The sequence below is a fragment of the Liolophura sinensis genome, chromosome 6 (genome assembly GCF_032854445.1).
Source record: "Liolophura sinensis isolate JHLJ2023 chromosome 6, CUHK_Ljap_v2, whole genome shotgun sequence".
NCBI classification, from domain to species: Eukaryota; Metazoa; Mollusca; class Polyplacophora; order Chitonida; family Chitonidae; genus Liolophura; species Liolophura sinensis.
Window position 1 is genome coordinate 18,534,318 of NC_088300.1, and position 72,089 is coordinate 18,606,406.

Below are 72,089 nucleotides of genomic sequence, written 5' to 3' on the forward strand. Positions count from 1 at the left end.
AAACTACTTAAATTTTCTTTTTCTGAAACAAGATCCGTTGATGTAAATCACTAAATGCTTTGGGAGCAACATAATAACGGAGGTAATCCAATAATTATGGCTGCAAAAAAAAAATGATGTTTGGATGGACAAATGACCCTTTTTTACACCACAAACAGCAAGTTTTGCTGTCTAGTGCCAACAAGGATTAAAAGACCACATTAGTTATGCCTATGTACATATACCAAGACATGGTTAAGTACATATATACTACCAGAAGTCCATTACCTATTCTGACACTACCCTTATGGATCTACACTTAATTCCTTGTGCAAGCACTGAAGAAGAAGCTCTTAAGAGTCACAACCCAGTTTTGACATTATACTGACCATAGTATCACCGCTAGGCCTATACGTTCACCTCAGTGTTAAGTGTATCACCAGTGGGCCTATCTGTCCATCCTACTGTTACTGGTACATGTATCACTGACAGGCCTCTCTGTCACCGTACTGTCGAATGTATCACTGGTAGGCTTATCTGACCACAGGTAATCCACACACTTTAGCCCCCATCCAATGTCACAACAAAATTTTTGCCTAAAAAACCATAGCAGGTTTTTAATTTTTCACAACCCCATATTAACACTGTCCTGAAACAACAACAAAAAATTTGAACATGCCAGTTGTCAGTGTTAATGTCTTGTATTTTAGATATATTAAGGGTTGGTGAAACTAGCAACTAACATACATGTAACTGTTGTCATGACAATCTGATCAAGGTATTTCTGATCTAGTATTGCATAATTTGGCATAATTATATAATACAGGTATATAAGATGTATATAAAATAAAATGAAGCAGGAAAATAGTGCACAAACAAATACTATTGCATAAGTATTTATAGTATTGCTAAATATGGTACCTCTGTTAAACAAAATATACCATGAATATAGGTTTTGTGCATGCAACTTGTGTTTAATATTGTCACAGGTATGCAAAAGTTTAGTTGTGCCATGTATGCAAGTGTTCACACTGTCATGTGCACACATGTTTGGCAATGTCATGTGTGCACATGTTTGGCACTGTTGTGTGTTACGGTGCCATGGTTTAAACATCCAAAAGCACTTCAGTATAACACAATATCGCATATCTATCTTAAACTCTAAATGTTGGCAAACAGAATTCCAAAAAGAAAGATAAATATAAAAGTTGGACTACAGTGGACTATTTCATGACTAGATAAAAATAATATGCTTTGACAAAGAGTCATTCAGACTAGACTTCTCCACAGAGATAAAACCAGATACATATCAATACAAAGAACACCCACCAAAAAAACCCACAAGTTTCTTAAAGGACGGGTTTTATACACTTCTTTTTGGGAGTTATTGTCATGAATATAAATATTTACATGTATAGTATAAAACAACAAGCCATGCAGTTGGGTCTCACATACATGTGGAACATTATTTACCTTAAATATATGAGAAAAAAAATCGATGTATACATAAAAATAGAGTAAGTATATACAATGTAACATAAAGTTACACATAATGTGCCGTAAATATTGATTAAAAGACATGCCTTTGGTTGAAACAATGTGCTCTTCAGAAACAATGTAAAAAGAAAACATGATATGATAGGATAAAGCATATGCTGTAATATGTATACAAATGGGCTATAAGATGCTAGAATAACAAATAACAATACAATGGTGTTTGCTAAAAGCAGCACTCGGTGGTCACTAGACTCTGAAACTAGTATGTAAACAATGATATCTTCATAAAAACATAACAAATAGTAACAAGACGGAAAACTGGACAATCCATCAATTTCCTTCATGGTGTAACTAGATCATAAATTGTGCATGTACAAAGTAACAGACAAAGTAACAGTTTTAACATGTATTAGTGAGAAAGGGGAGGAAAATGTATATGACATTGTGACCATGTGAGATTGCTCTCTCCATATCAAAGTTGCAAGTAGTCTCCCTGTTCTTCCCCCAAAAATATTCCTTTGGGAGTTTTCTGTGCCATAAATTAAAGAGCCCAACAAGTCCAAATGCCGTTTTCAGAATAAAAGTGGTAAATGTAGTCCAGTTTAACACAAAAACATGACAAGATTTGGATATATACAAAGGAAAACTTTGATATATACAAAGGCCACACATGGAGATTCTGAATCGCTCACACTTAATCCTAAATTCACAGAAGACAAGTAATTTGTATAAATGTTCTGGCAGAAGAAAGCTTTGCCAGATTAATACTCTGAATACCAGAAGATGTACAGATTTCACAGCTGCAATATGCATCACAATATTTCGATACAAACGGGGCTTACCTGGTACAATCTCGTTTATGTATGTCTTTACCACCACATTTCTCATACCTTTCTTTGAAGATAATGATATAAATTGATATAATCTTGACAGCTGTGCAATGGAAGCATCACTCAAGTAGACTATAAACTGTGCAGATAAAAAAAATTCAAGGGTGAACATTTTGTAAGCAGAACACAACGTACATGTAGTTGCACGTTTTTGTAAAGGATGCAGTCCTCCGTGAACGTAGTTACTTCCCCTGAGTCACTCTCCTCCCGGTTTAGGTGAGGATACATCCTCCTCTGTGAACTCCCAGTGCTGGGTGTCATAGTCCAGGTCATCACACTTGGCCAGCACAATGGACACCTCACTCTTGTGGCTGTCCATACACATGTTTGAAGCAACATGGATCAGAGCCTTACCTATCCTGTACCACTTCTGTCAACACAAAATAAATCTACATCAAAATCTAAGCATAAAATGTACCGTAGTAATACTGTGTATTACTAGAAAGTTTACAGTGAAATGATGACTGGGCCTCAGATCAATGGCTACATTTCCCGTATATCAACAAAACACAATAAAAAGGAAATGCAAAACTCAAAGTATTATGTCATAGGCATTATAACAGAAAGTATTCACAGATTTATTTCTGACTGGCATTTGATAGTGTACTCCAGAATTTTTTTCTTTTGTTCTTCACATATGCGACAGTGATCAAGTTACTGACCAGTACCATGGTTACACACGCTACACACACGTTGCCATGGCAGTTACAACCAACTTAGCCCACTATCGCTATGTGCAAAAGGCCTATGGCATGCAGCCTGCAACTTTGATGGTGAGGGGCCAATCGGTTTCAAGGAACAGCAGTTTGACCAACTGAGCCAATGAGCTATGTATATACATACAGGGGTCAAAAAGGTCATTCACTCATTTCTGAGAGCTCAAAGTAAAACTGATGACCTCACATTTCACTCATCACAACTTTTTATCATGTAGATAGTCATAACTTCAAATACACAAATGACTTCTTCATGTACTTTATCTATTTCCACGCTGTTTTACAATGTCTCTGTTAAAAATGGAATTCATTTTATTTCATGGGGCCTCTGTGGCATTCCAACGTGGAACACTCACCCAGGAGTCTCTCACCAAAGCAGTCACAGAGTTCAAGTCCAGCTCATGCTGGCTTCCCCTACGGCCATACATGGGAAGATCAGACAGCAACCTATGGATGATTGGAAGTTTCCTCCGGGCAGTTTCCTGCCACCATAATACTGGCCGCCATTGTATAAGTGAAATATTCTTGAGTATGGCATAAAACATCAATCAAATAAATCAATTTATTTCCACACCTTTAAACCATGACAGAAGACCTAAACCTTTCACATGTATTACTCTAAAACACTTCATAACTTATAACACTACAATGAGACTGTATTTCACCTATCTAAATGCTGTGTTGTTCTGCATTATTACCGACCTGTGTTTCATCGTAATGACAGAAATCCAGCTGTACATATCCATCAGTATTTTCTTCATCAGCTGTCAAACACATCCCCTTATTCAGAATAAAGCCAGACGTCTTGAAGGACCATTCCTGGTAACAGAGCATCATATGGTCATAGACTCAGGTTTTGACTAATATTCACTTATATGTGGCATCAAGAGCTGGTTGTTCAAAAGAGCATTAAAAGTAAGGCCAGCCATAAAACTTAACACCAGTCTTTGACTAATACAGAAATAATGAGACTTCAGTCCAGATTAACGTCAATTCAGAACTTAATGTTAATACATTTTTGGACAACTGGGCCCATATTGTTAACATCACTGGGAGATCCGGCTTTGGCTGAATCTGGCTTCATAGGAAAGCTGACTGACTTCATAGGAAAGCCAACTCTGACTTCATAGGAAAGAAAACTCGTCAGCTTATTAACAGATACAGATTATAGTTACCCACAAGGGACATATCATAGTGACATACACATTCGTAGATACTTTGCTAATGGCATACAGTCTTGTTAACAAGAGTCCCAGCTTACTTGTGATTAATTGTATCAGTATGGTTAACTGGGATGTTCCAGCTTACCTGTGTATGGCTGATTGTATCATAGAGTTTCAGTGTTTGTTAATGAGGATGTTCCAGCTTACCCATGTATTGCTGATTGTATCATAGAGTTTCAGTCTTGTTATCAAGGGTGTTCCAGCTTACCTGCGTATTGCTGATTGAATCACAGGGTTTCAGTCTTATTAGCTGAGGAGGTTTACTAAGTTCCGTGTCCAGACACATGTGACCTTGACGGATCTGACCAGAGGCTGCCTCTTCTAAAATTGGTGGTCTGTGTAACCCCAAAATTGGTTTTTATAAGTTATATCAGTGTGTTGTACGGCATAATATTTCAAGAAGATCAGTACTTTCACGAGCCCAAAGGGCGAGTGGAAATATTCATCTTCAAGACAAATATCAGGCTATATACCGACGCCACACACTTTATTATAATGAAGAGCATTATGGACAACTTTCCTTGAATTAACACTGGTACTTCAGCCAATGCATGCTGTTTGTTCAGGGCCACTTTTGCCATTGAAACCGTCATGACTAACACGATCAGAAGAGGAGTACAGGGTCCGGCTTCAGATGTTGGATGAGCTGAGAGAAATAATTGCTTATGTGAACTGCTTGATTGTCATTTTTGATTCAGTTTGCAAGGTCTGGCAATGTAATTGTCTCAAAAGGATGTTACAAGAAGCTTTACCACATGTTGTTGTTAGCTGCTGAATCAGTAGAAATCTTTTGAAAACGAATACAAGGAATGTTATTGACTTGTACACTGTTGACAAGCATTGCTATCCTCCAGCATGTGTGTCTGTGACTCTATGTAAACACAAAAAACATCCAACGCTTAAGCCTGTATTCCTTGCCTTCCCGGTGAATGGAGGAATTTATCCAAGGAGGATTACCTCATCAGAAGCCGACAGTTTTCACTGAATTGTGATAACATGATGTATTCATGATTCAAGATTCACCATGTCCTATCATCATTTTTAACATATCACTACTTTTGCTGAGTTATTTCATCACCATGACAAATGCTCCCAAATGTGGAGGTGAATATCTCCTGACATTATATTACAACTATACACTGTCCAATAAAAAAATAAATAAAGACTATTTGTGAAGCTAATAATAATGTGTCGTTCAGATCAAGGTTTTTGGCACTGTACATTTAAGAATACTTGTATACTGACTTCCTTTGAGTCACCTGGAAATAAAAAAATGACACTGTAGGTGGGGCAAGGCTTACGTCAACTCAGGGTAAACATTCTCCAGGTACCATTTGAATGGTTTACAGCCAAGCCTCTTCTTCAGCTCTAGCCTCTCTGTGATGCTAAAACAGGATTTGCAATTTTTATAGGAAGTTGACAAAATCCTATCATCCAGAAAATGTTAAAAACGTACGTTGAAGTGAAGCAAACAAAAGACGATATGCAGTTCACATGCACACACATATATTCTAAACAAATATGAGGTTCTATGCCGTCGCTGTGAGTTCAAGTCCAGCTCATGCTGGCTTCCTCTCCGAATGTAAGTGGGAAGGTTTGTCAGCAACCTGCAGATGGTCATGGGTTTCCCCTGGGCTCTGCCCGGTTTCCTCCCTCCATAATGTTGGCCGTCGTTGTATAAGTGAAATATTCTTGAGTAAGGCGAAAAACACCGATCTAATAAATAAATAAATATGAGATTCTGGTAATCCTTTATGTTCACATTAATATCAAACTAAAGAGATAGTCGTACAATAGCCACATAAGGCTTCCCTTATACTGAGCTAGCTTCTCTGTTGTCCATCCTACCATATGATTTTTCTTGACCAGTTCATGTATAGACCAATAATCTGGTATCACACCATCACCTTACACAACATGTTATCACAGGCCAGAATGAAGTACGAAAAAACTGGCACAAACTTAATCCTGCATCTCCAAGAAACCTTAACACGTTTCTCTATAAATAAAGATGAATGAAACTCTCAGAATCAAGCAAAACAAAATAGCTTGGTCATGTTCGAAATTTCGAGTCAAATACAGTACACTTACATTAATTAATACATTAATACAAATAAGTATCCATAACAAAGCATTAAAGATATGAAACTTACTTTCCAAACTGGCCAAAGCGAGCCCCTCTCCTGGAGCTGAAATAGAACTTCTTGTAATCATCCATCCAGACTTCTGCTGTCCTGCGTGTGTTTCTGTCATGATATATACACATTATATATACTTTTACTATACATACTCATTATATTCATTTATTTGGTAGGTGTTTGACGCCGTACTCAAGAATAATTCATTTATACAACAGCAACCAGCAGTATGGTGGGAGGAAACCAGGCAGAGCCCGGGGGAAACCCACGACCATCCGCAGGTTGCTGGCAGACCTTCCCATATACAGACATGCTCACTGTAAGATCTGGTGTTTCAGCTACTCCAATCAGATGTGAAACAACCGACTAAAGCAGTTTAGAATGCCAAAGAATACTCGCAACAGAAAGTCCATGCCTTATATTACTACGTTATATTTATTTATTTATTTGATTGGTGTTTTACAGTATCACTGATATGGAATATGGAACAGACATCAGAACACCTAATACACACAGCTGTTCTTATATACACACTATATACAGCTATAGGTGATCTATACTTGTGTTTGTGTGTCACAGTTTTGTCCTTCATGCTACAATTAAAATCCGATCAAACACCCAGGAGGCATAATGACTTAACAACTAATGACATGCATTTATAAGCATAACCAACATGAAGTAAGTGAGGTAAAACTAACATGTCTTCTTGATGTCACAGATCCATACCCTAGATATTCTACATCTACGATCTGTCCACTTCATATCCTACCAATCAGGCTCAGTATGTGCATACATACCTGATGTAAGTATTGGCATTACCCTGGGGGAAGGAGTAGGGATGCCTCTTTCTGAAAACATGACCCACGTGACTGCATGGTAAGATCTCCATGTTCCCTCCACACAACCAAGTCCGGAAAGACAACTCTGGAAGCACAAGGAGGTACTTGATACTTGAAGAGACTACAGACTACTACGTAACAATTGGTTTAAATAAGCTGAACACCTAAAATGCATACAAAGATGACAGCCATGTATGAAATTTCTATTTGAACTGATTATTCCATTTCAAAAATATAGACAAATTATTCTTATTCTCATGTTATCTAAATACGAGAACATTCCATCACAATCATTATAAATGTAACAGAATTTTCATGAGCGTAAAAGGTACGTTTATCATGGTGCTTAACTGCTAGTTACATGTAGTAACTACAGTATGAAAATCTCACTGATTAAAAGGTTAAGACCTCAGTCATTCTGGCATCTGTATCCAATTATCACACACAATGATCTCCATAATAATTGGGCAGTACACTGATAATTTTGTAAGAACTAAAAGAAAATTTTTAATTAAATTTTGATGTTTCACTAGGAAAGGTGCCAAATCATTTGAGTTCCATCTTCTGGGATAAAATAATATGGAAGGTCTTGCTACATGTACATCTCATTTATTTATTTTAACACAGATATATTTATCAAACAAAATCCATCATTACAGGTGGTATTATAAAAACCGGAGATAAGTAATACATGTGCTAATATTACGATACCAGCAGATGTACACTAGTAAAATAACAGATACCACTGCTATACAATTTCACTGATATGCCAACCCATATTTATCCAGGTCTTCATGTATATATGTGTGGGATAAATATGAAAATTAAAAACACCAGCAGAAGTATGCGTAAAAAAAAAAACGGACAGTACTGCAGTGTAATGCCCCAAGGAAGCCTACACATGTTTACCCAAGTTTTCCCCTCCCCATATCTCCATCTGTGTGTCATACTGCCCTAGGGTGATGAACCAGTCCTTGTAGATGCTAAACAGTCCACCAGCAATCACAGGAGTTCTACAACATGTCAATCAATAAGCCAAGTGAGACAACCAAGCTCAGCTGGCAGTTCCATCAAAATCACCCCATCTTACAGCTGGGGAAACCATAAATATGATCCACACATAGATTATGGTTAGAAAGTTTGTGGACTATACATGTACTATTGGTAAAAGAAGAAGAATAAACCTAGACCTTAGAATCAGTGTGTTTTAAAAACTGTCATGGAAAAAATACAAAAGGTTATTTTCTCCCTTTTAAGAACAAGTGTCCTATTTTACCCCTCTATAAGATTCTCTAAAGGGAGGTAAATGGAACAGTTCACCAAATGGTGTCCTTATGTCTTCAACATGACCAGTTGGCTTGAACAGAATTACAGTAAACCTCAACTAAATATACAACTTCAGTAGTAATGTACGTATAATTTTAAAGCATTCTAAGTACATCAGAAAATCATGATTCCTGACTTGATAATCTTCTACAGCCATCAATTTTGACTGCTATTCTGTTTACTTATCTTACCTGACGGGTTCTGTGGGCGACTTTCTAGCATTCTTCTCTCTTTCTGGCATCGCTTCCCATTTGAAGTGTAAGCTCCAGTCAAAACCTGTAGAAATGCAGCTGTTTTATAGTTCATCATATTTCATCTTCATGACTTGCTTTTTCACACATCACATTCAGCTATTGATGCATACATTTCTAATTTTTTTAACTCCAACTTCTACATTTATCTTCATCGAGTCACATACACAGGTACATGAATTCTTACTTCCACATAAAATCACTTTAAAACAGCTGCACATATGGGATCCTTAGAGACGGATAATTAATTCTGCCTCTTATTTAGTTATTAATTAGTCCTGTTAATTAGTCCTGTTACATATACATGATAGTTAAATTTTGCTAAGTAGAACCTGTTTATAACCTCAGCACAGAATAATTATCACTATTAAACCTCACGAATGATCCTAATTACCTCCACGGAGATGACTGGCAGCTGCTATGTAGCTCAGGCTTCCAGCATCTATCACATCTATCACAGGGCTCACCACAGCTTTGGGATTCTGCAGGATAATCACGTAATATCAAAATCTACATGTTGGCAGCATACATAATGATACATGTAATATTAAAGTTCATATGTTGGCAGCATACAAGTAATATCAAGTCTATATGTTGGCAGTATACAAAATGATAGCACACATGTCATATCAAAGTTTATATGTTGGCAGCATACATGTAATATCAAAGTCTACATGTTGGCAACATACAAAATGATACATGTAATATCAAACTCCATATGTTGGCAGCACACATGTAATATCAAAGTATACATGTTGGCAACATACAAAATGATACATTTAATATCAAGTCTATATGTAAGCAGCATACATGTAATATGAAAGTCTACATGTAAGCAGCATACATGTAATATCGAAGTCCACATGTTGGCAGCATACATGTAATATCAAAGTCCACACATATGTCGGCAGCATACATGTAATATCAAAAAAAAATGTTGCTCAGTGGCAAGGTGTACAAATCCACAACCACTTGCACATGAGGCGCTGGTTCAACCCTGGTCTTGGACAGGGAATTTTCTCAATGACTGTTTTGGCCGGGGTGGCAATAAGCCATTGACAGCAGTGCTGGGTGTGTTTGTGCAGTCTTACATTCATTAAAGATCATTTGTCCAACACCAATGTAGCATTAACACAGGAATGGTGTCACTAATTTTGCTTTTTACTTTGTGCTAGTATTAAGTTGATCACTGACATTAAGAATGGAACACCAACAGAATACTGAAATGTGATATATTACATCATTTTTGTGATGCGGAACGTTCTGTTATAGCTTTAACAGTACATAACAATGCGTAGAATATGTAGACAGGTGAAAATCATAGCACACATGTTCCATGTCACGCAACAAAAGGCTCATAACACATACACGTAAGTCCTAATTTACCGTGCGCCACCTTTTTAAAGAGGAAAATATGGCTGTACTATATTAAGCCTAAATATGTATTGAACAGGTGTCCCCTGCTGCTGACCTGAGTGAGTCGGTGAAGCAGGGGTTCCAGCCAGCCTTTGTTGACCTCACAGTGACTGTCCAGGAAAGTCAGGACCCTCCCCGTGGCCACCTCCGCTCCCTTCACACGGGCACGGATCAGACCTACAAGCGACAAACCTCACAGGTTGCACACAGAGCAAAAGTCTGCCGAGGATCAACACAGCCTGAAAGATTTCCCAGCGCCACAAGATAAATCTAGAACTTGTTTGTGTAACTCCACCGTTAATGTACCAAAGTGTGTGGTGTATGTGTATCTCACACAGATTTAGAAATTGACAAGAATATATTTCTTTTTATTTAAGTTTCAACAGATAGCATACTAATACTATTATATTATAAATCAAGTTTCACTTGTACATTCAGGCACTCGCAGATCTCACATTTTACAAATAAAAAGATCATTATGGAGCCTTTCTACCAAATCTCAGTGTTGAACTCGGAAATTCTTGTAGAATCCTTTATTTGATTTTTTTTACATTGATCAACTGCCAAATAAAAAATTAGGTATTATTCAGAGCAAGTGGGCCTACTAGAGTTTTGTAAAAACACCAAGTTCCGGTTTCAACTGATTCTTTAACATTAAGTTTAATAAGTAAAAATGCCCATTGCAGAGCACTTAGAGACCTTAAAATGATGCTTTTGATGCCCAGACTTAAGTTTTCCTGATAAGAAACTATCAACCTTCGCAAAAAACTCTTAGGTGGCCTTATAAGGTGGATGAATAAATCAGAATCAAGCAAAATGTGTAGCTGGAAAAATGCTATACTTCAGGTGAAAGTAATCAATGTCAAAACGCAATATCATAAAAATGTCATGAGCAATTCAGAACATTATTGTACATTTTTATTCCAATTTGGGCCATTTGATTTTTTTTACAAGAGTCTTTCTAAAGGACACAACAAAACCCTGTCTCCACTCCTTGTACTACCGTTAGTTATTAATACTCTCACTAATAAATCTGTCACATTTACCTTCTCTCTGGATGTTCCTAACCAGCCTGACCTTAGGGAAGACTGTGAGCAGTGAGCCATCATACTCTGTACACGGTGACAACAGGCAAAAGGCAGGGTAAAAGACAGGATTCCACTTTCACAGTTGACTTAGTAACAGTAGTATTATTATTTGATTTATTTATTTATTTCCTTGGTGTTTTACACAGTACTCAAGAATATTTCACTTATATGACAGCGATCAGCATTATGGTGGGAGGACACCGGGCAAAGCCCGCATGAAACCCACGCCCATTTGGAGGTTGTTGCCAGACCTTCCCACATATGGCCGGAGAGGAAGCCAACATGAGCGACCATATGGGTGAGAGGCTCCTGGGTCATTGCGCCGTGCTGGCGTGCTAACCACCTCGGAGGCCTCATCATTATATGAAATAGCTCCTTCTCAGTGAGGCACATCCATGTACATCAGAACTGGATTTTTTTCCCCCAGATTCAAAATCAGGCACCTAATTACCCACGGTCCACAGGAACTCACTGGTCATGCTACATGTACATATAGTTCATACTGTCTACATAACTATGCCATACACTGCAAGAGCAAATTCAAATAATAATAATACTGCTCAGGTACATGCATTAGACAGCTGACTGTATTGTTACCTTTAACAAGGAAGCAATTCAAACTTTTCAACATCTGACAAAACAATTAATATATGTACCCTAAATGGCTATAAATTTCCTCCACGACTAACTTGCCCATTTTTTCTGATTCTGAGTGTTTTATTGATTTTAGAAAGCTATTTTGAGGTTTGCTTGGAACATGGGATATTCCACTATAAAGTTGTAAGTTTTAGCACCAAAAACGATATTTTGTGACATTCACTTGCCACTACAAATGCACTTTTATGGGCCAAATTTTAGGCGATTTAGGGTGTGTGAAAGTGATTAAGCGAGGCTTCACTGTAATATTTGGATCTGTAGGATATTTATCAATGCACAACAGAAAATCTAAGGAATCTATGGTGTAGGTTTAGGTAAGAAAATGAAAATTATTTTTTATGGATTTGTTGAATTTGTATTTATTTATTTGATTGGTGTTTTCAAAGGTACAACTTAACTAGTACTTTGTAAATGCTGAGCACTTGACAATGCGTTATTCTGTTTTCGTCTCACCATTTGTGCTGCAGTCATCAACGAGGATGATCTCTTTAAGAAGTTTATAAGGACTGCGCTTCAGTACACTAAAAAAGAGAGGTAAAACCATTACTGGGTTAACAGCAAGCCACACAATCAATCACACATGCAAATTTATCAGAACTTAAGTGAAAATTACAATTAAAATAAAAATTTTAATTCTAAACATCACTCATCAACGAAAAAATATTCATTAAGAAAAAAATCATTAAGAAAGAATATATTCATTACAATAAAAATGTCAATCGTTTACAAAAATGTACCCACTGCCCAGTGTGTACTCATACATGTACATAATCCACAGACTAACCTGACGACTGTTCGCAGCAGTGCTGACCTGGCCTCATTATAGAAGGTGATAATCACACTGGTTTGAGGAAGAGAGTCTGGGTACACCACCCTGTGACAGCTACAAAAGAGAAACAAACAAGCTAGCTTTGTGATCAAACTGCATGCTCATACAACTTCCTCCTCATTAACTACCAAAATCAATCCTATTCAGTTTCAATGCTTAATACATACAATATTTATAGCAAAATATTTCTTCATTTTATTTATTGATTTATCTATATGATTAGTGTTTTACATCAAGAATATTTCACTTATATCACAGCTACCAGCATGATGATGGGAGGAAAATAAGGGAAGTTGCTGGCAGACTCACTCATGTATGACCACAGACAGTAACATCACTGGTGAGAGGCTTCTAGGCCACTGTGCATGCTAATCAATTGTGCTACTGTGCATGCTACTGAGACCCTCTTACTATTTATTTCATGTGAACGGAGTAGGTGTATCAATTTCATGACAATTAAAGATATGCATACATTTCAGAGGACTTCAGTGACTTTTTTATTTGCTCCATTCACATACAGCCATCTTTTCTGTTAATTTTCTGTGCAAGAATTTTACAGTAGACTTGGTAGAGGAGCAAGCTAAAGTAAATGGGGAGAATTAATTCACTATCTGAAGACATTTATCATTAGAACTGAAACCACTGACATAATCTCATGAAGAGGTTGATAATTTGCCAAAAGGCACATCCCATCTTACATGTAGTGTGTGTGGTGTACTATCTATAAACAGAAAGATTTTATCTCTAAGCTATGAAATGTAATCTTCAGGTGATCTCTTAAGCTGTTATATTATTCTCATTCTCCTCACTTGACTGACATTGTCAAACAAGATAAGTAATTAACTATTAATCATTAAGGCAACTAATTATGACATCCACATTTATTTGCTTCTTTTTAATTAGTTTATTAGTCCCTCATTAGCCCTACAGCTAATAGATATAATATATAAGTAAGTGTAATATGGCCCAGAAGTCTTATCAATTTAAAAAATTCAGAAATGTTTGGAGTGAGTGAGTGCTTGGGGTTTCACATCGCACTCAACAATTTTTCAGTCATATGACGACGAAGGAATACTTAGGGTGTATATAATGTGCCTCATTGTCGCAGGACGGATTTCCACCGCTCTTTCATCTAGTGCTACTTCACTGAGACGACTTACCGAAGGCAAGTAAGCCACCCCACCTGAGCCATTATACTAATACGTGTCAACCAGTCGTTGCACTATCCCCTTCATGCTGAACGCGAAGTGAGGAAGCTACAACTTCTTCTTTTAAGGTCTTAGGGATGACTCAACCCAGGATTGATCCTGGATCTACTGCTCCCGAAGCAGACGCTCTACTAACTGTGCTATCTGGGTTGGGTTGTGTGTAATGTTTGGAGGATGCAAATATTTTAAACTCCCTGTTAAGGGTTACTAAACTTCACGGACCTTCACACACAAACACTACCAAAATCTTACAGCACATAATTCTCGCAATGACGTGCAAACTGACCTGTCATTCATTGCAAATGTGTCATTTAATAAATTAATACTTTTTTTCTGAGCTCAAGTCAGTCTTAACATCCACAAGGTAAGACAACCTGATGTACAGGTTATAACATTCACACATATTCAGGTTATCAGTATATCCAAATGAAATTACTATGCACTCCGTTGCTTAAGCAGAGTTATGTAAAACACAAAAAAAAAGGAATGTAGTAATGGTGTTACACGTAATTTAGTAGACGTCACTGGTCTAGAATAACTCAAAATGCTGTGTTGTCATCACTACCATGACATTTTGAAGAATCCTAGTACAGAGCAGAGGCAACTGCTGCATGTCCCTGGCATCTTGTCCAACCTCTGTAATATTAGTATTATTACTTTCAAACTTCAAAACAGAGCAAAAGTAGAAGTAACGGGTTATAAGCTCATGACTGCATATACTGTATCTACTTAATTCACTGTTAAAGTCAGCAAAGCACTTTAAAATAGTAATTACTTCCATGAATAGTGTGTTGTATTATAGTAATATGATACTTACAACCACTTCATTTTGATTTCTCTTTCCTTTGATACATGTAGCTATCACATTTATGTAGGAAATACACTGCAGCCTATTTATCACTGATTTAACAACCTGACTTACTTGGATGACCTGACATCCGGGATGTGTCGGTCGGGCAAAAGCTTATTACTGGTGATCACATTGAAGGCGTGTCTGCTGAATGGATCAGCCAGGTCTGAGGAGTCTTGCCCGGCTGTGACATAGCGTACCCAGTTCAGGTGAGAAAGAGCTTCTCGCACATCAATGCTGGTTAAATCCTTACCCTAACAGAGTACAAAACCACAAGTACATGACACAGGCATGCAGCTAGAAACGCAACCTTGTGCTTTATTTACACAACAACCAAGTCTTCCATTGTTAATAAAAGGTGGTGATCGTGACAAACATCTACTCTTACAGCTAATATATGTAGATAATGAAAGCATCTTACATATATCTGATAAAGTGCAGTAAACGTTACACGCAAATATCTACTTTATGTAATGGAAGCACATACATGATAAAAATCTTATAAACAGTTTTGCCTGTAACTACATCAAATTTTTAAAAAGAAAAAAATGTATGTATATATTTACATAAATGCTGAATGCACAGAACCTCATTATATAGGCTTTGTAGCAGCTTTATCTCACTCAGAGGAATACTGGTTTGTAAGGAACCCATGTATACAAAGATATGATAAGGTGAAAACAGAAGTAAGTATCAGTTATGATTAGCATACACATAGCAATACCGATTTTAAATGTGCCCATAATTATGACATGATAAAGTGAAAACAGTTCTAGGCGAGCACAAGTTATAATTACCATATACTCTAATTCCTCAACCTTTCTGCGTATGAAATAACAACTTTCACTGCAATTTACGCACATTTTTAATTTGACTTTGGAGACAAAACTGCACTGATTGTATGGGCCAATTTCCTGGATTCACAAAAAGTGTAAATTTATCAGTCTACACAGAATAATGCCTTCAGAATATGCTTGAATGTGAAAAGGTTGAAGAATTACAGTACAGACTTTGAACAGTCCTGATTGCAAGTATCAAATAAACATCCATCCTGTCCTGATTTGCTATATATGCAAACTATTGAAAAGATGAAAATGACAGCTCTTTTTACAACAATTTAAGACAAACAAATATGTTTACATAAAATTTTATACAGCAAGTGACGCTTATTATGCCCAAGGCTGTGTCTAATCAGGCATATATATCTCTGACTATATAGTGTCTAATTAGACCTGAAAAGTACAGAGGACATCCATAACATGATTTTCTCGAACAAGGCATAAAGTCACAATCCATGTCATGATGTGTGAGAACTGCATGGACTTGTTTACATGCACATATTGTCTCTACTTTACAGTGCTGATATTATGCATGCAATGTACATGGGACTGATTCAATCAATAATATATAAAAACTTTCTAAAATGTAGACTACTTGTATATCCACAACGTACTTGTCTAGCTGTTTTCATCATTCAAACATAAATGAAGGACAAGACAGAAAAAAACAAAAAAAGAAAAGAAAAGCACATGGCAGACCATCACACAGACTGCTGAAATAAATTCATGTACCTTCTTTTAACTTCTGAATTTTTTTTACATTTTTTCTTTGTACCATAAGATGCATTTTAGAGGCAAACTTTAAATGTCATAAAATATTACTTCTGGTGATGAAAGTTACATTGTTCCAGGAGCATATCAACAAAACAAACCTCAAAACACTTTGGGGCATCCCTAGAGGTGGTTAGTGTGCCCACAATACCTGTGAAAAAGTTTTCGAAAATGAGGCTCATCAAAAACGCTCTACAGTCACCTTATTGTAAAGACATTTGACTGATGTTTTGGCTGAATGATGTCACAACTATCACTCTGGAACAATGTACAATGTACATGTTTAGGTCCACATGTATATATATTGCCTTAATCTCATAACTTATTTTAATCAAATCTAGTTCGATATCTGGGTCAGATTTCAACAGTTAAGCTAGGTTACATGTTAAAGGCATATTTGTTGCCATGGTAGTTAAGATTAACCAACCTGACCTATGACAGCTATCTGAGTATAAAGTGGATCAGCAGATGATCATAACAGTACAATAAAACAGACTGGATCAACTTTGTTTTTTTAGGTTCAACTGTTGCTTTGAGCAATGTTTTTGAAAATGTATACACTAATGTAAATTATATAGGAATATACAAGTACTGGTACCGCACACGATATTGGGCATTCTGTGTAAATACATGATGTAGGCCTACAGCTTTACCCAGGCCATTTAAACGAATGTACGCTTAAAAGTTTGACATTCACTGACATACACTCTCATTCCATCATCAGCTATAATATGTACATATGTATATATTTATAACTGCAATTTACGATGCTTATCTATCTACATATATAATCCCACTACATGCATGCAAGGCAAATTTTCATAGATACCATAATGAAAAAACAGTCACCAGTAAAGGATTTTAAAATCAAAACTGAATTTCTAATTTACGAGGCTGGTCTCTCAGTCTACCATATGTACTGGATAACTTTTCCTGCTACCACATGTACCATGAACAAAGTTCTCCCATGCAATGTGATGCAGCTGGTGTCAGAGATGCCCAAGCTGAGGATGAAGGCAAAGCAACCGACTTCTAAGTTCTGAGTGACAAGTCTGGCATGCACCTCTCCCTCCCAACTGACCGTTACTACCCACTTGCCTTTTCTAAACTACTATATCTGTACAAAAATATACCAGCAGCCCAAACGATCACTCCGAGCAGTATCCTTCGCTTCTTCTTCAACATTTTGTATGTCTGCACGGATCATGTTTTCCTCAGTGCCCCAACTTTGCGTCTGCTCAACCTATCGTCGTCGGCAAGCCCCGCCTCTTTCCGACCTACTCGGTCGGCACAACTCGGAAACTGTCGGCTGCGATTAGCGGAAGTGGCACATGGTTTTCCGCCAGCTGAAACAGGCAGTGCAGTACGGTTTATGTTAATCAAAGGCTACGTGTGACTGAATATACTGAAAATCTTTGGGGAGAACCATGGCAACTATACTAGGAGTGGATCACAAAGTGTTTGCGGTGTCTACTATAGCTGTCAGTGTGGGAATTGCGGGATATTCCGTGTATCGACTAGTGCAAGACCGCAAACGTCAGAAGCAGACGAACATTTACGAATCTCAAAAGCTTGTCTCAGAGTACTTGGTGTTTCACTATGGTAGCCCAGATGAAATCCTGCGATGGTCATTCGGGCCCAAAAACTGTCTAGAATTCCCCAAGCAGTGTGCAGATATTTGTATGAAGTACTTTAAACAGGTAAGGCTAGTGGTTTTCAACTGTCATGGAGCAACACCTCTTGCTCGATGAGAGTTACCGGTACCCTACTTTGCAACTAATTAAGGTGGTGCATGCATGGAGTAAGAGGAATTAAGTTTGATACTGGTGGTGAAGAGTAAAAATTTTACATCGTTAGTTTGTGGCCTATAGCTGAGTATATTGTGTAGTTGGTAATACTGTTTACTTTGTATGGTGAACAGAGAAAATAAATTAAGGCTCCATGATCAACAGCTAGTGTATTTGGCTGATTTTTAAATGATGATATTCACCTAAAACAATTGTTATAATTCTGACTTTGTTACACTAACTTTAGTGTTAGTGTTGCATGAATTAGCTTAAAACTCAAGACTTAAGTGTATAATCATTATAATGCATTTAATGTGATTGATAATTATATCTCTGAAGTTTACAAGGGGTTCACATGAAACTTATCAGAAGAAGTTATTTCTTGCCTCTTGGGATATATTGTGAAATTGGAGAAGTAGCATACTTCCATTGTATAGTAATTGCCTAACTTTGAAGTGAAACCTTTGTTTCACATGGTAGTTTGTACCATGCCCTTAAATATATATATACTCGGACCTGTTGACAGGGTGACAGTATTCCTCTGCGAGCCTTAGACATTGGCTGTGCGGTTGGTCGGTCATCTTTTGAATTGGCTCGCATGTTTGAGAAGGTGATAGGAATAGACTACAGCCAGGCATTCGTGGATGTGTGTGACCAGCTGAAGGCTGATGGAATGAAACACTATGCTGTCACTGATGAGGGAGATCTCAACACAGAACGCATTGCAGTTGTCCCTTCCATCATTGTAAGCATTTGTTTTGATGAAGCATTTGATGCCTTTGTTTGATTTGAAAGTTATGAATAATTGTCATGAATTCTGTTGATAGACTTGGGTAGTGAATATCTTATAAGTATCAAAAAGGTGATATTTTGTTTCAGTGCGATTCTCTTCCTCTGAATTTGAATCTCCAAAGATACATTAGCATTTTAGTAATACAAAGTCAGTGTATGTGCTCACTATATTTGACCATAAATTTCATCCATTTTACAAGATTCTGATAGTTCTGTTGATGGTAGAAAGGTGATTTAAAGTTTGTTTAGAAGGCAAGGTGAAAATGTGTCAGCATTATAACTAATGGTTTATGACTTTTATTTGTTTCTGAAAATACAGTTTGACACATGTTTATATGTTAATTATAGGACCGGGGCAGGACCTCATTTCAGCAAGGTGATGCCTGCGATTTGCCAACATCGCTAGGGCAGTTTGGCTGTGTCCTGGCTGCTAATCTCATCTGCAGACTTCACAAGCCTTTTGACTTCCTGGCCCGCTTGCCTGGCTTAGTAGCACCAGGGGGAATACTTGTTATTACCTCCCCTTATACATGGCTGGAGCAGTTCACACCTAAGGTAATGTAAACCATATAGAGCAAATAATCAGCCCTGTCGCTCTCCCTGTTTGCCCCTCACACTACTATACCAAATAATTTTATGGGGTCAGCAAGCAATGCAGAGTCCTAGTAAGGCATTTGAGGTGGTGAAAATTGTCACCGATTTACTGAAGTAGTTCCAGTTTTATAGTGTACTATACAGTGTGTTTTAGGACGTTTTCTTCTATTTGGGTATGTAAACCCACCTAAAGCATTGTTATTGTGCAGCACAGTACTTAGTTCATAAAATACCAGTCAAATTATGTTTTTTGAACAATAAAATTTTAGTATTGTCTTTTCATACTGTTAAACTGTATGATACAAATGGTCACATTTCCAGGGATTTGGCCAGGCAATGATTTGAAAAAATGTTTGTTGCGGGCAACATTACCGAATCGCTAAATTCTTTGTTTTGGAGACAAATATTAATGAACACAAACCACTGCACTGCTCTCATTTACTGGAAATATGTTCAGTACTACAGGTTAAGTCAGCAAGCTAAATGATCCGACCTTTCCTAGTACCTTGCATACTGGCCTGGGAAGTAGGCTTATATTTATTTTCATAATCTCAAGGGCAGGCACAGGGTCGACTATTTTTTTTTTTTTCTCACCTCAGTACATTTAATTCATAATTAATTTTATTATACTTTAAAATTCCTTCTATTGACATTGAAATCAAAGTCGTTTGCTTCACGCTACGACTCACGTCGTAAAATTAAATCTTGTGCGACATCATTTCAAAGTAGGGGGTTTCTCACAGGTGTTCCTCCCATGTTCCAACTTAATCCATTAACACAGGCGACAATAAGGTCGCACGAATAAATAAACACCACAACATGACCACTCTGACAGAGAGATTATGCAAAAACAAAGAAGAAATTCTTGAAACATGTAAATGAAATTAATCTGCTGCATACATACTACAGCTGTGTTGATTGGGATGTTGACAAGTGAATATATGGCCACAGAGGGGAGAAAGGGTGTTTGATTGTGCTTCATTGTGCTCATCAGTTTTCCTGCCTAATAAATACCTAAAAGTGTGAAGTAGGCATAATAGAATAGAACTAATGACACTTTATGTGGTCATTGTTTTTCATTTTAGCCCAGGAAATGTGGAAGAAATTTTAGACTTTAGACCCGTGCGGCACCTCGTTCTAAAATCTGTGTGTTTGGGCAAAATATGCAGAATAGTATTATTGATCAAAGACAACAGTAATAATGGCTTTAAGAGACTTGTTGTTACAGGACGTTTATTTTCCACACTTTCTAGAGTCACTCTCTAGAGTTTAAGTCCAGTTTTGTACATTTTACATTTTAAAATTTATGTTTTACTTTGAGGGAGCAAGTCTTCTTCAAAAACAAGTCAGAAGTGTCCTAAAATATGGATATTTGCAAACATTTGTGGCTGACAGGATGCAGGGTATACGTTAGAGGCAGTACCAGATTGATTACAGCAACAGAACTAGGCTTTATCAACCAAAACGTTTTGCTTTCAGAAAGGCATATGCCACCGGTTTAACGTCTGCAAAATGAATGATTGCCCGAAATATAAAATATGGAGGTAGTGCTTTTATTGTTGATAGAATGAATTTCAGGTTTGCTTTCATTGGAATCAGAACAAAATTTGCTTAAATCACTATGTTACAGCACATTCATATTCACACCATGAATGTAGATCCTAAAAGTCGTAGGTCCTAAAAAATGGGATCGTTTAAAACTAATGTTTTGTAGCCGATAGTAACAAATCCGTTGGTTACCCTGGTTACTTCTTGGCACTTTTGGAACTATCGGCTTACTCAAGACACTTTGCTTACTCTCGAGCATTATTATTATTTCCTCAGATGGGCAAATTAATCTCAGTAATATTAATGGCAAAAAGTAACTTTAATCTGTAGGGATTTCTCTTCAGTCAATTTTCCCCTCATATCCTGTTGTAAAAGAATTTGGTTGATGGAATAATCAATATACATGTAGTGTGAAATTATCACCTGACTTGTAACATCAACAGGTACTTAAATCTAGACAGGTGATCTCTTTGTAATTGTGCTGTAACCTGGCTGTCTTGTTACTTACAGTCCACCTGGCTTGGCGGTTATCGTGATGAGAAGGGAAAACCGGTTACTGGTTTTGACACACTGAAAGCTCAGCTCTCTCACGCCTTTGACCTTGTGGAGGAGATGAATGTGCCATTTTTCATCCGTGAAACAGCGAGGAAAAATCAGTGGACAGTGGCTCATGTGACCATCTGGAGGCGAAACTGATATGCTAATTTCAGTCAAATGTTGCAGTTATCTTGCAGTAAGCTACTAAGAAATTTTATTTTCACCAGCTAATTACCTTTGTGTAAGGAGCCTCACGAGATCGTATGGAAGTAAAGTAAATCGCACACAACTTCACATCACTTTTCACTAACTAATTACCCTTTGGTACTGCAGTGGTGGAAAATTCCATGAAATTATCGATTTACCATGAATACATACGGGCTCCATGTTGTTGATAACTAGGTCATTGTGCAGTCAAACCTTGGATGTCGTGCTTGCTTAGGGTTAGCAGAATGGGGAGGTGGGAAGGGTAGTTTAACAGCGCTACAATGCACACATTCACATATGTGATATGTAGAAATATGATGATATGCTTACTAATATTTGTTCCTAGACATTAATGCAGATACACAAAAAGTGTACTGTTTGGTCCTTGAGTCATCTATATCTGAAATTTACTCGAAAGGTAGGGCAGCGTCATGTAAAGGCATGTTTAACCTGGGATATAGTCCAAACTATGTCCCAGGTTTAATCAAAAGAAGAATTCTGGTGTGATCTGAAAACTTTGACCCCTGATGCTGCCGTATCTGTGACTTGTCAAGATTGAGCCAGAATATATGCAGATAAAGCGATGCTAAAGGTTTACCAATTTTAATTATATTACTATTTGAATCATTGTAGCTTGACTAATTAATTCTTTGCCGTTTTCTATAAGAAAAATAATTTTGACAGTTTTCCATGCATGAGAACTTTTTTTCATGTGTACTTTAAATATTTTATGGTAGTAGACTACTAGTTCTATATGTTATTTCAAGGAATAGTGACTTATTTAATTTTTGTAAAAGTCACATTATTGTCATCTCCATAGAAACATGTAAAACCCTTGTATGTTTTTGGATCAGGAGCAGAATTCATCAATCTGATTTATGGCTGTTTTTGTCTCAGCATGTTCCCTGTATATAGAAAAGTAAGTTGATATGATGCTCGTAGTTATCCCCCTTCTTCCACCACATCCCTGCATTAACTGTGGATTTGAGAGTGGTTGGAAAATTGGCAGTTTTGTGAATGAATTGTGCGATACTTCAAGTTGCCAAGGCAGCACAGGACCAATGGAGAAACTAATTGTGGTTCTTTACTGTGAGAACTGATTCCTCTGGGTTTCAGAATATAGTCATTGTCAGGTTTTTGTTACCATCAAAAGGTTGCTGTTAGTGATGGTGGTTGTCATTGTCAGGTTTTTGTTGCCATCAAGAGGTTGCTGTTAGTGATGGTGGTTGTTATTGTCAGGTTTTTGTTGCCATCAAGAGGTTGCTGTTAGTGATGGTGGTTGTTATTGTCAGGTTTTTGTTGCCATCAAGAGGTTGCTGTTAGTGATGGTGGTTGTCATTGTCAGGTTTTTGTTGCCATCAAGAGGTTGCTGTTAGTGATGGTGGTTGTTATTGTCAGGTTTTTGTTGCCATCAAGAGGTTGCTGTTAGTGATGGTGGTTGTTATTGTCAGGTTTTTGTTGCCATCAAGAGGTTGCTGTTAGTGATGGTGGTTGTCATTGTCAGGTTTTTGTTGCCATCAAGAGGTTGCTGTTAGTGATGGTGGTTGTTATTGTCAGGTTTTTGTTGCCATCAAGAGGTTGCTGTTAGTGATGGTGGTTGTTATTGTCAGGTTTTTGTTGCCATCAAGAGGTTGCTGTTAGTGATGGTGGTTGTTATTGTCAGGTTTTTTGTTGCCATCAAAAGGTTGCTGTTAGTGGTGGTGGTTTACGCTCTGTTTTGTGAGTACATGTAGGAGTACATGTAGTTAATCACCTGGAAAATGTGTGTGGCATTGCTACTTCACAAGGGTACTTCTGTTTTTACTTTTCATGACTAAAGATTTCTTGACATTTTTGTACAATCTTTGTAGTCTTTACTTGTTGTTTACTTGTTGTTAGTATCATAGCTAAAATTAGAACTGTCAAGTTTTCTCCACAAAACATCAGCCAATATTTCACCCAATATGTACTGCATGTACATGTAGCTGGCTAAATTCATGTTACTGCTACATGTTACAAGGGTTGAACAGGTCAAGATATTTGTAAATAATACTTTCCCTGGTGAAACAAAGCCTAGATAATTTCTTCTGATATGCATCAGTATTTCATGTTCTGTTTTAGTGCCATTCCAGTGAAGTGCTCATTTTACTGTTTAAAGAAAAAAGTAAGCTGCTGTTATTTTGGTGTCTTATTGTTGCTGCATCTGATGTACTGATTTACTGATAGTCAACCATGTATACAGGCCACTTACATTCCTATTACTTTTTAAATTGTTGTTTGTTCAAATGTTATACACATGAATATCACAGTTCAATTATTTGTATTCGTTTTGCATTTGTAATGCACTTATGTAATCAGTGGCCTTAAAAACAGGAAGTAAAATTTAAGTGAAATGGTTACAAATTTACATGTTTGGTAGATCTTTTCTTGCAGTAAATAAAGTGCTTAAAGTCATTATAGTACAGCGCTTCTTCTAACTTCCCATTCTTGGACAACAGATTTGATATTCCCCTGCTTCCTTGGGTCTGTGGCGGCAATAGTCCTCAGCTCCATATCATTTGTTTTTTGTTTTTTATGTACACAGATCACTGAAGATATTTCAAGATGTCAGAAATTCTGAAACTAAAAATTGTGTTCTTACGTGATCAGAACAACAATTGGAAGATGTTTATGATATTCCATGTAAACTATATTGCGATATTTTATTCACAATGGGGATATTGAAATTGCATCATTTTAATCTCCAGTATTAAGAGTCTTGGACATTTATACATTTACATAATGTATAAATGTGTTACAGCTTGCATACCAAGTGTATTTCTCTCCTCATGTCAGTCTACTAGTGACAATGAGGACAGAGAAGGGAGAGAAACATTAGGATTAGGTTAACACAGATTTCTGAGGACACTTCCTAAATCAAATTTCCTGTAACTTTTTTCATAAATGACATCTCAGTTATAGTTACGAAAAAACTGAATTATGAAGGTTTTTGAAAGTGGGCCATGGTCTCTGATGAGATAGATGTTAAGAAGCATGCCTAGTTCAGAGAATTTATACGCACATATCTTTGAAACAACTTACAAATGTGAATGGACAGATTGATAGACCAGTCAAAGGAACACCTTTCAAGCAACCTTAGTGTATGTGCCTAGAAAGAGAAATGCTGCCAACTACTATATACTCTGGATAAAGCTGTCAGACCTTACTTTCCTATGCATACTTCTATTTATTAATTGCAATATTGCAGACATGTCATCTGTGTAAACCAGAACTCTATACCAGTAAATGATTTTCAATGCAATAATGAGAACATCTGTGCATAGCCTAACCAAGAGTTCGGAGACAGCCCCCAAAGAATGAAGACTTCAGGTTTTAGGCAACGATATGACAAAATTGGTACCATTCATTCAAAGGTTCAAGTGAAACTGTACCCAAAACTAATTTGATTTTATTTTCTAGAATTTTTGCTGTGCCAGGAAAAGCATTTAAGTTAGGATAAAATATGGTGACCTTGTCAGAATACATTTGAGTTGTGATGTCAACTTTGTTAGTCAATGGAATATTTTGAAAATGGTTATTTTCTGTGATGTCACGCCTGAATTACATTAAAATCCCTTTAATAACTTTTCAACTGATTTTTAGGAGCCAAAAAATATGAAAAGCGAAAACACATTGTCTTAAATCAGCTTAGAAAATAACTTCTTTTGTAGAAATGTAAAAGAATAAATTTGAAGTATTTCTTAAGTGTTCTTGTTGCTTTTTACTGGAGGCACAGTTTTACTCAATGCGCATCTTGCCTGATTTTAAGAGTTTTTAACTGATCTTGGGTTTTTGAGGCTTGTTGTGAAGGTACACATAAAATATCCTTTTAGCAAATTTTATGTTTCAGTACCAATAGTAATATTGCGACATTTATTTACACCTAAGAAATGCACTTTGGGCGTGAATTTTTATGTATTTACCTTACAATGTAAGTATAACTAGATGGAAAACTGAATATCACTGAAGATATTCAATCACTTGATAGGATTTCTTTCTGTAGAAAAATCATGAAAATCATTTTTGGTCTTCTATCCAAATATTAATGAACAAGTGCCCTTTTTAGGTAACAGTACACAAAAATTAACCCTTTCAAGGTTATAAAATGCCCTTTGGGATCATTATTGAGTCCATTTATTTTAGGGCAAAGTAGAAAGCGTCATTAAAACTGGCAGGAAGATGAAAACATGCACCCCCAGAACTACTCCAACAGCATCGTAAGAAGAAATGAAGCTGATATATATTTAAGTAATGTTTATTGCCTTCCTCCAATAATAAAAAGTACAGACATCTGGTAGAAATGTTTCAATACATATCTATCCAAGGATTTCATTAAAAAACAATACTGTACTACGTTTAAGAAATATTAAACTGAAGCTGTAACATAAGTGTAAATGACTGCATTAAAACCATCACAGGAAGGAATTTACTGTAATTGGCTCGTGTTTTAAGCATGGCAAAGAATTACATTAGTGACATCTTATCTAGCTGGTGATACCTAGTATTTTTACTTTTAAAGAACAACTTCATGAAGTGCTGGTAAGAAGCAGAGAAGGTCCTGGCTGACTTTAACCAAGTTCCGATCTATGGAATGTGATGGGGGAGAGAAGTATACCTGTCCTAGCAAATGCTGAATTGCTGAAGAATGACAAGAAACACTAAAACAGAGCCATAACAAAATACAATCAGGCCAATAAAAACACTGCACGATATAAGAACACTAAAATACAGAACCACGACGTATGTACAAATGCCATATATATGGGAGGTGAAATACATGGAAATAAAAATAAAAGAGCATGTCCATTAAAATATATTAGCTTGGTGCACAATGATTTCGTGCAACTCAAGCATTGCACAGGACTAAAACGTGGAGTTAATTACCTCATAACAGTTTTTTAACTCTGTTGCCGTACCACTATTCAATATTGAAAGAATACTTTTGTGTACCAATGGAAATCTGGAACAATCAAGATTTGTTCACATGGTTAACCACATGCAATAAAATAAAAAATATTACAAAAACAAGCATCAAATGAGACACATAAATACTCTCACTGGCATCTAAATTCTTCTACTAATAACTCTGATCTTTCTACAAGCACAACCAATCCATGTCCAAATGTTCAAATCATAAAATACACAATGACTGAATAGAAACACCTACTGAGTTCTACTGCAAACACATTATGTTCTCACAAATCTAATTTCACTGGGGTACTCAACATGACACAGCACTGAAATACAACTAAATATTACACAAGCTTCTCCACAAAATAAAGACATAACTGGAAGACAAATACACTTTAGGTGAAGCCAGAAATTAAAAGCTTGACAATTGACAACATCTCATTTTTATTTTTGTGGAGAACGGGTTATTTGAAAACTGCCAGGCACTATTTTACAGACTTCTTAGTGTATGATGCAGATGAAACTGTGTGGCTTTGTACATGTGCAGTGGCGCAAGCCTGTTTCCAGTTGAAAAGAATATCTTATTGGTGAAAGTTAACATGAAAGTAACATTATGAAGTCAAATTCAAGGCATGTGGAGCTAGGGAAAAGGAGCAATAAAGCATTACAGACCTGACCTCATTGTTCTGTTCCAACCACAGGATAACCTTTAGATTTTTTCTCTTTGATAGAAATTATTACCCAGGAAATATTTTGATTATGTTGGAAAATATGAGAAAATAAAAATTTCTTGCAACTTGGGTTACAATGATTTCACACCTGGGCGTAGCCATACCTTCATTCAAAGCATGTGCCATATGACATAGTAGGATGGGTGCGTTTAAAATCTTAAAGTACATGTACTATATTCATATTAAATTATGATAAAATAATTATGGAATTGATCTGCTACAACAATTAGTTATTCAGGGCTTTAAATAGCAATCAAATGGATATTAAAATAGATTATTATAATATCAAGGATTTATTCAAATAATACTGACCCATCAGTTATGTGCCAAAATTATCAACGTTAAAAGTTAAAAAGAGACAATTTTGATACCAAGACACTATTTGACACGTTATACTTCGATTATGTCACCGTAAAAAAATATTATCTATACAGGGAGAATGTGATGAGGACTAAGTGGTGATGGTGGGTATGATGAGACCGGCCTTCTGGGTAGAAGCCTCAGTAAATGTGAGGGAAGATCTGGTACTTGACACGCTCGCAGTAGCGCTCCCAACTAGGGCCGTACTTCTTACGGCAGCTGTGGTTGTCCCGATTGGAACGGTGCACCAACAGAACCAGGAAGTAAATCGGGTAGAAGTAAGGCAGGATGTGGGAAAATCCTAAAAATAAATTAACAAATGCATAAATGAACTACAAACATATGTACAATACAACCCAGTACAAATGTAAACCATTAGACTTTGATCCGCTACAGTCAGATGCCAGAACACAATCTATTCACTTAGAAGACCCAAAAGCATTTATCTACTGCTGCTAAACTTATTTACTCGACAGCTGTTCAACAACTTGATAAGAACTTTTCATTTGTATGATGGCAGCGACGTTTTTGACCAGGTACCTGACAAACCTCCCACTTGAGGCTCCTGGCAAAGCAGGAATAGCTGGATTCGAACATCCAACTTTACTGGTGACTGTCCCATTCAGCAGGACTTCAAACCTTTCAGTCTCATAATTATGACTATTAATATTAAGAAGATGAGCAAAGTACCTGTGGGTAGAGACCATGCCAGTGCCATGATGAGGGTCCCCAGGTAGTTAGGATGACGGCACAGTCCCCACCAGCCAGACACCAACAATCGACGCCCTGAAGCTGTGGGTATGGTCTCCAGGTCTGAAATAGTGGAAATCAATGCTCTGAATTAAGTGAGTGTGCACACATTTCCTACTCCATGGAACATTAATCATAATCTGAAAGACATGCACAGGACAGGAGTATTTAGGATTTTTGACACTGCTGAAATGTGTATTTTCAGAAATGTCAGGCACCTATTTTCTGGCTTGTACATGTATATCATAACATACCAATAGAGAGCCAACACTGACCAATCAGGATGCAATCTACTTCTCACCTGGATAAAACAGTGTTTACTATGAAAAGAAGGTAACCTCCTAATATGAAGTCTCAGTTTGACAAGTACAGATATTGAAGTGGAATGACCTATTCAGTATCACTTACGAGCCAAGGTTGGGTTCTGAGGATCCTTTCTGAATTCATTCTTCTGAGAGTTAGATCCACGGAAGACAATATAGCCCACCACTACAACCATAAACACATCCAACAATAACCAAAGACATCCATCATCTGAATTTAAGATTTGACATTTGACCATTTGCTCTAAATACACTGATATAACCAATGTCATAATCTACATTCAAAAATATATTTCTCATAAGACAGTAATCAGTTTCTTTTTTTTTTTTTTTGCTTAAAGAAACAAGGCCTTCCATTTTTCCAAAAATAAGAACTATGGTTTTCAAAGTTTAATCTCAACAGGCTATCTCGTTAGTTAAGCGCCAGTGATAGCACTTTACATCTCTACTAATACTTATGAAAACCCCATATCAAAACATAATCAGAGAAAGTTTAAGACAATACATGTGCTAGAGTAAATATTCAAACTGAAGTATTTGATTGCTGTTGAATACCATTCTCAAGAATTTTTTCCTCATCCAAGGGCCGTCGGTTATATGGATGGAGGGAAACCAGAGTGTCCACGTTTAAACAACTGACTTTTGGCAAGTTATTGCCAAACTTTTTCATATGTGATGTATAGATGTGTACGTTATAAGTTGTCTTGAACCAGCCGACTGTGCAAACTGCCATACGGGCTTCGTCAGCCGCTCATTGTCATCAAGGCCCCACAAACTGTGAGAGCGAATGAAGCTAAAAAGCATGTACACTTACAATTAAGAACTGCAATAGCAGCCAAGCCATACCACCTCCACTCTTGGGGATGTTCTAGCAAGAAGCGTGTTTGCAGACTGTAGAGGAATGGCACCCAGACAATGTCCCCAAAGACCAGCATGAAACCAAACCCGTCATGGAGAATGTCCATTGTGGTGAGTATAGCATCCTGCCAGGTGAACATTATTAAAGAATATTTAAGATGTAAGTATTTTCCAAGTGAGATAAACTCAAATGCTATCCCATTTAAAATGGCAGGGACTGAAACAACAGATATGAAAGATCTATTTTTTTTTTCTACATAAGAAACATTACTTCAGTATCACACCACCACATCTGAAAACCATTCAACTTTCGATTTAACATTGGAATTTGTCCACATCATATTTAATTAAATATAATAGTTTTTTCTGAAGTACTTTTTTTTTTACCCTTTGACCTTAATTTATTACAAATCGTTTTAATTGTTCAATTATGAACAGTTTTCTGATAGTTATTAATAGAAACGGAGATGTTACGTTTCACAGGCCTACACTGTAAGCTACCGTGACTGTTTCTCACCTCAAACCAGAGAGCATCGGCCACATACAGGAAGTGGAAGAGTGATACCAGACAAAGAGCTGGGGAAGGATACTGGTTCTGCTGACATGACTTGGCAATAAAACATAGGTCCAGCATCACCCAGCCAATCAGGCCTGGACGCAGCTCAAAGAAAAACTTCAGATCAAAGCTTTTGAATCGAGGGTTCAACTCACGGCCCATGAAGAAGTCATAAATATGGTTTTCTGAAACAACAGCCAGACAAAAACATTAATTATGTTTATATAAACTGTTGGAAAAAATCACCAATCAGTGTTTTTGCACTCTGTAACACTATCACTGGAAAACATAATTCAGATGATTAAAGTGTCTCAAGTAATAACCATTACTAGATACACTCCACCATGGTACAAATGGACATCAATCTGACATAATAAAGTCATAGCTCAGATACCTGCCATTGTTCTTTTTTTCTTTTTTAAGATACAAAGTCAGCATCAAAACCATGCAACTATTACAATCTCTTTATAGTGTAAACCAAAATCTTATTCTTACACATGTTATGATGTAACTGATAAGTAGGCAAGCCAAAATGTCAGTTTTTCTCTGACACCTGATCAACACATACACGTACATTGAAATTACTGTGTGCAAAAACTGGCATTTAATGTTATTTACAGCGGCATAAATATGGTCTGAAGTTTCTTCCATACAATTTATAGAAGAATTCTGGCACTCCAGCAGTTGACAGGGTAAGTTAAACTCACCTGTGTTTCCACGAGAGGACAGGTAAAACCTGGAAACCCAAAATGAGCGAATGTAAAGGAAAACGCTCAGGACAATTGAGAAAAGAGTGGCTATGGTGATCAGGGGAGGAATTTGTCGTAAACCCTTGTGACGGGAACCTTGAGGAACACAGCCAATCCAAATGCAGCCAAGCTCAAAACAAGGGCAATAAATCCTGGATGAAATAAGAAACAGAGTCCTTACAGAAACTGATCAACTAGAATCAATTTTAACAACATACTACTGAAAATAATGTTTTTGTGATAGTTAAACACAGAGTTCATACAACCAGAAGCATAGTCAGAATCTTGTATGTGAGCCACACCTAAACAGCCATGCCTTAGTTAATGTTGTCCTATAGGCCAAAGTCGTCCGTTTCCAGCTTTTGAGTTTTTGGCCGTCTCCATGTGATCTACAGTGTCAATGATAATTTGCACTTGAAAGTACATGCACTCAACACATATACCCTGTGCACAAATATCAATATTATATGTGATGTCTTCAACATTTATTGTTAATAAATGTCTTGAGTGCCTGACATTTACTGCTAAATAGTATGCAACAGATCATCGTGTAAGCACAATGTTGCTAAAGAATATAATGAACAGCACAACATTTCAGATCTTAAATCTGAACAGAGCTGACATAGATTTATTTTTATTTTCAGCAGTCAAAACTGGAGTTCCTAAACAAACTTCATCCTAATAGATACCTACCATTGCACCGATACTTTAGTTTTCTTGCCCCTTTGATGGGCTGGCCAGATACAAGACGACCAATGGGTAGAGAATATATCAAAGCCTGGAATACCAGCCAGCCAAAGAATATCAGAGTGGCTTCGCGATCAAATAACACTCTCCAATTTGATGGTAGCCTCGGCAATTTTCTTATGGAGCACTGGTCCTGGTAGAAAAAGAAACAATGAGAGTTTACATGTTTGAACACTAACAGCAAAAACATTGAAATTCCATGATAAACTGCCAGCCATAGCTATCTATGCTAGAGAGCATAAAAGTCTATAAGCAACTTATCAAACAATAGAAGTTTAGAAACCAGTTTAAAATTTTTCTTTGACTGTGAATATTATTTAGCCCCCAACAATACGCCCCCCAAAAAGCAATTCAGCTATTAACCCATAAATGCATATCACGAATGATGACAGGCCATGAGCAAATCAAAAATCAAGTTTTGTTAGTCACTTTAAAAGCAAAAAAAGCAAACTAATTTTTTTTTTTAATGTTGACAAAAAAGATCTCAAAATACTGAACCTAAAAGCATTGAAAAGACTTACCTACATGCATAAACTACATATACATTAGGAGAGAAAGATACTGTTTAAAGATGTCCAGGAACATTAAATACACATACAACAAACCTTTGAGCACATGAATGTCAATCCATAGACAGTTGCTGGTAGCAAGAACATGAGGAAAAAAGCCCCTATAGCACCCCCAAATTCACGCTCCACTTGCTTCCTAGAACTCTTATCGTTATCAGTGCTTTCACTGGACACAGATCTGAAGTCATCTGACTGAGAAAACAAATAATCAGGTTAGAGCAATGTATAATCTGTCAGACATGTTTTCAGAAGTTATAAAAAAATATTCCGGGAGCAAATATCAGTGTCATAAATGTCAACACAAGTACATGTATGTTATGTGCCTAAAAATGGGGTGAACAAAAGAAAATTCTAAATACCTCAATAATACATGACATAATAAAGAGGGTAAAAAAAAAAAAAGAGTATTTTAGATTTTTAACAAAACATTTAGATTTCACCATTAGAACATGAATCAGAGCTGTATTAAACAGTGATTGCTACCCTAAAACAGGTCACACGGAATTCTGAAGTCTCACCAATGGACTTGTCAAAGCAGCTATTCTAGCAGATTTACGAGTTGGTGTTTCTTCTCGCATTGTAGTCCTGCTTGATCGAGTAGATCTCAACTTCACTTCACTGTCTACACTGTCAGTCTTAAGTACTGGCTTCTCCTTTTCCATTCTCTTTTCTAAAGTCCTCTCAGAGACAACTTTTCCTGGGGTAGTAGACTCTACAGGTTTTCTTGCCCGACTGCGAGAGGATGAGCGACTTCTAGCGCGTCCTCGACTCCTGCTGCGACTCCTACTACGACTCCTGCCGCGCGAACCGGCCCTTCCCGGTGACTTAGAGGACTGTAAGACAAAGAAGTTATTTGAAGCATCTGATCATTTACAAGTATGATACCACTGTTGCATCTACATAATGGCAACATGGAAACATAAGCATCAGGATCGAAATACGTTGCCATGTAATCTGACTATTGAACACACATGTACATATCTGCCATGCTTTGACACTGGCTAATTGTTACTGGATTTTGTCTGTCTGGCCTTTATTCCAGTCCCTTCAAATACAAAGTACATTTAATCTGCCAAAGTCGTGAATTAGGCAAAGAAGACAAACAGAATTGGTTCAACAAAGAAAGGCTATCATTTAAAATATTTTCGATGGGTAAACCCAACTGACATCCCCCCCCCCCCCCCTCGCCAAAAAAGGTACCTACTCACCAGTTTTTTTTATCAGAATTTTGATGTCGGTTTTTTACATTTCTGTTCATGTTAATTCCTTTAAAATTCATTTGTTTCATTTGAAAGAAAAAAAAATAGTTCCCTACTGACCTACCCCATTTTTTTTTTATATGTTTAGATTACATCCAACAAAGAACTTAAGGATAGCCTTTTTGAAAAACGATAACGTTCTATACCAACAAGCTGACTGCATTACTGTGCTCAGTAATAAATATGAGGACTATTAACTGTCTATTTTCAGCGCATCACTTTGCCCAATGTTTACAATGCCAGCTGTCAGTTCCTTTTCATGCTGAAATGTTCACAAAAACATCTTGCATAAAATATCACTTTCTACATTCAAAGTACACAGAATATAACACTTTCTCCAGTCCTGCTTTTATTGTGTATATATGTCTGATTTGATTGGATTTATTCACCAGAAAGAAAGTAGAAAAGGAAGAACATCTCAATACCTCTCTGTACCTAAACCTCTTGTATCCGCATGGTTATATATAAATATATATACACACACATACATATACATACATATACATACACACCCGCAAACACACAGGCACAAGCATATGTATGTACATGTACGTATATTCATACAAATACATCTTAAATATTATCGTAATGTGCACAGTATAAGTAGGCCTATATAATAATGGTTTTTCTTAATCAAGGTTAATACAAACAGGTATATACACACACACATAATTACATATGTACAGATACATCAGTTTGTCAACATAATACAACTTATAGCACTCTGGCGGGAGCAGAAACCCCAAAGGGCTTATTGTATCCCATAACATGTTTAAATTTAATTGACAAGAGATGCTAACTGGTTAATACTCATATGTTGGAATGAAGCACTTGCACATACGTACACGTGTACCTAATTATGCATACACATAGTAGTTACTACTGTAGCACCCACTCCTAAATGTAAGGATATACAGACAGTAAAGAGAATTTACATTCGTAAATATGTGTACAAATATGCACACGCACACATGTGCACTTATGTATTAATATTCATATCAATCAAGGCGACAACAATATACTATCAAGAGAAAACATTAAGCAAGCAACTACGTGTCGCAACTGAGTTAATTCAAAATGTATGTACAATTGTGGATGACTTGGTGTAGTAATGATTATAGCTATATGCTTCATCAGCTGTATATTTTTCTCAGGAGTCTGCACACAACACACAATTGCACACAATTTTCAGCTTTTTTAACAAAATAAAGTTTGATTTAAATATTATAACAGGTCACTAAATTTACATTTGCAATCAACCATCGCTGAGATTATTGCCACAGCGACATGATTACCCACAGCAATACAGATTAAAGGAGTTATTTGCTTTGAGTCGAAGTATTACTTGTTGTTTACAAGGCATGAAGGATTTATGAAATTATCTTTCTTGTCATCTTTATTTAACTTTTGGTCTAACCTACTCTTAAGTCGTAGAAATGTTTTCAAGACAAGGCTTAACCAGGTCTCAGCAGTAGGTCTGACAGTTAATGAGCTAATCCAGTGATGTACATGTATATTGTTATTAACACTGTGATAACAAATTTAAGGGGGATAACAAGTCGGCGGGAGGGAAGCAAAGTTATTGGGAATACAAGCAATTTTCACCTGATGTTGCATTGCGAGATTCACGATAACGAAAGCACAATATGTATTTAAGGTAAGCTGGTTAGGTAATGACAACACACAGGAAAATCTATTCAGCCAGAAAAGAAGGTTTTGCAATACAGATCTATTACAATATCCTTAAACATCCCCATATGTGCCTTTGTTGGAGAATTAGAGTTTGATCGACTAACTTGTTGTTTTATGCCGCACCGAAGGCAAGTAAACCATCCCACCTGAGCCATTATACTGATACGGGTCAACCAGTCGTTGCACCATCCCCTTCATGCTGAATGCCAAGCGAAGAAGTTACAACTCCCTCTTTAAAGTCTTAGGTGTGACTCGACCCAGGATTGATCCTGGATCTGCCGCTATCCAGACCAGTCACTTTAATACAAAACCACTGATCATTGGCAAGCCCGTAACAACTCCCCCATTTGAATTATACAGTGGTGAAGGCCAGTTTTCCAAAGAATAAAGCCTCTTTCTTTTATACAGTTCTAATAGCGTCATCATCCACCCGCCACCAAGACCCCTTGAAATTTATTCATTTATTTATATATTTGATTGGTGTTTTATGCCGTACTCAAGAATACTTCACTTATACGAGGGCAGCCAGCATTATGATGGGAGGAAACGGGGCAGCGCCCAGGGGAAACCCACGACCATTCGCTGGTTGCAGGAAGACCCTTGAAATTAACCACTGAACTAACTGCAGTGGAATGAGGAAATTCCTAGCATTCCTACGCAAATCTTACCCAGATCTCCAGGTTAGGAATCTTTTGTGATACCCACTAGATCACCGCCTCCAAAATTCAGAATTCAGAGAAAAGAAAATTCTTTACATTATTTATACATTTTATTTGGCATATATTTTAATGTCCAGCATTTAGCAAGACTTTAACTTCGGTAAAATAATGTCACACGTGCTTGCCGTAGAGCATTAAACAAAGAGCCTCATGCTTCACAGCTGAACATGCAGCACACACTGGTAAAACTGTCTTGTACTGCTTCTGAAGCTCAGTGTCTACTGTTCCTTTATCTGTCCCACAGAAACAACACAAATCCCTCTGACCAATGTCAGAACTGTAGTATGGACTTTACACGCGGAACTCACAGGTGATACCCAGGATTATTTGGTGGGGTGACAGGAGCTCCACACAAATACTTGTACTTCGTAATGGTAGTTATGAGCTGAACCTGCTGGCGCTCAGTAAGTTTACTTCTGGAATAAACCACGCTTGGTTTCTTACACTCCACACATGCAAACACCGCTAGTGCATTTTGGGCTGTTAACACTGCAAGCTCTACAGAAATGCCACTTTCTGTGGTAAGATGCCACTTCTTTTGTGCTCTTTCTGGTCACTTTAGCTGTGGGAACAAACCCTCAACATGCTGTTTAGCCTCTTGAATTGCAGCATCTTCTACAGGCTGCTGAATAAAGATAGGCTTCCCTTTATGGACAGTTTTTTAAAGGGGCCTTCTATAGTTTCTTTAAAGGACCTGATGCTGTTTGTCCAGGCTTCTTTCAGACCGGGAACCTTCTGTTTCATGTCCCTCATATTGTTCATATTGCCACATCTGCCAAATTTCGCTTCCATTTCTTGAGAGCCTTTTTTTTTGCGCTCTAGAGCACAATTCTGGAGGCCCAAATTTAAGACTGACATGATGCATTCTGCCATATTTGTCCAGCTTTGTCCTGATGTACACCTTGCTGCAATGAGCATGTCTAGATCAAACTTTGTGAACAGATGAATAAGTGAGCATTTTACACTTTCTAAATTATTTCTTTGATCTGTTCCACCATCTGAAAATTTGAGTAAATCTTTCGTGTTGACTCCACTGTGCCAAGCTGCTGCTCAAGAGCAACAGCGTGCCTGAATTGACCTGAAGGCTGAAACACTGCGTCGTTTAGCACGACAGACACTTCACTGAAGGATTTACTGACTTCATCAGGTATGTCTACTTTTAAACACACAACTGGTGTTAAACTGCCTTTGTGGTTCACACCATGGTCCAGTGCGGATATTGTGGTATTGACTGGTGCCTCGGACCCCTGTGGACATCAGTAAACCTGGCTCCTTAAGTGGAATCTTTGGTTTGTCGTCACACCTGAGAAAAACACACAGCTCCCCCAAGGCAACAGACAGACATTTCATATACTTCAAAAGAACAGCGCAATAATGGTCATCCGGATGATGGGCATGCAACTGCCTTCTCTGTATTTTATATTGAACATCAAAACACTCTGTAAAGTTTAAAGCTGAGTGTAACATAGACGTTGCTTGGAGTGAACTGAAGACAAACCAGGGCAGATGATGGTATTTCTGTTCCCTCTGGACATAGGTCCTTGGCTTGCTGTATCAAAACTTTCAATGAAATAAAACTCATATATAAAACTCAACATGTGCCAAACGTATAGTAGAAATTAATCATATCAATTACTTATTCATTCTTTCTGCGATTAAAATTGACACTAACCCTGCAGAGGTATAGCTTGAAAAAAAAACAATACAGCAAACAAGTACACTGAGAATGAGGAAATCGAACTATATAAACGATGCAGGTTGAAATATCTGTCTGGCAGTTAGGCTACACTGAACCCAAAGATTTCTGGCTTGATACCAGAAACTGATGATGACTTAGGTATGGAAAACAAGTTTCACATTCAGGAGCTAATGTAATACAGTAAGATTCTTAAAAAGCCATATAATTATCCATAAAATCTTAAAATGTATGAAAAATTGAAATTCGTGCAAAACTTTAGGGAATTATGGTATTAAAAAAGGAACATAAATGTTAAATAGTGTTAAAACTATGAACAAACCACAGAAAATCTGTTTTTGCCTCACTTAAAAGCATGAAAATGTTCTGAAGGATAGTTAAATATTAAAGAGAAAAAATACATGTAAAAATAATGAATCTTTCATAGCTATGCAAAAGAAGCTAGACAGAATAAAAAATAAATATAATCATGCTTGTAGGTAAACGTTGCTAAATGTTGAGTTAGACAGCTGAATGTGGATGGTGCTAAATTAAACAATGATAAATGTTGATGTTAATTTTGTCACAGCAGGGAGTCCATTGGGTGATGTCTCTGGGGTTCAGTGACATATTTTTTTTTCAAGACACACAGTACTTTGCTGATACATACAGGAAGAATTCAGGCAAGGGAAAAAAATACATTACCATGAACTGGATCTGAAATTGAAATAAAAAACAAAAATAAATTTCAAAGTGTAAACCATCAGATATACAATATTCAGCACTGATATACCTGCTAAACAGGTAAAATAAGGTACACTTTAGTTGTATACTGCCAGTATTAGTACTAAGATAAGGGTGTTATTACATTCCAAAATCTGTTTAAAAAACTTCAAGTACTAAGTTCATATAAAGAAATGAACCCCACAAAAACAAGCTAACAAAACAAATTGCACACATCTGGGTACTGACCATTAAGGCTTAGCAACATATATAAAGTGATGAAAGTAAACCCCACCTGTCAATGTCCTGTGGGCCATGATGGGGTGGTCAGTGTCAGATTCAGCCAGCGACCTGGGTTTAATTACAAGTGGGGCCACGGCAAGGAATTAAGAAATTGTCAGTGACTTGCCAAAGATCGGTACTTTACCCCGGTTTCTTTTGGAGGTTTCCTCCACCTACTCTTGAGAGAGGAGTAAAACAACAATCTGTCTGTCAGTCACTGTCTCCTAAAGTTTATACCTGAATCTCTGCCAGAGTCCTGTATTAAACTGTGAGTACCCAAGCGTACTTGTATTCCGTAAAGAATAAACAGAAATAAACAAAAACACAGACTAACAAACAATGTTTGTGTACAAAAACAAGCAGAACTTGGAACAAACCTGGGTTGAGTAACCACCTATTGAATCAGCTACAGCTACCGAGAAACTACATCCTTCTCGTCTTTCCAATTCGATTACATCATTAAACAGTATGTCCTTGTCTGATAATTTTTCGCTGGTCATCCCAGAGCTTAACAAAAAAAATAATCAATTAAAAATACCACAAGAATGTAAGTCAAGAAAATGAATCTTTGAAAAACATGATCCAAATGTTCAAACAAACGAAAGCAATAAATAAATAAAAGGAGAAATCAAGTATTTTATGAACTGGTGACACTTAGACAAGAAAACTGCAACAGATAGGAGCTTGGGTACGACAAGGACAGGAATGAAGTCTAAAATGTTCAGGAATAAAATAGTGTGGGCCTACCAGTACCTGGACACTTTTGTAGAAGGCAGCCTTTTTTCTTTGTCCATCAGAACATCAAACGCCGTTCTAGACGTGACCTCCAATGCGTCGGTAATTTCAGGTGCGCCGTTGCAAGTACACTTAAAGTGTATAAACCGTATATTGAAGAATTTGACTGCTGAAAACACCGGAGTTGTAAGATCGACTATGTCGATCCACGGTCCATCTTTCGTGGATGAACAAGACAACGATGATAAACTGAGTTCTTCCGGATCGTGAAGCGTTTGTATAAGCTCTTTAAAAGTCTGAGACTCGCTGACATTAACAAACAGGCGCTTGGCCGTCTTATTTTTCCCGCATCGGTCGACAAGTGCGCATAACAGCACCATTTTGTCTAATCCACAACACAAGGACCAATCAGACTCGTAACTTTCTCTCCCGGAATACGCGAATTTGTGCGGAAGCCAAATGACGGAATACTACCGAGTTCACCGAAGCGATATTCGCATATTTGCACAACACAGATCAGACGGGAAAGGGAACAGGACAAAACTTTCAAATAAAATTATTTTATAAAAATAATTAGAATTGGAGGAAAAAATAGGGTTGGTCGGGTGGCCGGAAACTCAACATATTTTTTTTTAGGCCTAACATGAATATGAACTTAGCAACACTATGGCCAAGCACTCTGACATAAGATGATGTTATTAAAATATGATCCAAACCTAAAGTGATGGACGTCATTCTGGGAATATTCCAGTGATCTTATTCTCTCCACTTCCACTGAATCCATGCCTTATTTTGCTCAGGCACTGAGTACTTGACTGAGGACACATCACGTCTGTCACCAGTATTGCGTGCATAGTGAGGCATATAACTGACTTGTTCATATGAAGATGAAACAGTACCCCGTGAATAACAAACAGATAACAAAAATTAATTAAGTGCAAGTGAGATTAGCAGAAGAGCAGCCCCGAGTCATTCCTTCTCTATTTCAGTGTGGAGTCTAGATTTCTCCATGTTCTCTTTCATTTTAACATTGGTTTAACATTATCTAGTATAATGTTAATCACGCCATGCAATGTCACAAATGACAACCATTCATCCACAAAGAAGCCTGTTAGACTTTGTCCAGGTACATGTTAAGTGGTATGGTTCATAACGTGTGTCAGGTGGTCGCCTACGGCTACACATGTACATTCCACTAGCACATGTACCTCACATGTACATTTAATAAAAGCTTACAGTAAAGTCTAAGTATATCTATACACAGAAACCAGTCCTGCACACCTTTACCTGGTCAAGTTGTTATAACAGTCAAACTATATGCTGTAAGAGGCACACTGTATGTTTGGAGACCAGAGGTCAAAGGTGACATGGCCTGATGCATGAATCAGGTGATATGTTATAGAGCTCCTGCCAGCCTACCTAGTTGATTACCTCATACACCACACCTTGGTTAAGTATTTAAAAAGCGGCTAACAAAGCTGAGTAATTCAGTCAGTCCTGACGAGAAAGGGACTTGGTTGTTCAAAAACCCTATTAACAATTAAGACTATACTTAATTGTGGGAAAAAATGAGTTTGATATTGGCATACATGTACTTTGACATTAAAGAGTGTCTCGATACTTTGCTTTTATCCTTTAAAGTCTTTAAAGCAAACATTCAAATCATGTTCAAACTGCAGATCCAAAAGTACAATATAAATTATGATAATAATGACAGCTATGAGCTTAATAAGACAGGAAAGATGAAAAAAAAAAATGGCAATTCAAATACAGAGGATTAAATTGTCCATGGAGTTATACCTAAGTGACAAGTTTATGTTTTGTGAATTTCCCATAATAAGCAGCATAAATATTAGGCCAAAATTAAAATATTGTTTGTGCATATGTGGTTGATGTTTAGGTGATGCAGAAAAAAAAAGTCAGAGTGTCAATTTCCTGTCATTTTAAAACTATCTGCCACTTTATAGGTTTACTTCACTCAAACATTAGCTGTCAAAACAACATTTTTGACCACCTTTGTGTGCTGAGCTGTTCTATAGATTGGAATGATTAAATAACATTGTGATGTTTTTACATGATATCATGATATCACACTCTCAATAGACATTAGTGTCTACCTGCTTAAGATTAATGAGATTTTCTGAGGAAATATCGATTAAAGGTCAGTGTCAATACAGGGTAACTGAATACAGATACAATGTCATAATAGAGTGCACATGTTGTCCAGGCTAAGGATGGCAGTAAATATAAGCCACCCTTAAACCGGATTTTAAAAACGACCTTAAAACGATCAGCTAAAAAAAAAAAAATTAAATGAAATAAAATAATTTGACATCTGAAAAAAGAATTTCGGTCGGGGCCTTTTTGAGAGTCGCGTAACATCAAACATATAAAACTGTAATTTTGGCCTTACAATGACATCCATCTCAGAAATCTGTGAGTTTACCAAGAGGACGTTTTCCTTAATGGTAGTCATGCTGTTACACTAAAACCACGCGTCTTACATTCAAGGCATGTGTGTAGCCGCGTAGTGGAGTATGAAGAGGGAATGCAGAAGTTTGATGTTGCAAAAGTCATGCAGGCGAGTAGCCACGCAGTGGAGTATGAAGAGGGAACAAAGAAGTTTGATGTTACAGAAGTCATGCTGTTACACTAAAACCATGCGTCTTACTTTCAAAGCAGGCGTGTAGCCGCACAGTGGAGTATGAAGAGGGAACACAGAAGTTTGATGTTGCAAAAGTCATGATGTTACACTAAAACCATGCGTCTTACACTCAAAGCATGCATGTAGCTGCGCAGTGGAGTATGAAGAGGGAACACAGAAGTTTGATGTGTAAAAGCAAAGTAATAGGCAGATTAACCCGGGTCATCTTAAGCATGGGCAATATATGGACAGTGTAAATAAGCTATGAATTAGAAAAAAATGTATGCAAAATTTAACTTACTAACACGGGAACTGTTTGACTTACCTTTCGAGGACTAGGCATGCTTGATGAGGAGAGCCTGAAGGAGAAAAGGAAGCATGTTAAAAAATAAAGTAATATTCATGTAAATAAAAATTAGAAAAAATAATGAACGCCTTTCAATTATGACTCTTCAAACATTTGTATTGGCCATTTATTTGTCTGCGGCAACCAGTAAATCTACTACAGAAACCATGTTTTTCAATACGATGCTTTATATCCATGAATTTGAAAATGTCGCGTGAAACTACATGTATGAATAGAAACTATGTAAGATTTTGCACAAAGAGCAGCCCAGACTATAACTGTTATAATAATGCAGATACAGCCATTTATCTAAAACATCAATGCTACCAGATGTATCAATTTTAAAGACTGATAATGTGAGTAAAGATACTAAATTTACTTCAGTAAGTAAACTTTTACATTTCAACATGTCATACATTTGTAGGTGTGAAGCATCTTGGTCAACTGTAGTGGCCTAAGCTTGCCGTTGATTGGTTTAAAATGCATGACCTACGTGGAGGGAGGGAAACAAAACAGCAGCGAAAAGCTGCATGAAATAAGCCGTATCTGCCTCATTTATTATTTTTTCATTCAGAGTAGAATAGATCTTAACACCTTTATCTTGGTGTTCATTGTGTAACTCAATATCACTGAACCTTGTTTCGTACCTAGAGCTATTCAATCAACAGTCTGAGTTGCATTCACATACAAATACTTTGTGTCAATATGCCAGATCTCACTGTCAGGTGTATAAATAAAAAAAAAGTGCTTTCTTGTACGCATTTTCAACAGTAATTTGAATGTTTTAGAGCACAGGCATTCCTGAAATTGATATTGCTACAAGAGCTAAAAGATAGCAAAAAAAAAAACACCTGCAAACGAAACTTAACAAAACTATACCAATTTGCAGTGGGTTGCTAGGTTATGCAACAAACTTGTCAGGCTGTCCACAATTATCAGACTGTGTAGTGTGAGAAATTCATTGAAGTAGAGTAACATCTTATAAATGCCTTGAAGACCAACCATGAATAGGTAGACAGCTGGACAAGTAATCAAGAACTTTAAGAAATTGACAACTCCAATTCACACCTGAATTTACACATTAATCTCAGTTTATAGTAATGAGTACTATATATCACATTTATACTTAGCCCTGAAAAAAAGCAAGACTTTTTTCATTTTCACTTTTGTTAAGTCTTCAAAAATCTATTTAACAGCACATAATCCATACTCATCAGCCCTCATGCCATGGTTGCTTCGTCCTATTAAGTTAATAACAAAGGTCTTTATACTGAGTTTCCATGAAACTTCACTTAGAACTTTATCTTGAAATCATTGCTTCACACATGTATTCCATCCTTCAAAACTAACAGAAACGTTACTTTTTTCTGACAGCGAATATGCCACATTAAACAATATACTCAGTAAAAAAAAATATAACATTTGCTTCAGATGCCTTCTCTGTTATGCTTGCATTGTCATTTAGCACAATGAAAAATTCGCTTTGTGAGGAAAGCATTTGTTGATATCTTTATGTGGTTTTGGGCAACTGCATGCGTCACGACCGGTAAAGAGGGCAAAATAAGAATACAGTGAACACCATTAAAAAAAAATCAACACGGTGTCGATATCTAGATATATTTTATAACCATGACTGTAACATAGTACACCCACGAAACGCATCGCACAAAGTGTTACAAGCAAAGATGCAAGAGGCGTGAGCAACAGTCTCGGCCCATTTTTCCGCAGAACTTTGCACAAAAGTCCTCTTGTGCACCAAGCCCTAGATCTTTATAGGGCGTACCGAAATTAAGATAACATCCAAGCACAGATATATTTAGAGCAAACGAACGAGGAATGCGTGGAAAATTAACGCAAAATTTACACACTTACGGGAACCTGCTGCCGAAGATTTTCGGAAGACGCCAATGGACGCTTGGCGGGCTACAATGTCATTGGATGACCTCCTACGTCAGAGGAAGGTTTGCAATATGATTGGTCTGTTTCCGGGTTGTCCTAGATAACGGACGGGGATTTCTCAGCTGCTTATCTAAGCGAGGCACTCCGGATAATGTGGTCAATGGGCGGACGTGCGCAAGACATAAAATTAAATCTACAGCCTTCCGTGATCGAATAATTTAAAGAACAAAACACACATAAATTACAGTTAACACGAATAGGTTATATTTCACATCTAGGGTTTTAATTAGGGCTAGGGCCCTATGTCTAAATAATTATAGGCCTATATATATAATGGGTGCAAAAAAGAGTAAGAAGTAAAAGTCGTATGCCTTGATACTGACTGTTCAACTGTGCTATTAACTGAACAGTCACATCACATTAAGACGGTATACACTTTGTATGGACGATAAATAGACAGTGCCCTGGCTTAACCTTTGGCTGAACCCTCCAGATGCCACATTCTTAACCCCGTCTGCGCCAGGTGACCATAATAACAATGTTTTGGGCGGTCCATGTGATTGTCATTTAAAGTGGCCCTGGGCTCCCAGTGTACAGGCTTACTTAGGCACCGCGAACAACAGACCCCGGAACACATGAGCGTGCAGCATACTAGCGGTCACTTTACACTGGCAATAATAACGAATGTTATGTTTGCTGTTCGCCTGCATTGGTCATGTCTGATATACATGTACCAAAGGTGATGTATATTTATATTTATATTTATATTTTAGAAAAGAAATTTTAAATATTCCGTATGACCTTTGTTCATATTTTTATCGTCTGAATGTAATAGTTTTGCATGCCCCATCTTCTCCAAATCCTCGATGCCTTGTCTCACCTTGGTGGGATTTAACATCGGAGTTTTCCTGATGATGTAAAAAAAAAAAAAAAAAAAAAAAAGTTCAAAAATAGTTTCCAGATGCTGGGAAAATAAAGTGCCGAGATATTCTCCTGATGCTGGCAAAATAAAGTGCCGAAATATTCTCCTGATGCTGGCAAAATAAAGTGCCGAAATATTCTCCTGATGCTGGCAAAATAAAGTGCCGAAATATTCTCCTGATGCTGGCAAAATAAAGTGCCGAAATATTCTCCTGATGCTGGCAAAATAAAGCACCTAAATTTTGAGTCAAAATGAGCCTTTCTTTTTTCGGGCTGAGTTACACTTCTCGTGTATTACGTTAAAGTTATCATGGAACACAAGGTTTGAAGACAAGACTCAGTTGATTTTAGATGTGACTTTTATACTCTCAAACAGAAAGTGTGTATACCGTTTTATACACACTTGTTGGAGAATAGCCCACGATTCACACAAGATGTATATCACATCATGGAGGTTTATTATACATGTACCTCCATGATCACATGTACACAATTAAATGGGTGGGTACATAAAGATTCATGGTGTATGCAAGGTTCACATTAATGTTCCTCTGCAAATTTGTTACAATTAATTAATCCTTTTTTTTTTTTTTTTTTTTTACACAACTGCTTTTAAAGAGTATGCCTTATAATTGAAAGGCACCTATAGTAAGAGGGCTTCAGTCTAGTGTGTAGTTAATATCATATCGTTGAAATTAACGTTCATTCATTCTTGTCGAAATGCCGAGGGATGAAATTTTTCCTTTATCCATGCAAAGTAAATGCAATAGTATATATCTGTGAACTGGACCTTTTCCTATTTTGGATTCAAATCATTTAACGGAGGACTTTTATGGATACACTTAAAATATACACAGGCCTATATATCGACGGAAGATGTGGCTGAGAGCTTTTTATGTCCTGTTATAGCACTATCATGCTGTGAACAGATAAAGATCACATTGCAGTTTTCCATTTCACTATGAGAGCGTACCTGTGATGTTTTGCTAGTTAAATTACATAATATATTATGCCTGTTTGAAATCCAGACAGTAGGTTATTTCAGTGGAAAATGACGGCGTCCAGCTCGTCCACTTATTTATTGATTAACGCTTATCCCAGGCGAGTTGACGCCAAAGATGCATGTACGAAGTAAGAATTAACATTTTTCGACCGGTCATTTCTTCACCAGATGTATATTTAGTGTTCGATTTGAAAAATTCGGTGAAATATCACCGATGAACGAGAAGAGGGTATGCCGCTTTCGTTACTTTCAAGATGGACGGTGAGAGACCTTCTGGTTATTATACTATATCCTAGAGGGTACCATATATTTTACCATATTTTATTTTGTTCTATATATATAATGGTCGGTTCCTTGCATGAGCCTGCAATAGAAGTCTCCTCTCGGTTAATGTATAATATATTTCTTGCATGGAATGATCGATATGTAAGCTCTACCACTTACCCGGAAAAAACCATGCCATATAGTGAAATTTCCGAGGAAAATAGATGCACCTGCATATACAAATATCATGAATCTATGCGTGGTATATACCAGCGGTCAAATAGGACGTTCCGGGTAAATAATAGAAAGGCCAATTTCCAAAACTACGTTAAGCTCAAATTAACACCAAATAAAGAAATAAGAAATATATACAGTACGAAATTATAGCAAGGGGTCATTTACAGAGAAGCAGCTAACACCTTTCAATGATGTTGAAAAGACGCAAGGAATGATCTAAGCAGTGAAATGAACATGATGATCAGTATTCAAATAGTATAGCATGCTATAGTAGTCTATATGTTGTAAATAATCTAAGTATGTTTCTCAGTTGCGCTTTCATTGTAACGATTCATACATACAAATCATTATATATGCGGCGATCTAATTCAACACGACGAATGTATATATACAGCTCCTAGCCCAGGGCAAAGCGGAATTAGACACAATCATGAAGCAGAGAGCCAGAGGTTCTTACAAGATAATTATACTCATGGTATATAAAAATTAAGAAACATTGAGGGAAGGTGCTTGATGGAATAACTTATACTCACCTAGCTGCTTTGCAGTAATACCTCGTGACGTTCATTGAAATCATAACACACGGGATCTAACAAATGCTGTACAGTGTGAGATAGGAACACGCCTGCACGCCATATGCAAGAGCTTAAGTTACAATCCAAATAAAATACAAAGTCAAAATTGAAACTATCGATAATTGTCGCAAAGTTTGTGAGGCAGGAAACCGTTTTGGTCAGGGGGAAAATGTACCATCTGGAAAGTCCGTAGTTTCCTTTAAATCCACCGAAGGATATATAAATATATCTTTCACAGCCTTTGCTTCCTTTGTTTAAAACTAGCAGGTCATCAATATACCATTTAGTGAACGAGAAAGATCGGGCCTGGTAAAGATTACTCTTTAATAATTATTGTGTATAGTGTCGTATTCATACGAGAACAGTTAGGTCAGTGAAAAGGGGGCACCATTTGTATCCATCGGAATATGACGTCCCTGTTACTAACATAGGCCCAGACAATGAGATATTCAATCAGCTCGATGAACAACAAATCCCATGATTGGTAATCACCCTTATTGTGGAACTGAAGAAGGCTTTGTTGCCTTTGACGTTAATTTAAACGTGGCAACTTTTATTGAACGTCGAAACAATTAGTGATCAGATGAAATTCTGTCAGTTAAAGGAAACATGAAAGGCTTGGTTTTTATTTCTTAATACGTAATATATAAAATGGTTTAACATATAAAACTATACGAAAAGGTGTATTAGCTTTCTTCTTGGGGCGTAAAAATAACTTTAAGCTATATACACTTTTCTCAAGACACCATGCAGCGGTTAGGCCGGAAAAGAAGTAGCCTGCTGTGATGACATCAACGGTGATAACTGTCAAAACAGCTTTGTTGCATGGGGAGAGATAGCCTGAACTGAGGGTCCGCATGCATGGATTTATACTGTCCATGTCCAACATTCAAGGGGTATGGGTGTACTTGTAAATGAACTTTACCATAAGAATGGGATGTCACCGTAGCCTATAAGTATATATATATATATATATATATATATATATATATATATATATATATAAGCATATGCGCAGCACCCGCGTTTCTCAGACGGATTAGAACGACCAGACTTATATGAAATGACCTGTTCTCTATACATTGTTTCTGAATCAAACCATGTAATCGACGTAATATGTTATACTAGCCCCAAGTATGACATATATCGGGTGGGCATAAAAAATGGGCCGTACTTTGATGCTGCATTGCTCCATTATCCTTTGTTCAAACCCTTTCAAACTTTAGACATCCAAATCCATGATTTTGTTAACATACTGACCAATTTTCAAGGTCATAGCTTGAGTAGTCTGTACACAGGGTTAAAATGAAAACATAGCCTCAAAAACGCACGTTCCGGTGACCCACATTGCATCACCTGTCAGGTGTCATGAGTAGAGCGCGCGCTGCACCCGTGTGACACGCGTCAATCAAGTATGATCTGGAAAAATTGTGTGGCTCTAGTATCAGAGAAACCCTTCTGCCAGATAGGCACAAGTTTTGCTGAATGAAAATGGTTTTCTCTGCGGCGGACTAGGAATTGATCCCAATATGTTTCACTGAAAAGGGTTGGAGAGGGGCAAAAATTGTGAAAGAATTCCCTGTGAAAAACTGGAATAAAAGTTCATAAATCTTAAAGGATGAAACTGAAATTTGGTCTGTATACTTAGGACATCATGGCTTTGAGTGTGTAAATTTTTAGAAGCTGACGTAAGTGGGTTTCGAAGATATTGAGTATCAAAGAATGGCCCATTTTTTTGTGCCCACCCGATATATTAACGCATAAAATAATTAGCTAGGTCTTTCACGACGTGTTACAGGGCTATATACGTTGATGTGGAGATCCAGGATTGCGCAGTTATCACCTGCTCTTGAACACACGTATGGAAATTTGCGCACTACCCGGAAACGCTTGGAATAATCAAATCACGCACATATATAGCCTATATATGCTATGCTAATTTAGACAACAATAAACTTAACAATCGTCAGCTGTCGGTCGATATGGCAGTGCACCGATATAGCTGCATCGGTGTAAGGCGCTAATTAAGGCTAATTAAGTTAATTGAGACAAGACCAGGCACGTGAAATGAGCATAACGGTAATTAATCACGTCAAACCTCTGTAATCTCAGCCTTCAATTTCTTCTTGCCTTTACCGTATACGATGACGTCAGTCATGCAGCATATACTAGTATTGAATTGATTTTTGACTTGGTGTTGAACGGACATCTGCAGGGAAAGGCAAACTAAGGGGAATGTGATAGCTACGCATAGAGGCCTACATGTACCTGTGTACGCTGACTTATATAGGCCTACATCCGCACGTGCAGGATGTACATATATTTACATGTATATGCACAAAAACTTTATACCACATATGCAGTCATCTATATGTACTACCGGGTGACAACTTTGTTAATTATATGATTAGTAGTTATACACTATACGTTTTCATTTAAATTAAAAATATTTAGGCCTATCTTTTTTTCAATCAAACTCAGCCTCATAGCCAGACCTATACAATGCTATACATGTACAATGTCATATTTTCAGGCCATAAAACCTCAGAAAGAGGCTTAATTGTTATTTCGAGACCTGTATGGTATGTAAAAATACAATGTTTATCGATTTGTAAATATGGCGGGACAAACTTCCAAAGAAATGCAATAAAAGAATTTTAAACAGCTGTTTTCCACTTAATATGTAACACATATAATTCACTGATGATGTACGTGTAAATGCGTTCCCATGAGCTATTGCTTATTCATATTGGTTATCTCCCCTAGTTTAGTGAAAGCGATCATTGCGTGGGGCACAGCTAAGGGAAAATTCGTATTTGGATGACAAACGCTTGTGGAAATCAGCCTGGTACTGAACGAAACGCGTATTGTAGGAGTCAGGATTATTTCAGTGTTCGTTTCAGGCATTAAGGCATGGAATAATCTGATATGCTTATATGAAGCAACCGGTTTTTCGTATATGACATCTACGTTAACCATTCGGTGCCCACAATAACCAAGGAAGCCAATCTGACAAGATGGCAGCAAGGAAGAACGAGTGGGTGTACGATCAGCTATTAGGTTTCTTAGGGAGTCCTTTATTTCAACTCCCGGTGATAACTTACATGGAAGCCAGATGTATAAGTGAGTATACTGTGCTTCTCGCGTAATATAGGAGGAAAGGCTGATGGAGCTGAGATACTTGAATCACTTCACGTCATTTTAACCTAGCAACATGCAACCACCTGCCAATGCCATAATGATTTATGTCGAATGTACTAGTACCTTTGTCAAACAAGCTGTCATTTGTCGCTTGTCATTTTTACTCCAAAAATGTTTGCACTCTTGGACTTACGATTTACCATGCTTTTCGAACTTCGATTTGAGAAGATCGTAGCTTTATAGCTGAACTAAGCCCATCTAGATGGAGCTACTACTGTACTACTGCAACTACTGGTCCTGTTGACTAGCCAAAATCTGTAAAACACAGGTTCGTATAGAACTGGGTAGGCTATGTACACATGGTATATATTTTAAAATTCTGACATTCATCCACACTGTTGGGATGATGTCAAAAGTTTAAAATTTTATTTTTTTTATTTATTTGATTGGTGTTTCACGCCGTACTCAAGAAGGTGATCAGCATTATGGTGGGAGGAAACTGGACCTAGGGAAACCCATGACCATCCGCAGGTTGCTGAAGAACCTTCCCACGTACACCCAGAGAGGAAGCCAGTAAGAGCTGGACTTGAACTCACATCGACTGCTTTGGTGAAAGCCTCCTGGGTCATTGCGTCACCCTGGCTTGCTAATCACTTCAGCCACGGAGGCCCCCCAGAAGTTTAAAATAGCACACTGAGTCTCTCAAGATGGACTATATATGTGTGACACTAGATCAAGCATAAGACTATGAGAATGAAAGACTATATTCATACAGTTTCAGTGATTAGATACACTACTGTAGCTCTCCTGTTTCATATATGCTGATGGATGGAGAGCTATTGAGTGAATGTTGCACAAATTGGGCAAAATTGATTCCATGAAATCCAAACTGAGGCATTGGGTTAGGTTTCAAAGAGGGGTACCTCGCATGAAGTATAAACGTTTGCAGTATATGGAAGCTGTTTTGAATAATTGTACATTGAAAGGAGACGCAAGATTTAGCATTGTTGAAAACAATTAGCTGTTAGCCCATCAGCATATATAAAACATATAAAAGCTTAGCTACAGTACTAAATCTAGTGTGTGATTAAAAGGGGCCGGCTGATAGTCTACTAAACTTCAGTGTACTATTTCATTTAATTTATTAAGCTGGTATTTAACCCTAACCTAAAATATTGTAATTCGTCGTAGTGAGTCAGATTTGTTGATGGAGGAAACACAACAACAGGGATACTTGAACATTTTGTCAGGCACTCGACAAACGTCATTGTGTGAAGTGTGAAGTAGTCTTGTACAATATATGTTGTATTGTGCGGATCTTGGTTGAGGTGCTTGTCTTTAGGTTGCTAAGATTCACTTAGTGTACATGCATGTAGGTTCAGTCAGGAACTCGGGCAGGAAATGTGTGAGAAAAATTAGAAGAAAATTTGAAAACAAGTTTTTGAGACTCCAGTTAGGTTATCATTAGAATGATTCTTTAACAAGTTGGATTCTTGTTAGCCAGGGGCCTCACGCCAGCATGACGCAGTGATCCAGGAGCCTTTCACCAATATGGTCGCTGTGAGTTCAAGTCCAGTTTATGCCAGCTTCCTCTCTGGGTGTACGTGGAAGGTCTTCTGCATCCAGTAGATGGTTATGGGTTTCCTCCGGGCCTTGCCTGGTTTCCATCCATCATAATGCTGATCAGCAAGTGAAATATTCTTGATCAAATGAAATCAATCAGAATTTTTTATAAAGATGCATGCAGCTAATGATCAGAAGTTTTGATGACATTACATTTTTGACCGTGAATATAACCTTCCTTGTTTAATGTTGTAAAATTGGTGTTTGTGAACAGTTTTTGAACCAGGGACAGAAGATTCACAGGAGTACAGAGAAGTACATAAAGAATATAAACATTTGGTAAGTTACCTTGTCAAATTTTCATGGAGAAGGATAATGTAATGAGAGCACAGATTTACAACCTAGTATCACCTGTATTAGGAGTCATCCATCACTTGGTTTTTGGCACGTTTAAATCAGTGACTGCAGGCATGAAAGTTTCGTGACCCATTCAAATAAGTTTAATACAGGTACTACATGTAAAGTTGGTATACATATGACTTTCTGTAAGTATCTGTAAGCCTGTTATATAATAGTTTGAGAAGTTCATATTGGCAGTGTTCCTTGTAGTTTCAGAAGTGAATGAATTATCAAGTATCATTGAGCTCATATTTGAGCTTCTATATGTTACTGTCATAAATTGTTTATAATGACCAACTGATACATTGATATGAATTTCAGGTGGAAACATTGCTAGAGGGATTCATGAAGGACACAGAACTGACGTATGAACAGATATTAAAGGCTTTGCAGGACTTGCGGGTGCAAGAAGATTTGAAAGATATTTTTCAGGTGTTTATTAAATGTTTCTGTCTGTTTTGGGATCTCCAAAAAATGACATGTTCATTTGCAGTTATGAATTTATGAAAAAAAATGGGTTGTATTGGAGAAAATATTAAAACAATAATATCACCTTATGTGTAAGTCTAAAATGACAGAAATGATCATTTTATAACATCACCTCAGAGTTATTCTACATTATAGTTACAGTTATGTGTCTTTGAAAAGCCATCTGGTTCTATATGTTGATGTTTTACAACTTGTTTTGACAGGTTATCTTTGAACAGGTGCTTTCAATGGAGGATTTTGGGATATTTGTGAGATTGATGACCCAGAAAAATATAGAGTTGCAGCAGCAGGCCTTGTTGTTGATCATCCATCGCATAGGCAGTGTACCTGAGATCATGCAGCCAGGTGGTGGGGCAGAGGTGAACAAGACCAGCACACCTGTCACAGAAGAAGATGCAGTTTTACGAGCAGTGCTAGAGTAAGTCTTCATCTCTTATTGTCATTAATTGATCAGTAGACAGTGCTGCTCTCAACTCTATTTGGTTTTTTCTGCCATTTTTATGCCATTCATTTAGTTGGCAACATTTGTTGCAATATTCACCCAAATGCTGACATTGTAGTACTTGGGGGAGTGCCAACGATGTCAGCTCCGCAGATACAATGCACACACAGTTAACTGATTTTTGTAGAATAAATGGTCATAGTTCAAAAAAGCCAGCCCATATTACAAAAATATTACTCTTGAATCTGTGTGACCAATGACATTTAATGGCTCTTTATCGTTGTATGGCTGAAAAATTGCTAAGTTTTGATGTATAAACCCAACCATACATACTTGTATACATACATTGTTGACCAATATGACTTGACCAATGAGGTGGTTTAGTGGAATTAAGCTTTTTCAGCCGTGGCCGTGGCTTTCCTCCACTCATAAACTCGGCTTTGCTTCCTACACCAATAAATTAGTTCTTGGTTCATGTATATATATATATATATATATATATATATTACCCAAATTCAGTGTCTATACTCAGCTCAAAATCAATTCAAGGACATGTTTGCACATTTTGTGACAATTCTTAAATTCCAGTATTATGGTAAGGTGACTTCAAATTTGTCTGTTATAAGACATGTACTGCTGTGGTCTCTAGTACATGTAGCTGTGAGCGAACTTTGCCACAAATGTAGATCATCGCTTTACCTTACAAGGAAAATATGTCAGTATTAAAAGTTAAAGGTTATTTATCCCCAGGTAGTGTGGTTACAACCTTTCATAAAACTGAATTCCATCGTCAAATCGAAAATTTCTTAGCATTAAGCAAAGTCAGTCAGTGATTTTACTTGATAATCTGCAAGATGTATTTAAATACATGTAGGTATGTTTGATCTTAAGGTAGGAATTTAGATGTGGTATGATGATATTATGATGCCTGTCTTCAGGCAATCAAAACGAGAGTATGAAGAAATGAAGAAGACAAGTGACAAGGAGAAGGAGCAACTTGATGCCGTGTTAATCACATCCCGGGAAGAAGCTTCATATCTGGAAGAGAAGAGGGCAAAGGAACAGGAGAAAATGAATGTGGTAAGGCGACTTGATGCTGAGAAAATAATGATATTCTGCTTGGAGGAATCTTTAATGATGTTCTTTTGGAGGGAATGCTTCAGTAATGCTATACTGCAAGTAGGGGTGGGGGTGGGGGTGGGGGGATTTATCATGTTAGAAATGCATCAGTAATGATGTTCTGTTTGGAGGAATGTATAAAATATTTATGTTTTTTTGGGAGCAATTCATAAATATTAATAATGGTCTTGTAGGAGAAGCACTTAAATAATGCGGTTTTACTGGCAGGAATGCATAAAATTATTACATTCTGTTGGGAGGAATGCATAAATAATGGCCTTTTAGGAGGAACAGTTAAGTAATGATGTTCTGCTGGGAGGAATGCTTAAATATTTATGTTCTGCTAGGAGGAGTGATTAAATAATGAAATCTGCATACAGAAGCTGATGGGGTAGTTTTCTAAAGCTTACAGGTACCAATTATAAAAACATATGAGTTAAACTTCAAAAGACAGGGAAATAATTACAGCAATCAAAGGAATCCTGTTGGATTGGCAGACATTAATAAGTTGTTGTATATCTTCATGCTTTGAAATGTGGGTTGTTTCCCTTGACATAAACATTGTGCATTCGAATGTGACAGGCCATCAGTCAGTTGAGCATTGAGGCCGACGCTGGTTCACAGAAAAGTAAATCTAACCGAGGTAAAGTCCCGCCAAACCTCTCCAAACCGCCATTTGCTGCTATGCCTGTCCCATCAGGAAGGAGTATATCGATATCTGCCGAACCCAGTCGTGCACAGCCCAAGGTCACTGTAAGTGTTTTTTTCTTGTCACAGTTGTCTAGAAGGTTTGTTGAAAACTGTTTGTTTTGCCGATATGAACTTTGCAGATAAAATAATCAAAGACGAATGTACAGTATTTTTTATGTTGGTATTTAGTAGTGAGATGCTTCTCATCTGTGATGGATAAAAGAATTCAGCTGATGCCCTGTGAAAAACACTTTCTAAGAAATTGAACTGGATTTAATGTTTTGACCCTATTAACTCGCAAATAATTGTATACGTTAATTGTGAAGCCTGTTGTGCTTGAGTGGGTTCTCGCATTTTAGGGTTCAAAGAAATGAACCAGCATTTTTGTGATTATTTTGCAGCCTAGTTTCACACATTCTACAGAGGCACCACCAGTCCCAGCGAGACCTCCTACTGTGTCCAGCTCAGAGGCTGCAGCTAACTGGCTTAAGTCAGCCCTGTCTGATGCAAATTCCTCAGGAAATGCTGTCAATAAAGCAGCGGTAAGTGATAAATGTGGTCTCTCATTTGAGGGTGGGGGAAATATCTGATAGGAATAATGTGGGGAAAGTGGGGGATGGGGACATTTGAGTTCCTTTGGAAAGCAATTCACTTTAACTTCTAATGGAATAGTTGAAGTGAAAAAGCTGTTGGGACAGCAACCTATAACAGTGATCCAGTTACATGTTTATGGATATAATACACTGTACTTCTATTTCTACTTCTAATGTGGCATGTGTGACACTACATTCCACAACAATAATTTACTTTTATTGTTAAAATGCGAAACTGAAGAAATACACATACGTGAATTTCTAAAGTTAAATTTGTTTGGTACCACCTCACAGAAGTGGGTCTGATTCCTTAATTGCCTGCCACATTGGCAATACTTCAGCCATATTGTGATGATGGATTAACTGAACTGATGTGTGAGAATCTGTCTGACTTCTGGGTGTGTTTTCAATCCTGACAGGCTGCCATGGGAAACTTGACCCCAGAGCAAGTTAAGGAGAGACAAGAGTACCTGAGGCAGCAGAGAGACAAGCTGTTAGAGATGAAGAAGAGGGAGAGAGAAAAGCAGCTACAAAATGCAGCCAAAGATCTACGACAGAGACCCACTTCTGCTCGTGTAGCACATAAGGCTATATCCAGAGGAGGGGATGTCAGCTCTGAGGCAACGCCAACCAGTGTGGACAACGAGAAGAAATTGGCCATGCGAAAAGCCATTGCAGAACGGCTCAAGGCTGAGGTGATAGGCAGCAAATGAGGCAGCCAGCTTTCTGTACCTGTATGCAAGTTTAAGCTATAGTAAAATAGTGGATTGGTACATGTGACTGAGTGTATTGGAGTTAGTACTACTTAAAGTTGTACGTCAACATATTTTCACCTGTGATATTACTGCGTGCATTGATGAACTCTGAACGACCCACCCTCACTAAATACTGCATGCCTGTGTTGGTTGATCATGTTTTTCTTTAGCTTTATGCCATAATGGAGTTCATTTAATAAACTTGCCTTGTTGCTGTATTTCGGACTTTTCATCAGTTGTTAAAATGTGGTGTACAAATCAGTTAAGGAATTAGTCAGTGAAAGCATTAAACTCAGTACTCACATTTGAACTTTTTGTTGGGAAAGTCATTTATTGTTGTGGAATACATATAGACGTTAGGAAATTGCCAAGCTGAGCAGCCTGTGTCAACCAGTTCTAAAGAAGTGACCCCACCAGTCAGTGCCCAAGGACCTTTCTGCAGACTTCATTTCCCCCCTTGGCTAATTAGTGTCCTCTAAGCATTTGCATGACTAGTTAAGAAATCCAGGGTATGATAGCATGCAGGTTATTTTTAGCAGACAGTGTATGCATCATTATACATATTGTAAATAAAGGCAACTATTTTGGCCGTTGTCCTGGAAAGAGTTAAGCTCATTGTGATTCAGTGGTTGTTAGCCTGTACTGTAGATGTACCTTGTGATCTAGATGCTGAGTCCCAAACTTTCTAAGTTGCTAGCTTAATTGTTGACACTTTTATTTGTATGTACGCATATATTTTAACACTTTTATGAGCATTTATGAATGTATAAAATAGCGCATTGAATAACTCTTTATAATGCAGAGCATAGAGTGTTACCTCTGATCTGTGGCAAATGTCACATGAAAAAAACACCTATCTTTATCTTATTTACATGTACACATGCCTGTTTGTCCACTTCTAATGACTTGTTATTTCATGCTGTCTTATTTACAATATAAATGTATGTAAATTGTTATATTGTTCATCTGTTATTGACAACATATGTATGTGTATATATAATTGTAGATGTACATTGTGTTTTAGGTATTCACCATTCATGTGTTTTATTTAATAGACTTTGAAGCTCAAAGCTGAAAGCATATTGGTTTTAAAGGCAAAAAAAAAACCCTCTAAAATGAAGTATGTATCATATGAAAGAGCATTGAACACTGTGATGGCTGATTGAGTATTACCACATTGTCATGTGGGTAAAAGGCAGATGTTGAAAATCTTTTGTGAAGACTGTTTGGAAGCCATCAAACTGCATTTTTTTTTTTTTTTTACAAAACTTTACTTGATGACTAGTTATATCTGTATGCATTCCAACAAAAATTTTGTTTTGATATTTTATACAGGTCTCATGGTTTTTATGATGGGTTCAATTTGATACAATGTGATTTTTTTGTGGTTGTGAAGCTGTGTTATGTGAAATCCGTCCATGTTTGGCTGATTTATAGCATTTGTATTTTTTGGTCATTTTCAGTGAATTCGTCCAGATTCTGTATTGTTTGTTGTGTATGATGTTAGATAAGTTTTAACCTGTCTCATAAATTATGGATGTAAATGTATTAATAAAAAACAAGATAATTCTATCAATTTTCACTGGTGTTATTCACATCAACTTTTAGCATTGCTGTATTTAGACAAAAAGCAGTGTTAAGATACATGCAAAATGTTTGATCACTTTTATGCGGTCTGAGATTATTGTTCTTGGCAACAAATGAATTCTGCAAAGAGATTCACAGAGGTACTTAAAGGTAGTTATCCAGCCAGGATGTTTTGTGTTGAGGAAACCTGACAGAGCGTTGTGGAAACCACCATATCTCATCAGGTAACTGACAAACCTTGTAACTTAAAGTAGCAGCCAAACCAGTGCAAGCAGAATTATGCAAACATGCCCATCCAGGGATAGTGGACTGTTGGCAGAAGTGGACCTAATTACTGCAAACTGCATGGAGGCCAATCTGAGAAGCTATGGCTACTTCAGGCTGATGCTACAACCTATAAAAGTTATCAGGTCACACGTTTGTGGATATAACACACCACTTCTATTTCTACTTCTAATGTGGCATATGTGACACTACATTCTACAACAATAATTTACTTTTATTATTAAAACAATAATCTGAAGAAATACACATACGTGAATTTCCAAAGTTAATTTGTTTGGCACCTCCTCACAGAAGTGGGTCTGATTCCTTAATTCCCTGCCACTGAAAGTTGCACATTATACATGTAGCTCTGTTTTTAGACTAATTTGTCTTATTTGGTTGGTATATCAGAACATATATAGACATGCTGATTAGACAATGCTGAATGGCGACAGGTATCTCTTAATTTGGCCATGGAATATATGAATAGATTCTAGTTGGTGCTGGACATGAGCTTGTATTACCAGTGTTATTCCTGGTAGAGGTTTTATTCCAGTGTTCTGACAGATCAATACTGCAGGGCCTGCGACCAGGCTAATTTCAATATTCTTCTGCCCTTACACTGATAGGTCAAGGACATGCAGGTGTTTGACATTCCTTATTTCTGGTGTGCAGTAAATCTGATCGAGCAACATATTTCCTCGAGTTACGAAGAGAAACATCCCAAATTGTGCTGGATTGACCTTAAGGAACATTTACCTCTGTTCACACCCCCATTACATCTTCCCCTCGTATAAATCGATGTAAATTGTGTGGTATCTGTAATTACGCCAACCTAAGAACAGTTATGTTAATTTTTGAGAACATACGGTCAATCCCACACCATTGTCGCAATTACTAGTTGCATTCCTCGATGAAAGTTAATCCACTCCACAACTAAAAAACACTAGTGCCGTAATGTAGATAGTTCTACTCTGCTCTCAAGGAATGATATTGACATTATGTGTGGGGTTTTTATTTTTCTTTTCCTTTGTTTGTTTTTTGTCTAAGGCATGAGGACATACTTGAACAGGACACTAAATGGGTAAATTACTGAGAGACAAGCATGTAGGCCTGTATGGAGACATAACATGAACACTACATCATGGATCGATCTCTCCATTGTTTACAACAACTCCATACATAGGTAAATTACTGTCTGAAGTCAAACAGTGTTGTTTGGTCTTTGCTATCTGCTTAAATCTGCATACCGGTGTAGATTTACGTGCTGGTCAGCTGAGTCTAATAACATCCTTGGCTGTGTACCCATGTGCAGTTTGATAACAGTGCTTGTCACGTGATAGGTGTGTAGTGGCGCGCAGCGTGGACCAAAGTTAGTCTGATAGACTTCAGAAATTTTAACGGGTAGCTTATTTAAGGTATGTAAGTGATTAAAAATCTTTACAAATGTCTGCAACGGCGAGATCGAGTATCTTATCGACGAAGGTGGTACAGCTCTGTGCCAAACAGAACCATTCCATTGGTGTATGTGGGGCAAGATTTGCTCCCATTGGAAAATTTGCAGGCCTTGTTTCCAGTTTCGCGTCTCGTCGCTTCTACTCCGAGAATGGCTCGGGTGAGTGTTGTCACCAGAAATGTATGATAGTCCCGCGTTGGCAATAGTCTAAGTTTACCGTAGCTACCACTGTGAAGCTAAATCCTAGTAAATGTGTTATAGATCCCCGTTATATCTTGATTGTCATTTAAGGATATCCTAATGTGGCATATTATGTCAGAAAATGTGCATGTCTGAATTTGATTGTATCTTTGTCGTCATTTTACACATCACAACAGCCAACCAAAGTTATCCCCAGAGCACATAGTGTGTACAGACAGTATCAACAATACACACTAATTAAATCCTTTCAAATTGTTTGGTATTATCTGGTATTATCTGGTATGATTTATTTATTTATTTGATTGGTGTTTTATGCCGTACTCAAGAATATTTCACTTATACGACGGCAGCCAGCATTATGGTGGGAGGAAACCAGGCAGAGCCCAGGGAAAACCCACGACCATTCGCAGGTTGCTGGCAGGCCTTCCCATATATGGCCGGAGAGGAAGCCAACATGAACTGGACTTGAACTCACAGCGGCAACTAAAATGTTGATATCATGTCTTTTTACGTTCTGCTGCCTACAAAATATTTGTCACTGTCGGGGCATAACCTACATTCTGGATGCGTTTATGGGTGAGGTTCCACTTCTTCCCGTTTCACCCCTCAAAAACTAGTATCACGTTATGTCTTAGTCTCGGGGGCCTCCGTGGCTCAGTCGGTTAAAGCGCTAGCGCAGCGTAATGACCCAGGAGTCTCTCACCAATGCGGTCGCTGTGAGTTCAAGTCCAGCTCATGCTGGCTTCCTCTCCGGCCGTACGTGAGAAGGTCTGCCAGCAACCTGCGGATGGTCGTGGGTTTCCTCCGGGCTCTGCCCGGTTTCCACCCACCATAATGCTGGCCGCCGTCGTATAAGTGAAATATTCTTGAGTACGGCGTAAAACACCAATCAAAAAAAAAAAAAAAAAAAAAATCTTAGTCTCTGTCGTGTAACAAGGAAGGTAATTCAGAGCAAGCATATTGCCATCTATATAGTAAACAGATGTAATGTATAAACTACCAGCAGGTCGCAGTTTGGATATCAAAAATCACACCTCTTGTTCAAGGTACATGTTAAGGTGTTATCATTTCTGTTATACTGTTGAGTGCAGTATTAAAACATAGGAAATCTGTGAAAGCATTATTGTTTGATGAGTATTGAAAGACTATGTTGCATTGTGGTTAGCTGAATACAGGACTTGTTATGGGGGGAATGTGTTGTTTAGATTGCTGTTGCCTGTATCTTGGGTGACGATGTTGCAGTGTGGTTGGCTGAATACAGGACTTGTTATAGGGTAGTTGTGTTGTTTAGATTGCAGTTGCCTGTATCTTGGGTGACTATGTTGCAATGTGGTTAGCTGAATACAGGACTTGTTATAGGGTAGTTGTGTTGTTTAGATTGTAGTTGCCTGTATCTTGGATGACTATGTTGCAGTGTGGTTAGCTGAATACAGGATTTGTTATAGGGTGGAAGTGTTGTTTAGATTGCAGTTGCCTGTACCTTGGTTGACTGTGTTGCGGTGTGGTTGGCTGAATACAGGACTTGTTATAGGGGGAATGTTTTGTTTAGATTGCAGTTGCCTGTATCTTGGGTGACTATGTTGCAATGTGGTTAGCTGAATACAGGACTTGTTATGGGGTAGATGTGTTGTTTAGATTGCAGTTGCCTGTATCTTGGGTGACTATGTTGCAGTGTGGTTAGCTGAATACAGGACTTGTTATGGGGTAGTTGTGTTGTTTAGATTGTAGTTGCTTGTATTTTGGGTGACGATGTTGCAATGTGGTTAGCTGAATACAGGACTTGTTATAGGGGGAATGTTTTGTTTAGATTGCAGTTGCCTGTATCTTGGATGACTATGTTGCAATGTGGTTAGCTGAATACAGGACTTGTTATGGGGTAGATGTGTTGTTTAGATTGCAGTTGCCTGTATCTTGGGTGACGATGTTGCAGTGTGGTTGGCGGAATACAGGACTTGTTGTAGGGTGAATGTTTTGTTTAGATTGCAGTTGACTGTATCTTGGGTGACGATGTTGCAATGTGGTTAGCAGAATACAGGACTTGTTGTAGGGTGGAAGTGTTGTTTAGATTGTAGTTGCCTGTATCTTGGGTGACTATGTTGCAGTGTGGTTAGCTGTATACAGGACTTGTTATAGGGTAGATGTGTTGTTTAGATTGTAGTTGCCTGTATCTTGGGTGACTATGTTGCAGTGTGGTTGGCCCTATCCAGAGCCGCTTTAGTTCAATACCCAGGTTAGGGGCTGGTTTTGTCGTATGTGAACTGGCCAAAGGGGTCTCGGTCACATGTCCCCATTGTGAGGTTGCACTGAATCTCTCATTCACTTTTTCTGCTGTACATCAGTGCATTTGAGCTCAAATAATTTTCATACCATCTTTAAAGTTCAGATATGGTTAAATTAAGGCTAAAAACAGAATACAGGGGTTACCCAAATTAAAACAATATAGAGCCCTGGGCAGACTACTTGGATACTTTTCACTATTAAATAGGGGATCACATATGATTTTGTGTATTAAAAGTGAGGATGTTCAACTTGTATATACTTGCTAAATTTTTTCTCCAGGAACCCTGGTTTGCTCCACATTTTCTAAAACTCTCCACTGTCGCACATGTCAAACAGCAGTCAGAATTGAAATGTGCTTTTATTGTTATTCGGATTCCAGGGTCTAGTTTGCTGCTTTGTGAGGCATGCTTGTGAAGTTCTCTGAATGCGTTGTTTCTGATAGGGTTGGGATCACAAAAAATTTTTTAAAGGTGAACTTCAAAAGTTTTTGATCAGTTGATACATTTTGATACATGGTTATGATTGTGTCATATTTTATATTATTGTGTATATGTAAGGAAAATTGTAGGGTCTGTATGGTCAAAAATAAATCGCACAAATATAGATTTCTGTAATGCCATGGTTGTAACACCATTTTGGAAAATGGGGAGGTGAAAGCGGTCCTAGTTCATTGATCTGATTGTTCGTGATGCTAGAGTAACTTAAATTTTTGCAAACATGAATGACAGACACCGTGCACAAGTGACACTACATGACTACAACATTTTAATATCAAAAAAGAGAATGAAGCAATGGACATTTTCGATACGTCACATTGAATGGACAGTTTTAAACACTTATCTTAAAAATATCTAATGAATTATTTTAACGAAGAAACCTTCTACAATATTGTACAATAACAGGAGAATCCTGTAGACGACATTTGTTGTGAAAATTGAAAGCATTGCACTTCAGCTTTAGTTATGACCCAATTCCCCCATCCCAGCCCATCTGAGTACGGATGGCAAGCTGTTGTTGTGCCTAGATGATAATGTCACCTGCAAGCTTTATTATCTCATTTACTTGTACCCTCAAATATAATATGATGGTGTGTACTAATGAGCACCCATGAAGTTTTTACACTAGCCTTGGCATTCCTGTCATACTTGAAATGTCTTTTCAGATCAGAAATAGGACGAAAATGTGCACTTGATTAAGAGAACTATATAAGAGAATTTAATTGTTAAATTACTGTATAATTGTGTCAATATCAAGTTACAGTTGTGTTTGAAAATATCCAGATTAAAAGAATAAATATAGAAATTCAAGTACCATATGCTATGTTATTGTATCAGAATCTAAAATTCACAAGTGCCATCAAATTGTTTATGTGCACAACCTTTTCTCATTTTCAAATGCAAATTGGGTAGTCGATTTTATTAAATAAATATGAGAAAATGAGAACTCTTTCATTGCAATTGTCTTCCTTTTAGGAGCAAAAGACAAGAAGCTGTTTACCCCTGGCCCTCTGGGCACCAGCCCCACAGTTAAGCAGGCCATGCTGAGAGACCTGGGCTCTAGAGATGTGGAGTTTGTAGAAACCGTCCGTTATATCAGATCAAAGCTCACCAAAATTGCAGGTATGTGAGAATTCATTCGGTTTCAGAGATGACAAACTTTAGTGTTTTTATTCTTTGTTTAGAGACACTTGAAAAAGTATTACATTATACACAGCAAGACTGTTTGGGTGGTATGGTATTGTGTAGGCAAAACTTATTTATATACATAAACCACATTTACATGTAACTCTAATACAATTGACAAGACATATCAGTCTGGACTGAAAAAAAACAACTGGTCTCTAAAGCTTAACTTGAACAGTTCACACACATGTTTTTTATATGATGCATCTGAATTTTTAAGTTATTGATATTTTACACAGGTGTTTATATATAAATGTACATGCCTGTCATCCTCTTGCTGAACAGTGTCATCTGAATGGTGGACACTTAAGGCCTTCAGGGTTCAGAGTTTAGTTATGTTTGTGCCATCATACACTGTATGTACAGCACATATTCATACCTGCATGTTTTCATTTAATTTTGTTTATCAGGAGTATCTTCGAGTGAGTTCACCTGTATACCTGTCCAGGGTAGTGGGACATACGGTGTGGAGGCTGTGTTCCAGAGTACTGTTCCTAGGCAGAACGGCAAGGTAAACACCTGTAATCAATGGCCAGGGGGGCGAAGATCATTCCCGTAATCCACCTGTCGGTGTTTTTCACTGACTGATGTTCAGGCAGATTAGTTGGTTAAATTGTCCATGAAGTTACGTGTGATTTGCTTTAATTTGCATGAACCCTATATATTCTTCAACCTTTTCGCATGTTTGCAAGGTAATTATTTAGTTACCTCAGTGTGTCTCAGTACAAAATTCACTCTGCTGAGTTGAATTTTAAAACTGCCATTACCGAAAAAACCCACTTAATGGAAGTGATTATTTTTCTCTCTGCAACAAGTATTGTCCTACAAGTTGAACAATAATAACAGAAGGGTTACTGATGAGGCAGTTTGTGCAGGATGATTTTCAAATATAGAACTACTTTTTGTATACAGTTTGATTTATATGTGATTATATAAGTCTTTTAAGGAAATAAAGCTGTACAAAAGCATTCCTAAATACCAAGAACAAAAAAAAAAGAGGAAAATAAAACACTTTACAAATTTATTATTGTATTAATGATTTTAGGTTCTTGTTTTTGAAAATGGAGCATATGGCAAGCGTCTGGCCAAAATCTGTGAGAAAATGGGAGTGGATCATCATGTGGAGTCTTTCCCCGAGGACGACTTCATTGACTTCAGCCGGGTGCAAGACATCGTCAAGGCAGATAACTCCTTCACAAATGTGGCAGCAGTTCACTGTGAAACAAGCTCAGGAGTTATCAACCCTGTTGATCAGATTGGAGGACTGGTGGAGACCTACCTACCCAGTAAGATGCTGAAATACTTACTTCACTATCATTATTGAAGGCAGCGAAAGCATTGATATGAATAGTATGTCAGAAGAAACAGTATTATTTATCTGTTTATTTATTTGAAAGGCGTCTTACACCGTACTCAAAAAACTTAACTTATACAAGGGAGGTCAGCATTTTGATGGGAGGAGACTGGGCAGAGCGCGGGGGAAGCCCACGACCATCCACACATTGAAACAACATTGAACACTCTCCAGAAAAATAGTTTGATCTACTTTTTGGGAAAACTGTTTTTCAAGTGAATAAATTTTGTTTAGATTGTGCAGTGGCTTTTGCCACTTGACACAAAAAGACAGCTAAACTTCTGAATTCAAAATGCATATATATTTTGACCTATGAATGCCTTTGATGATACCCACTGGATCCAAACAGATGACTGTAGAAGACAATGTTTCAAGAACATTTCATTCAGTTAAAAAAAAGGAAAGTTTTTTGTTTGATTTTGACACTTGGTGCTTGTAAGTTTGAATCTATTAAGATAAGTGAAGATAGTCATGCTTGTGTCTCTTCTCTCAATATAGTTGTTTTGGTATGTACATATGAACTTATGTATGCTTAGGATTTTAAGTTGTTTTGGTGACAAGTGATTTCAGTGCCTAGCCACTTTTTAAAAAAAGTATTTCTGAATCTTTTTAAACACTAACACTTCTTGAGGGAGTCATGGCAATTTTTTTCTTATAACTCAATTATGAGTGTTACTCCTCAGATGCGACTTGTTTCGTGGATGCGATGAGCAGCTTTGGTGCAGTTCCTATCGACGTTGCAGCCTCGGGTATTGACTACATTGTCAGCTCAGCCAACAAGTGTGTGGAGGGTGTCCCTGGTTTTGCTTATGTCATAGCTCGAATCGAGAAAACTGCGCAAGTGCAAAGGTCTGTCTGAATAATGTCTTGTCCTGTTCAGTTAATGAAGTGGAAAATTCATTTTGAGTTTGGCAGTAAGCATATTTAGTTAATTAACTTTTTTCGTTTTTGTGTATTACTTATTTATTTTTTTATGGGTCATTTTTAAGACTTTAGGTGGGGTCGCTGTGAGTTCAAGTCCAGCTCTTGCTGGTTTCATCTTCAGCCGTACATGGGAAGGTCTGCCAGCAACCTGCGGATGGTCATGGGTTTCCCCCAGGCTCTGCCCGGTTTCCTCCCACCATAATGCTGGCCGCCGTCGTATAAGTGAAATATTCTTGAGTATGGTGTAAAACACCAATCAAATAAATAAATAAGACTTTAGGTGGACACCCTTAATCCAAGTGATTAAGGCTAAGTATTGGTTAGTCAGGTGTACACTGACTGTTTGGGACATGAAACCCCCTCTTATCTTACCATGTTTACCATTACATTTTAGGTGAAAATGATGACTTTTTGCATTAAGACATTTTGCTCTGATTAAGTTTAATTTTTTGATGTTTAATATGATTTCATCTTGAAGGATTTTCCCGAAGTCTGAGTCTGGACCTTGTTGACCAGTATGAAACTCTGGAGACAACCGGTCAGTTCCGGTTTACTCCCCCAACTCATGCCATGCTGGCATTTAGACAGGCTCTGGATGAACTGGAACTGGAAGGAGGAGTCAGAGGCAGGGCTAGTAGGTAAGACGCATATAAGAGTTACTTCCCCTTATATGAATGTGGCTCAGCAATTTGTTACATTTGATTGGAGATAGTATATTGACTACATTTGTGTATATAAATTGTTTACAAGACTTTTTTTTAATATTTCAGGTATCGTGAAAACCGAGAAATCCTGAAAGAAGGGATGGCAAAGCTAGGATTTAAGGAACTACTTGATGACCGACACGATGGATACATCATCACATCCTATCACTATCCCAAAGATCCTAAATTCTCTTTCAAGGACTTCTACACTAGGCTCAATGACAAAGGTGAATATCTTCAGAATATAGATTGAGAAGAACACGACCTGCAGATGGTCGTGAGTTTCCTTCGGGCTAAGCCTGGTTTCCTGCCACCATAATGCTAGCCGCCTTCGAATAAGTGAACTATTCTTGAGTATGGCGTACAACACAAGCGAAATAAATGCATAAAAACGGTCAAGGACAATTATTACATCCTCTGTTTTATTGAATTGTTTGGAAAATTGTTTGTTTTATTTGAATTGTTTCAAGATGTGCTAGAGAATACAGATCGATGGAAGTTTTACTTAGCAATTTTCTCAATATAGTGAGCGTGGATTTTTGCTGGTTCAGTCAACTAAGACAATCGATCTTTGTTGCAGACATCAGACCCTTCACTAATGAGATTACATTCTCAAATCCTGCTCTAAGTGGTGAAGCTTCGACTGTTCATTGCCAAGTTTGTAAGGCATCTGACAAAGTTAGATGGTTTTCACCAGGCTTTGCCCATTTTCCTCCTACCAACTTAGGGGCTGTTGTATAAATATTATTGAGTATGGTGTAAAACCAAATATCAAATATTAATAGTAAGTTGTATTTACTTACCTCTCCTCTTTGTTTTCTTTGTGAAGTTTTCTGCCTTTAGTCTTGTCATCTCATGGACAACAGTATTGAAGTACAGGATCAGTAACAGAATAATATGTACTGAAGCACGTTATGTCAGCCTAAATTAAAATACGACCATGATGTTTTGTTTCCTTCTTCTCTTACACAGATCAGGTGATCTACCCAGGTAAAGTGTTGAATGCAGACTGTTTCCGGATAGGTAACATAGGTTACCTGAAGCCTGCGGACATGAAGCACCTAATGGTGTGTGTGGAGGAGGTGTGCAAGGATATGGGTCTGAAGATGCCGCTGGACAGTGAGGGATAGTTGGGTTGAGGTGGGATACTGTTCTGCTGGGACGTTAAGCAATGAGGGATTATGTGGTACAGTATAGTACATTTAGGCAAAAAATTTTGATAGATATTGTCCTGCTTGGACTTTAGGCAGTGAGGTATAAATGTGGTGTATTTAGGCAACAAATTATGAGGGATATTGTTATGCTGGGACATTAAACAATAAGGGATAATGTGGTACATTTAGGCCACAAATTATGAGGGATATTGTCCCGCTGGGACAATAGGCAATGAGGGATAATGTGGTACATTTAGGCCACAAATTATGAGGGATGTCATACTGTGCTGATGGGGAATATTGTGTTACATTTCAGTAACAAATTGAGGGATAGTACGGTAAGTATAGACAACAAATTATGATGGGATACTGTCCTGTTAGAACATTAAATGTCGAGGGATAATTTGGTACATTTAGACAGCAAACCTTGCTGGGACATTAGGCAGTGAAGGATAGCATGGTCCATTTGGGTAAAAAATTATGAGAGATATTGTCCTGCTAAGGCATTAAATATTGAAGAATAATTTGGTACATCTAGGTAATAATATTGTCCTGGTATGGCATATTGTCCTGCTGGGGCATTAAACAATGAGGGATAATGTGGTACATTTAAGGAACAAATTATGAGGGATATTGTCCTGCTGAGGCATTAAACAATGAGGGATGGTGTGGCATATCCAAGCTATGAAACATCAGGGATAGTGTTTTACCCCTTAGATTTAAATTAAGATGGATCGTGTATCTAATCCAGGTTATAAACATTGATGGATACTGTTGTGTATCTAATGTGCATGTAGGCTGTACACATCGAGGGATATGTGTCTCTTTCCGGGTGTAAACATTGAGGGGTGTGTGTCTCATTGCAGCTGTAAACATTGAGGGATAATGCACCTAATGTAGGCTGTAAACATGGAGAGGTGTGTGTCTCATTCTGGCTGTAACCATTAAGGGATGTGTGTCTCACTCAGGTTGTAAACATTGAGGGGTGTGTGTCTCATTGCAGCTGTAAACATTGAGGGATAGTGTACCTAATGTAGGCTGTAAACATGAAGAGGTGTGTGTCTCATTCTGGCTGTAACCATTAAGGGATGTGTGTCTCACTCAGGTTGTAAACATTGAGAGGTGTGTGTCTCATTGCAGCTGTACATTGAGGGATAGTGTACCTAATGTAGGCTGTAAACATGAAGAGGTGTGTGTCTCATTCTGGCTGTAACCATTAAGGGATGTGTGTCTCACTCAGGTTGTAAACATTGAGGGGTGTGTGTCTCATTGTAGCTGTAAACATTGAGGGATAGTGTACCTAATGTAGGCTGTAAACATGGAGAGGTTTGTGTCTCATTGCAGCTGTAAACATTGAGGGATAATGTACCTAATGTAGGCTGTAAACATTGAGGGGAGTGTGTCTCATTCTGGCTGTAACCATTAAGGGATGTGTGTCTCACTCAGGTTGTAAACATTGAGGCATGCTTGTCTGATTCCGACTGTAAACATTAAGAGATGTGCTGAGGAAAGTGTGTATCATTGAATTGGGCTGTAAGTATTTACAGTTGTAGTTACTAGCATTGAGGTGCTGTCTATCGAATTCATAATGTGGACAGTGAAAGTATGTGTGTCATATCAGTGTCTCTAATCAGTGCTATAACAACATCCCCTCCTCATTAGCCATTATTAACTGTGTTCTCAAAGCTATTTACATTTTCACTTTTTTATTTTTAAGTCAGCAAATTTGATGTACACTTATCACCATTAAGGGACAACATGGGCATGTACACTGGTTCTCTCTTACAATAGATATAGAAGGTGATAAAATTTTTGGCTTTTTACACTTTGCTTAGCAATTTTGAGAGGTAAGGGGTTGGCCTGATCAGCCCAATGTTGCGGCCTGAGTGTCATGTCCAGTGTCTTTGGGTTAGTACTTTAATCATGCAGCAGTATGAAGGCTGTAGGACGTTACTGATACACTCATTATAGGTACTAATGCAGCGACATTTGTGTGGGGTTGTGGATTTAGTAATGTCAGGAGACATTGCACACTGTTTGATTACCTTTATTATGCACATTTGTATGAATTTATTATGCTATGTATGGGGTTGCTTTTGTACAAACCTGTGGTAACTGCTTTATATTCAGTTCTGTGAAAATCCATTGCAAAGTAGAGATATTCACTTGTTTTAAAATGGAGGAAGGAAAGATCTATTTCGTGACCTTTCTTTGTGAATATTTGTAAAGAATTATGCACAGAAAAGACACGGTGATTCTTTTTAGACAAAGACGAAGTCATTTTGAAATAAAATGTAAAACATGTCATCATTTTAAAAGGAAAATCTATCATTCCTGGTGTATTTGTCGATCTTCGCTGGGTTTTTTTTTTTTTAAATTTTTAGAAAATGCATGAAAGAATGTTTCCAGATATATTGTGGACTTTACAATTCTGCTTGCAGTTGAAATGTGTGACTTAGTTACCTGTAAACTTACATGTATTCAAATACGTCAGAAATATGTACACATCTCATTGTATAAGTGATCTTTGCAAAATTATGTTTATTTGTATGTGTATGTATGTTTTATGTTACATCTAAGTTCACAACCAAATGGGAGTTCAGTATTAAGTCTGCCTTTATATCTCTTATATTTGTTTCATCTCTCCTCACAAAATAAGTATTTATTAAATGAATGAAGATTTTGACATTGCGTTTCTTTTCACCTTTCTACACGAAACATTCCACCTGTTGAAGGTTGGTGGTTTACACTCACTCCTGTTTCCTCCACCCATGAAGAGGACCATTATAGAAGTGAAAAGTATTGAGTATGGCATTATGCACCAATCACAGAAATAAATAAATAAATAAATCTGAACCTTGGATTAGGAACCTGAGTGCAGAGGTATTTCCCAGCATTCTTCAGTTTTCTCCAAACTGTTCTTGGCGTCATGAACGACTACATGGTGGCAGTCGGGTTTATAGATGCAGGAAACACATGCGCTCAGAGTAAACCATTGTCTTTCCTAACGTACCTGACACATCCCCGAACTCCTAATTCCACTTCCGCACTAGCAACCTGATTGGCCAAGTGCTCAGACCATTGCAGTTTTAACCGCCTGATCCCCCAACATAAGCAGGCAAGCCTTTTAGGCTGTAGTGTGGTGTAAATTACACATACAGTTAGGTACCTTCTGGTTAGTCTTACAGGTGGCTGTTTTATTGCACCAAATTTAACCATGTGTATAACATTACTGTTCCTTATATGGACATAAAGGTGCCGAGTGGTTAGCACGATGCAGTGACCCAGGAGCCCCTCACCAATGCAGTCCCTGTGAGTGCAAGTCCAGCTCATGCTGGCTTCCTCTCCAGTCATTAGTGGGAAGGTCTGTCAGCAACATGTGAATGGTCATGGGTTTCCTCTCGGCTCTTCTTGGTTTCCTCCTCCATAATGTTGACCGCTGTGATATAAGGGAAATGTTGTCGAATACAGCGTAAAACACCCATGAAACAAATATAGACATGAACAAACATTAAAACGAAACAACAAGCTTGTTACCCATGTACATACACAGTTTGAAAACAAAATCCAGTTACATTTATTTCATTGTTTTATAACACTTATGTAATGGCCAACAGTTTTATGGGTGGATGAAACAGGAGTGCTCAGGGTAAACCACTGACCTTTGACCAGTAACTGATGAACTTTCCAACATGTGACCACAGTGACATTCAGATATGCTTACCATACTGGTGGAATTCACATCATCTTCAATAAACATGCAC

General features: G+C 37.5%; 5 protein-coding genes across 5 annotated transcripts; 3 read left to right on the forward strand and 2 right to left on the reverse strand.

Moving 5' to 3' along the window:
• Nucleotides 1–1,049: 1,049 nt before the first annotated feature.
• LOC135466969 (polypeptide N-acetylgalactosaminyltransferase 16-like) lies at nt 1,050–17,702 on the reverse strand. Its single transcript, XM_064744724.1, has 15 exons — nt 17,616–17,702; nt 14,980–15,161; nt 12,805–12,903; nt 12,474–12,541; nt 11,322–11,387; nt 10,331–10,452; nt 9,254–9,341; nt 8,800–8,884; nt 8,192–8,295; nt 7,241–7,367; nt 6,459–6,551; nt 5,607–5,690; nt 4,514–4,640; nt 3,785–3,901; nt 1,050–2,736 (listed from the first exon to the last, which is right to left on the reverse strand). Exons 1-15 carry the CDS (start codon nt 17,700–17,702, stop codon nt 2,563–2,565), a joined length of 1,623 nt encoding a protein of 540 aa, XP_064600794.1. The 3' UTR covers nt 1,050–2,562.
• Nucleotides 17,703–17,897: 195 nt separating this feature from the next.
• Nucleotides 17,898–22,491, forward strand: LOC135469204 (uncharacterized). Its single transcript, XM_064747754.1, has 4 exons — nt 17,898–18,217; nt 18,831–19,049; nt 19,445–19,651; nt 21,749–22,491. Exons 1-4 carry the CDS (start codon nt 17,945–17,947, stop codon nt 21,932–21,934), a joined length of 885 nt encoding a protein of 294 aa, XP_064603824.1. The 5' UTR covers nt 17,898–17,944; the 3' UTR covers nt 21,935–22,491.
• A 5,058-nt stretch (nt 22,492–27,549) lies between these two features.
• Nucleotides 27,550–42,641, reverse strand: LOC135466523 (delta(14)-sterol reductase TM7SF2-like). Its single transcript, XM_064744052.1, is given in 11 exon segments — nt 27,550–28,303; nt 28,693–28,815; nt 29,161–29,241; nt 29,890–30,058; nt 30,451–30,674; nt 31,197–31,301; nt 31,304–31,390; nt 31,932–32,118; nt 32,591–32,746; nt 33,073–33,387; nt 42,609–42,641. Coding segments are annotated over 11 exon segments (1,626 nt in total). The 5' UTR covers nt 42,627–42,641; the 3' UTR covers nt 27,550–28,142.
• A 7,697-nt stretch (nt 42,642–50,338) lies between these two features.
• LOC135468217 (cilia- and flagella-associated protein 36-like) lies at nt 50,339–58,254 on the forward strand. The gene is made up of 8 exons (XM_064746342.1): nt 50,339–50,651; nt 52,507–52,571; nt 52,953–53,063; nt 53,324–53,538; nt 54,501–54,642; nt 55,264–55,434; nt 55,773–55,913; nt 56,384–58,254. Exons 1-8 carry the CDS (start codon nt 50,546–50,548, stop codon nt 56,675–56,677), a joined length of 1,245 nt encoding a protein of 414 aa, XP_064602412.1. The 5' UTR covers nt 50,339–50,545; the 3' UTR covers nt 56,678–58,254.
• Nucleotides 58,255–59,954: 1,700 nt separating this feature from the next.
• Nucleotides 59,955–68,571, forward strand: LOC135468234 (2-aminoethylphosphonate--pyruvate transaminase-like). The gene is given in 9 exon segments (XM_064746369.1): nt 59,955–60,185; nt 63,980–64,126; nt 64,600–64,700; nt 65,235–65,475; nt 66,227–66,372; nt 66,374–66,392; nt 66,946–67,105; nt 67,238–67,398; nt 68,144–68,571. Coding segments are annotated over 9 exon segments (1,302 nt in total). The 5' UTR covers nt 59,955–60,016; the 3' UTR covers nt 68,302–68,571.
• Nucleotides 68,572–72,089: the final 3,518 nt, after the last annotated feature.

Bases quoted from the DNA above. Each gene is read 5' to 3' on its own strand.
- LOC135468217 (XM_064746342.1), top strand. From the start codon at position 50,546: ATGGCAGCAAGGAAGAACGAGTGGGTGTACGATCAGCTATTAGGTTTC. The intron at 52,572-52,952 runs GTAAGTTACCTT...TATGAATTTCAG, and splicing joins ATAAAGAATATAAACATTTG to GTGGAAACATTGCTAGAGGG. The intron at 55,435-55,772 runs GTAAGTGTTTTT...ATTATTTTGCAG, and splicing joins GTGCACAGCCCAAGGTCACT to CCTAGTTTCACACATTCTAC.
- LOC135466969 (XM_064744724.1), bottom strand. From the start codon at position 17,702: ATGTTGAAGAAGAAGCGAAGGATACTGCTCGGAGTGATCGTTTGGGCT. The intron at 15,162-17,615 runs GCAAGTGGGTAG...GTACTCTGTTAG, and splicing joins GATATAGTAGTTTAGAAAAG to GGTAAGGATTTAACCAGCAT. The intron at 5,691-6,458 runs GTAAGTTTCATA...ATCCTGTTTTAG, and splicing joins CGCTTTGGCCAGTTTGGAAA to CATCACAGAGAGGCTAGAGC.
- LOC135469204 (XM_064747754.1), top strand. From the start codon at position 17,945: ATGGCAACTATACTAGGAGTGGATCACAAAGTGTTTGCGGTGTCTACT. The intron at 18,218-18,830 runs GTAAGGCTAGTG...ACCTGTTGACAG, and splicing joins GTATGAAGTACTTTAAACAG to GGTGACAGTATTCCTCTGCG. The intron at 19,652-21,748 runs GTAATGTAAACC...TGTTACTTACAG, and splicing joins TGGAGCAGTTCACACCTAAG to TCCACCTGGCTTGGCGGTTA.